General features: G+C 27.0%; 2 protein-coding genes across 2 annotated transcripts; both read left to right on the top strand.

The window, feature by feature from the left end:
* The first annotated feature begins 4,834 nt into the window (after positions 1 to 4,834).
* Positions 4,835 to 24,100, top strand: LOC145843912 (uncharacterized). Its single transcript, XM_082951188.1, has 10 exons — positions 4,835 to 5,164; positions 7,090 to 7,309; positions 8,725 to 8,786; positions 13,854 to 13,975; positions 15,299 to 15,469; positions 16,128 to 16,306; positions 18,557 to 18,751; positions 20,370 to 20,569; positions 20,700 to 21,469; positions 21,830 to 24,100. The coding sequence occupies exons 1-10, from the start codon at positions 4,899 to 4,901 to the stop codon at positions 23,539 to 23,541; spliced, it is 3,897 nt and encodes a 1,298-aa protein (XP_082807314.1). The 5' UTR covers positions 4,835 to 4,898; the 3' UTR covers positions 23,542 to 24,100.
* An 11,233-nt stretch (positions 24,101 to 35,333) lies between these two features.
* LOC145843993 (eIF-2-alpha kinase GCN2-like) lies at positions 35,334 to 57,073 on the top strand. Its single transcript, XM_082951297.1, has 29 exons — positions 35,334 to 35,381; positions 35,593 to 35,676; positions 37,306 to 37,451; positions 37,635 to 37,749; positions 40,352 to 40,482; positions 42,975 to 43,039; positions 43,486 to 43,579; positions 44,075 to 44,254; positions 44,695 to 44,952; positions 45,253 to 45,386; positions 45,689 to 45,807; positions 45,912 to 45,963; positions 46,268 to 46,439; positions 46,714 to 46,802; positions 47,285 to 47,429; positions 47,702 to 47,871; positions 48,620 to 48,743; positions 48,926 to 49,033; positions 49,572 to 49,742; positions 50,126 to 50,332; positions 52,639 to 52,793; positions 53,111 to 53,309; positions 53,653 to 53,925; positions 54,224 to 54,373; positions 54,908 to 55,081; positions 55,378 to 55,547; positions 55,753 to 55,999; positions 56,223 to 56,398; positions 56,648 to 57,073. The coding sequence occupies exons 1-29, from the start codon at positions 35,360 to 35,362 to the stop codon at positions 56,703 to 56,705; spliced, it is 4,188 nt and encodes a 1,395-aa protein (XP_082807423.1). The 5' UTR covers positions 35,334 to 35,359; the 3' UTR covers positions 56,706 to 57,073.
* The last annotated feature ends 15,016 nt before the right edge of the window (positions 57,074 to 72,089 follow it).

A 72,089-nucleotide genomic window follows, 5' to 3' on the forward strand; every position in this document is an offset into this window, starting at 1 on the left:
GGTTTGTTTATTGTAACATTTATGTTTTTTTTTATTGAACGATAATATACAACAGCTCAAAAAGTTTGGTCTACGGACCTGGTGTACGAGAGAACCTTGTGGTTGTCGAGTCGTACACCACATGCAATAAAAAAACATCGCCTAATTAAATTTTACAAAGTTTGCCAAACACCCATCTACATATTTTAAACGCATATAGTTATCTAACTTTAAAAAAAGATAAAGCAGATATTATGAATAAGACAACTCTGCTTTAGAAAAGTTTAGAAAATAACAACATAAAACTAGTTCTCAGATACCACAATTTTTTTGCCATTAAGATCATCTTTGAGTTGATTACTAATGTTTTTTTTATTTCTATAGAAATTATTGTTGATAAATAATCCAAAGCATAAAAGTATAAGCAATTTTGTTGTATTTAAATACAACTTAAACAAAGTTTGATAAAAACATTATAAAACCGTATAAATATATTATCTCATTGTTATTGTATACTTTTAATAGTTTTAGGGTTTGTAGCTTAGTAAAGAAATAAAAAAAACTTAACAAAAAATTGTTTTCAATTTAGCAAATAAAAAGTTAAGGATTTTTAAAAGCTATCTCAGTATGACTTATATACTTCAAAATAGTTTTAAAACACAATAAGGTACATTTAAAAAAGTTATCTATTGAGTTTAAAAAAATGAATAGTGCTTCATTTTAAAAGATTGTTTATAACAAATTTTGGCTAAACTGTTAGTTAGTTTACATCATTAACTACTATTAGTCTACACTACTTCTTATTCCTTTTTCTTAGGTTAAGTATTTAGCTTTAGAACGAAATTTTTCTAGATAGAAAAAAAATCTTTAAAGTAACTGCTTAGTCTATAGATACAACAACCATTAAAAACACGATTCTTACTATTGTTAGTTATTGGTATGGTGTAAATTTCGTTATAATTATATTTGAATAGCTTTTTTATATCTTTAAATTATATATATTTTTTTAATTATTTGAGTAACGCTTGTAATTGCGATAGTTTTATATTGTTGAGTAAAAAGTAAAAACCTTTACTAAAATTAAATTTTTTAATATCGTTTCTAACAAGAATAGACAAAACTAGATAATTAAATAAATTTTTAAACGAACACAAATAGTTTAAAAAATTGTTAAAGTGATAAGATATAGTTCGAGAAAAGATAACTCATTTGACAGGATAAACTTGTAGTAATAGTACAGAAGCACAATATTTTTCAGTAAATTTATTTCTTGTAAATATTTTTTAAGTTTAAAATCGATAAACTCAAAGTTATTCAATAGTTTTAACTTACTATTTTTAGTTTAGTTATTGTTGCAAATAGAATATTTATTTTATTTTAAAAATATTTATAAAACTAACGTAGCATTTTATATAAGTTTTTTATCATTATGTACTTAATGTCATGTATTCTTAATTACAAAAAGAAACATCTTAACAAAATTAAAATGATTCAAACATTATAAAAACTTATAAAAGTTTTGTAAAGCTGATAACTTTTTTGTCTGAAATACCACACTAATTTAGAAAGTTAGTATTTTTTTAGTAATTAACTTAAGTAATTAGCTTATTAACTTAAGAAATCTTAACAAATGATGGTAACAAAAGTTTACTAGATAATTAAAATACTTATCACTCTGTTGTTTACAAGTAAAATAATTTTTAACTTAAACTTAGTTTTTTTTTTGATTCAATGAAGTTGAAACTTCACTGAGTATTTTTTATTTGCAAGAAAACTTCTACAACTAACTGTTCTTTAAAATTTACCGCTTGATGACGCTACGTAATAAGGGATCTAGCGTTTATTCTTTTTCTATTCTTTGTTTCGATATCGTGTTTATTGTTTACATTTGTTCAAAGGAGTTTTGTTGTGAACTTAATTTAAGTTTTTTTTGTTTAATTAAAATAATTAGTTTAAATTAATGTTTTTTTATAAAACTTTTTTGTGTTTTATAGAATATTTAGAAAAAAATATATACAAACTTAAAATTATTTAAAAATGAAATTGATTTTTAATTAACTTACAAGAAAATTTCAATTTATAACATTTTAGTCTAGCCGGTTGAACTAACGTGCTTTAAAAAAAGTTTTTATTAACCATTTCTGATAAAAAAAGTATTTTTAATTTAAGTCAGTACTTTGATAACAAGAAAACAGCTTAAATTATCAAATAATATTAATTGGTTTAAAAATAAAGACTTCGACTAAGTTTAGCGTCTAAAATTAAGTCGCTCTATTATTTAAATGAAGTAATTTTCGACACTAAAAGTATATACTTGAATTCCGTTTTTTTAAATTAAAACAGTTAAAAACAGCGGAATTAAATTTGTACTCTTTAGTGGCTTATATTATTTTAATTAAATCACGAAAAAAGGATGAATAGAACAGTTTTAAATTTTGTCAATACTTTCGAGACAAGTTATTTTCACTTTATTTTGTTTTTAGTATTAGAATATACGCTGACGATATAAAAATACAAATTGAAATATGTGTTTAAAAAAACTTATAGTTTAATTTTTTTTAAATACTTATAGAAAAAAAAATAGAGAAAAGTGTTAAAAGAAACCTAAATATTCTATACATCTTCAAATTAAGTTTAAATATTATACAAAATATTAATACATGATCGTAAACAACAGAAGGGAGTAAAAAACTTTTACAAAATGGTTCAACAATTCAGTCAAGTGAACTTTTTGTTGAAAAGTTAAAAAGTATATGTCGTTGTTAGTTCAATACGAAGTTGACTTATAAGTTCATAAAAAACCAGCAGAAAATAAACTTTAACTTACTTAGTTTCTTCAAAATTTAAAAATAACGAGTCATTAAAAAAAGGGTGTTTTTAATGAAGTAAATTAATAGTGTTTTACAATTTTCAATTCTTCTTATTTACGTTGTTTTTTGTCATGACTTTAACTTTTTAAGCTCAGTTTTAAATCTGAGTAAAACAATTTATAATTCAACAAATTCTCTATTTTTAAATGATATATTATCAGAAGTTACACATTTTAAAACTATATTAATAATAAACTGCTTACTCTTACTTATACGTTAGTTTTACACCTTACTCTATTGACTATAATTTTTAAAATGAAATAAAATTGTAAGTTATTAGTTTTTCAACGTTTAAAAGAATTTCGTTTAAAACATGATTTTGTTTCCATACTAAACAGTTAAAGATGAATAACAATGAGTTTTTCAGAACTCTTTCTTCTTAAACTTGAATCTTAACGATGCGCATCACCAGCTTTCAAAACCATGCTAAGTACATGCAATTGGTTTCCGTTCAACGGTTCATTGCTTCAAATGCTTTTGATGCACCATAAAATTTAAGAGTTTTTATTGCAATTCCTTTTTCCTGGTAAACTTTCTTTGTGAGAAAATTAATATTCTGTGTCTAATAAAACTATAGCTTTTGTTGTTTACTGTCATATTCTACTCTTGTAGTTATAATTAATGAAATTATTTTGTCTACATTCAAAACTTAACTAGCCTTTTAAAATTCTACCGCTAATAAGTATAATCAATTTTTTTTGTATATGTTTAAACTCATTTTTAAATAATTTTTATAGTTAGATTCCTAATTTCTTACCAAAAAATAACGTTTATATTCGTTTAAACGTTTTTTTTTGTATAAGTGGCTGAAATCAATTTTTAAAACAAAACTGCTTAGCTTTTAAGCTTTTAAGTCTTGGTAGAAAAGAAACTTTTTTTACTTCATTAAACTTGAAATAGAGACCCCTTTGCATTTATTACACACAGTTATAAAATGCTACATCATTGTTTTAAAACTTTCCGTCAAATTTTATTAATATAAGTTTTTATTTTTTGTGCTCATTGGACTTTAAACATCTTTCTTTTATCTTTTATTTTCTTTTTCCGCATCGTTTGCAAGCATAATATCATCATTGTGTGTAAACAACAATGGGAAAAGGTACGTATTCAGTGCATTTACTGAGAAAGTTTACAGATCTATAGGGAGAAATAATGTTTTATGGTTTAGTTGCAGCTCAATGGAATATACGAGCTGAGCTTTAAAATCAATTTACACCAAGTCAGCTCTGTAAAACTAAAACAACGTATAAGGTATTTCTTCTTATTTTTTGCTTTAAATGCAAAGTTGTAAAATTCGTGCGATGGTAAGTCCTTAAAAGTAAATATTTGTTGAGTTAAAAGGTCACTTTTAAACTCGAAATACTTTGAAATAGTTTGAATAACTCCTTTTATTGTAAAATGACAACAAACTAGTTTTATTTTTAAAATAAAAATTAAAAAGTAACTGTGATAATGATAAAAAAATAGTTTTGTTTAATTAATGTGTATTTAATGTATAGCTTATTCCTTAATAACTAAATTTGATTTTAGAAACTGTTTCTTAAACTAAAAGTACCAACTAGTTTTATTTTTTATTCGAACTTTGAAAAAATTTTTATGTATAAAGTAGTTTTAAATAAAATTTTATTAAAATAGCAACTAAACCTTAAATTAGTCGAGACGTTTTTCGCACACTGCGTAACCTCATTTTTAATTTACAACATTATCAAAATTTCAAACAAGTAAAAAAAAACAACATTTATTGCTAGAGGTTATTTCAACTTTTGGACTAACTTAATTTTATCTTGATAAAGTAGTGTATTACGACTTACAATACTCTCATTTTACTCTGCTGTAAACAAGTTATTGTAAAAGCTAAAAACGTGAAATGACGATAGATTTTTCAAAAGTTATTTATAGAAAGCCGCGTCGATACTTTTCGACAATTAAACATTTCAAAAGTATAAAAAAAAAAGTAACTCTATAAATTTTATTCAAGCAGAAATTATAATTTGAAAATGTTGATATGAGAAACTTGAGGCGTCCTGTTTTCACCACGTAAGCTCAAGCATGACCATGGAAACTGAACTGAGGATAGAAGACGAGAAAAACCTGATAATCACTAACAGTGACGTAGTAGCCAACAAAAATGACGACGAGGTTATTTTCACCACGGTCCAACCTTTGAAGCTGATTCCTGCGGAGGAAAAAGCTCCTCCTATTTTTATTCCACCCCCGCCTCCACCCCTTCCAATACCTCCTCCTCCTGCAATTCCTGTGCCACCCCCTCCACCCCCATCGTCGGGAAAATCTTCATCGAAAAGCTCGATCCCCAAGTAAGCGGCGATTTGTTTTATTTAAATTTTGAATAAACCACTGTAAAAGCGCCAAAAAACATTTCTTAGCAAAAGCATGCTTATTCTTTTTAAGTTTTGGCTGAATAGCTTTTAGTTTTTTTATTCTGAATGAATTCAATTTTTGAAAGTTTCTTAAGGACAAATAATTGGTTGTTTGTTTCTTCTATTTGCTCGTACTTTTGTCGAATACTATTTCAACAGCAACCTAGTTAAAGAAAAAAAAAACTTATTCACGTACAAGTTTAAATGCTGTGTCATTAGTCATTACAAAGTTTTGTAAAGCTTGAAAGTTTAAATAATTTTGAAAAATGTTATGATAAACTTGCTGTATTAAGTAAACTTAAACTGTTTCCTTTTTAATCTTTATGAAACTATTTGTTTCCTTTTGAGTAGTGCACTAAATTGACAAAATAGTACTTTTTAAGAATGTTATTGGTTGTATTTAAACATGTATGGCTTATAAAACTTTAGTCATGTCAAATTGACAAGATTGTAAATTTTTTAGTTTCGTAAACTTGTACTTTAACATTTTTACAAAAAAAAAATTGCTAGCTTAAAAATTAGAATTTTAAAATTTCGTTGAAAAATATTTAACTATGAAAATTTTTAACGTTTTTTAACAAAAAGTTTTTATCACATAAAGTAGAAAGTGCTAGATTTTTTATTTCAAATTAAAATTTTTAATAAATACTTAAAATATTATAATTTTCTTCTACAATACTTAAAATCTTATTAAATGTTTTAAAGTTTTATGTTAAAACTTTTTTTAATAGTTCTAAATAGCTTCAAAAAAATTTTCTTTATACTCTCAAACAAGTCAAACTTAAAACTTGTTTAAACAACTATACTTTAAAAGAATTGTTAGAAATAGTTTGAATTAAGACATTGTTTTGCTTAAAAATATTTTTTATAATTTATTTTAAAGTTTTTGAAAGTGTTAGTTTGTATTTAATTTTGATACACATTATTTTTTGTAAATAATTGAAAGTTTCAGTTTATTTAAATACAAAAGTTTTAGTTATAATCTTTGCATATGCTTTTTTAAATGTTATTGTTCAAAAAATGTCTGCATTTTGTAAATAAAGTATACTATTGCACACTTTTCTTAGCCTAGGGCATAAAAAACACACAACAAACCTTAGATTCAAAACACATTTTGTTTTGAAAAAATTAACTTGCGGTCAATTTTGTTATGATATTTTCTCTGAGTGAGAGTAATATAAAAGTTATAAATTCTTGTTTTATTGTTAAAAAGAAGCCATTAAGTAAACGACTACAATGTCAATGTTTGTACATCAAATTTATTGTTAAACTATTATTTGCAAAAAGATTAAATTAGGTTTAAATAAACACCTGTTTTATTGCATTTTTATTGCCTGTTTGAAAATATGTTAATGAACAAGACTTTATTAGCACAATAAAACATTTACGTACGAAAACTAAAACTTAAAAGTAATGTATACAAACAGAGTTTAAAACTTAGTTATTCTAAAAACTTAAATTTCTAACTAGAAAGATGTTGAAAAAGTTACTAGTTTTAATTGTTATGTGCTGTTAAAAATCATTTTGTTAGACTTGAATTAATAGTTTACTTATTTGTTTTAAATAAACATGTGATTGTTGCTCTTTATAATTGAATCAATGTAAACATTTTACTTTTTCTGGTTAACAAAAGTTTTATTAAAAGAACATAAAATTGAGCTGAAATAGATGTTGTTTAACTCTATATTTAAATTAATATTTTTTTACACCGCAATTTTAAAATTATGAAGCATCTTCATTTTATTATTAGCAGTCAAACTTAAAGTTCATTTAAGTTTCTTTGATGTTATTGCTTTTTGGTTAAGTTTTGCACTTAGTGCTGTTCAAACGACCGATTAACAATTGAATTCTTCTTTGAACAGGACTCGCAGACTGCAGTGGCAAAAGGCCGACTCAAACATAACCAAGAGCGACAAAACTATTTTCAACGAAGCCAAAAAAATTGATGGATTCAGAACTCTTGGGATCGATAAAGAGCTGATCACAGAGTTGTTTGCAGTTGACGATAATCAGCCAAAAAAGAACAAAAAGTCGTTTTCTAAAAAGAAGGCGCAACCAGCTGAATCAGAAAAGAATAAAAAAGTAATACTTTATGTTCTATATGTAAAATTTGAATAGGAAATACTTTTAGAAAAAAGAAAAAAAAAGTAATAAAGTGAAATTTCTACAAAAATGTTGTTTTAGTATGTAGATTGTTAAGTGTATTGGTGGATGAGAATAAAACAACAATGGAGTAAGATATTCTCTTTCCACGAGGTTTTAGCTACTTAGGAAAGAATTATAACTTTTATCTGATATCCTTTTAACTACATCCTAAACTTTAAGTTATTTAATAGTTTTTACCAACTCTTATTTTATAATAAATATTAACAAACTAGTTTATTTACATAAGCATTATGTTAGTGCAAAAAATATTTTTTACCAAGAAACTTTTATCGTTTCTATTTGCTTTGCATCTATTTATAAAACTTTGTGCAAACTAGATATTTTTGTCTAAATTAATGATAAATTTAACGAACTAGTTCAAAGCTTTAATTTTAACTGAAACGACAAAAATAAGTAGGTACAAATTTATCAAGTTGTTACAATTAGTACTCTCGAAAATAATCATACTCAAAACAGCCAAGCCTAGTTTAAAAAGAAAATTTAAAAAACTTCAGCTTGCTTCGCAACAGACCTTAGAAGAAACTCAAGCAAGGAAAAAAAGTTATCTTTTGTGTAAACACGGGCAGTGGCCATGCCATTATTCCTTAAAATAACAATTCTGATAAAGCAAATAAGCGCAGTGTCCCTTCAAAGACTTTGCGCGTTGGACAAATTTCGATGCGTTCATTACATTTTACACTATTTGCGGACCGGTAGAGCAGTCGTAAGCAAATACCGAACCGAATGTATTGCTCAGTGATGCGTTTTTGTCGTCATTGTTTTAGTAATTCCGTGGCGTCGGCCCGGTTTCGGTCGACGCCAAAACGTAAAGGTAATGAGAGAAAGCATAAATCACAACAACATGTATATCGCGTGTGAGCACTGTTTGCTCGCCGTTTCAGGAAACTAGTTCACAATCGAAAAAACAAACAAACAGAAACGTTGGCGAAAATGACAAAGTACTTTTTCGGCAGCTAAAGAAGTTGTTTTTTGAGTTGTGTGCAATCTGGATAATATTTTTCAAAAAGGGCTGAATTAAAGCTTTTTAACGCGACTTAAAACTTGTATTATAAAAAAGTATTTATAAATAATTTTTAAACTAACTCTATTCAGTCGTAATAACTATTAGTTAAAAAACAAAAGTGGTAAAAAAGACACCTAATAATCATAAAGATTTGTTATAAAACAAACTTGTAAAAGATTATTCAACTTACTACTCGGTAGAAATATATTTTTAATTTTTAATTACACTTGTTTTTTTAGTGTAGTAAAAAATTTTTTTACTGTTGATTGAATAAGTAACTAACATACCGGCATAACACTTTTGAAATTAAAACATTAAATTATTACAGATAGCATTTTTACCAACACAGAAGAGTTTGAATCTGAGCATTTTCATTCGTCAGTTCAGCAAGTAGGTTTTATTTCATAATAAAGTTAAAAACGTTTTAATATGATTGATAAATTTTTAAGTTTTCTTATTTTTATAGGAAGTAGTAAAACATTTATTGAGTGTTATTGAAAGTTTAAAAACTAAAAATTTTTTTTGAAAAAGTAAATCCAAACTGTCTTGCATTATAAAAGTACACAATTAAACTATCTGAAAAAAACTAATTGTAACAATCCAGTTTATGTATTAACTTACGACAAAGTAAATTAGTTGTACAATAAGGTTTCCAAGGATAACACAATGGCAGAACTTTTTGCTCCCATGACATGCCCTGTTTTGTATTTTTGTTCTTTTGTATCAAAAAAGGTTTAAACACGTTACAAAACATTTTATTTTTAATTTAAACACAAGCTTAACAGCAAACCTTTGCTTAGAAGCAATATGCTTCGAAAATAACGTTTAATAAGCTTACTCTATAAAAGTACAAAACAAAATAAAAGCTAAAAAACTAATTACAGAAAATAAGTTCTGAAAGTTTTGTCACTATTAAAATGACCTAGCAATTTAAAAAAAATCGTGCTTCTACGTTCTTTACGATATTAATTTATGTACAAAAAGTATGAAAAGAGCAAACATCAAGCATCTTAAACAAAGTGCACCTGCTATCTCGAGGGCGTCCGAGCTTACAGTAAACAAACGCTCCGTCCAAGCGTGAAGCGAATGAGGCCGTGATAATTGCGACGCGCAGGAAGTCGCGGGGGTCATGTAAACATTTAAATTGTTTACATGTCAGCTTTCTCACGGGTTTTCAATTTCGCGTGCACAGTGGACGAAAAAGATGAAAGCGACGAAATTGCCCGAGCGCCAATCGCGCCTTTGTGCTGGCAGCAAACGGTGCATCATAAGTGCTCTGTTCGCCTCGCTGTTGTCCTTCTAATACATCATTACGAAGAGAATAAGCTTTCAGGTTCACGAAATGAAAAAATTAAGGCTTTGTTTGTTTTTTTTTATTCGAAAATTGCAGTCCGACGGTGTTTGTGCAGCGTTATCAGTCATTGATTTGTTGATGTTTTGTTGTCTTAAGTAATGTGTATTGTGATGCGTTTGTGCGAAAGATAATCTTTAAAAAAAACCCACAATCGAATATTTTATATTCACTTGTTTTGTAATAATTGATAATAAATACACCCGAAAAAATAAAAGGTTTTTGAATTCTTTGTAAACTTTTTATTTTAATGTTGTCCTAAAAACTATCACCATAGGTTTAATACTTGTTTAACCTGATAACTTATTATATTAAAAAAATAACTATTTACTAATTTGTTATATTCTTCAATGTTCAAACACAATCACAAAAACTAAATTTCTCTACATTCCAATTTTTTTTTTGTTTTGAAAACTTAATTTGTCAATCTAGTATCTAGCACAAAGTGTGCAGCAAAACTCGCAACATGAAAAGAGCGTGCGTTTTCACCCATGCAACTTCAGAGCACTCAATTTTTTCTTGCGTCTTTGAAGAGAGGGGTGACAATTTTGCGGTCGCTAAAAACTTCGGGGCTCGCTACTCAAGTGGTGACCCTCATAGTCAATCGATCGGTGACCACGTGGGCGCATATTTGGTTGCGTCACATGAGCACTTGTGACATCACAATGCAATTCACTAAGTCGTTTTTCATCGTCTTTAATCTTTGCGGTTGGATTGTTGTCATTACAAATTTAAATGCGATATTATATTGGTTTTTTTGACTAAATTTCATATGATTAAAAGAGTGTAGTTTACAATACTTGACTACTTTAAAGTAAAATGTTTTTCGTATAAATTATTTAAACTCAATACTTTAGTGTTCAAAGAGTTTTTAGTAATAATCAGTTTTAGCTTAATTAAATTATTTATTTATTTTTTACAATTTTTTCTTTACTTTTGCTACATAAGTAACCTTAAATTTTTTTTTACCAATGCTAACAATAACTAATAAATTAAAAACATAAGCTGAAAGAAACAATGGAATTTTTTGATTAGCTTGTTATCTGTAACGTAAAAACCAATACACTTCAACAAATATACTATTTATAAAACATTAATAAACAAACACTTGAACTTTTAATACTTTACTAAAATATTTGTTTTGACAAAAAATACAGCGCTGAAAACTTATTGTTTTGGATACTTTTCATTTAAAAATACAGCTTTTTATAAGCATTTCCCAAGTGAAATAAATTTTAACACCTTTTCAATTTTCAAAACTCTCTTTGATCTTTTCATACAATTTAAGATGACTCATCGACAGTAGGATATAAAAAGGTCTATTTGCTGACTTTTATGATATCATTGACATTAAATGTGGTTTAAAATATAGTTTTTAAATTATGTGTTCTATATAGTAGTCACTCTTCAACTAAATTACTTGAAAAAGATCTTGACTTTTTTTAAAGCTTTGACTTTGAAAATACGATTCAGGTATTGATAAATCAGCTGACTAGTTTAACACTTCGTATGTTTACAAAGCCTTTAGAAGTAATCAAAAAAATAATAAAATAAAACAAGTAAAAATCAAAGCTATCTATCAGTTGGTAAACACGTCGGTCTGAAGGAGGTTTTTTGTGTTTTAGTTTTGATAAGCCTCATGCATTTTGATGAGCGCAGCGGTCTCTTTGATCACTTTGCTGATATTAACACGCGTCACCAGTTCTAATCTTGTTTGTTTTGTTCAATGTAGTTTTGAAGACAGATAGCTGTTAACATAAAAATAATGTTCTGATGCTCCAGTTAAAGTCTTCAATCAGAAAATGTTTTTATGACGTTAGCGGCGGACATGAAAATATGAAAATAATTTAGAGGGATAATGTAGAGGACTTGACTGGCATTTTAGCAAAATATGTTTCAATTATTTAGTTATCACATCTGTTTTTATGATTTTCGATTTTGAAGTACTTTAAATTTAAATAAATATCATAATTTTAAAAAACTATCTTTTTATAATGTAAGCAAAACATTAAAATTTTATAATCGAACAATACATTAAAGTATGTTTTGCTAGCTAAAACTTAAAAAGAAAAGCTTCTCATTTACAACTGTTTTTTTTACAAGATTTTCTTTACAATGTTTATTCATCTATCAAGTGATAATGAAAACAAATCATATTTTAAGCAAGGGTATACTGCTGCCCACAGAAAATATATATGCGAACCTTGAGGTACTTTTCACCTAAAGACGTACTCTTTTAAAACAAAAAAAAAGTTCGTTGTGGTAAAAACTTGTAGTTAGCCTTTTTATTATTATTTTAATATTTATTTTAATAATTATTGTTTAATATGACTCTATTATTGCTTACATTGTTGCCCTGGACTTAAAAAAGGCTACCGATCTTTGTTTTTTGCTAAATTTTTTTTTTTGATTTTGTGCATGACGCTATATGACGTAAACGATTACAAAAGTTTTTCAAGCGTCGGCTGCAGATCTGAGGTCGCTTCTGATTGGCTAACATTTTACTTATTTGATTTTAAGTTTCTGGTAATAAAAAAAATTGGTTTATTTTTTATTTATTTTAGGTTAGGGATAAGGGTTTAGGTGTTCTTGATATTCTGCTGTTTTATCACTTTACCTCATTTGAATAATGTTAAGAATGAAAACATTTCCAAATCCTAAAAACTGTAGCCGACCCGTTTTTCAATACTTAAACAAAAACCATAATCTTTGCGTGCTTAGTTTTATCAAGTGTGAGAAAGAATATGATAAGTAATAAATATATTTAAAATGTTGACTTTTCATTATTGACAATCTGAGTTTTTGAATTTGGTTTATGTTCTTCAATTGGTATCGGTTCAAAACTGTAGTGTTCACTATGGTCTTTAATTATTCAGAATATTTGGCTTGATCTCTCTTTAAATTGGACTCAGAGAAAGTGTATTTTAAGGTTTAAAGATGAAATTCGCGTCTAATTTTGCAATACAGTTGCTAGTTTTGAGTACATATTATTTGAAGGACAGAAACTAAAATTTCTCTTCAAGAAACTCGAGTATCGTAATAAACAAATACTTACTGAGTTTGTGTTTTTACTTATACATGTTATTATATTTTAAACACAAGCACAAAAAAATAACTAAGATTGTAATTTTAAACATATAAGGATGCAAAGATTGTGTCAAAAAGCTTAGAAAAAAAACAACTTTAAATTGACTTTTTTTTCTTTACTAATCTAATGTTTAAGATGCTTTTTAAACACAACAAAAAACCTTTTTGCAACAACACATTTTAGTAAATTACAAACTTTATTATAGTGATTCAAACTTTTTATTAATACTTATGTGGTTAAATGGTTAAAAAAAAAAATATATTTCATCATACATTAATATAATTTATCAAAAATGTTTTATTTTTATTTATTTTACAGCAACTACTTTGAAAAGTTGTTTTTGATTGATACTAAATTATTCCCATAAATCAACAATATTTATTTTAGACTAGATGGCAGCTGCAAAAATAATTATTTAATACTAGTTTATCAAGTAAACAAAATAAAATACTAAACAATAAAAGCACTAAGCAACAAAAAGCCTAACCCTTTTAAGCATTACTGTAATAATAAGTAGTACCAAGTATTAAATAAGGAAAAAAGTTAGATAATAATTAAAAAATAACACGCTAACTTCTTTTGTTATTCACATAAAATGTTCTTTCACTGTAACAAATGTTTTATTTATCAAAAAAATTTAGTTATTTAATACTAATAAAGTTTATTTTTTATCAATACTCAGTTTTTAAATAAACTCGTCTTTATATACTCATTAGAGCTTGCATACTATTTGTTTCACAAAAACAGTATTTTCAATTGTAACCAAAGTATTAATCTGCTAGTTAGTAGTAAACGTTTATACCTACTAAAATTTAATTTTTGTAATTAACTAAAACTTAAGCAAACTTGAGATTACTAAAGGCATTGTTTAAAAAACAAAACTTTTTGGACAGTCTTTTAACTACATACACAGCACTTAAAAAAACCGTTATTTTTTTACCAAAAAAAAAACTCATGCAATAGAAATTAAAGAATACTTAATTATAAATCCAGAATAATAATAAATTTATTTTTACAGGACTGGTATCGCGGAAATGGTTGAAGCAATTACATTATGCAATCATGCATTTTACTCAGTACAACAGATTAAAAGCTTAAAAAAGTTATTGCCCGATAAAGACGAATTTAAGTCACTAAAATGTAAGCAAAAAAACCTTTTATGATAAAATTTTTTATTGAAATTCTACTTAAATTAAAACTGTTTATTGAATGAGTATTTATGTTATAGCGTAAGTAAAGTATTGTTTACAAACATAAATACAACAAAACGAAAGATAAAAAAAACCTTTATTGAGTTTAATGACCTAACAAAGTGATTATCAATCGCATAGTATTTACTTAAACTAAGTTTAAATTGTCTTAATTAAATATTAACTTTTAAATTTCAGGTTTGAGAACTAAATTTATAGATTGAATTTTTAAAAGAAATGTTAAATACAACTATTGTGTTTACCACATTTAGTAGCAGTAAAATGTGTTAGTGACTTAAGTTGTAAGTGTGAGTAAAATAAACAAGGTATGTTAAATAAAAAAAACTAAATGTTATACTAAAGTATAATTTTATACAAGAAAAAATAATTTAAAAAACTTTTTTTTTTCAGCAAGACACTATTTAAAAAAAAGTTTTATCCGTAAAAATTTAAAACTTAGTGGATATTTACAAGTATAACTTTAAAAGTTATTTTTAATTTCTTTATACTTAAAGCTTCATATGCATTTCCGTATTGTATATTTATACAAATCATGTCAAAATCAGTAGATTTTATTTATCTATCATATTATTTTATTCATCAGTTTTGATTATATACTCTTATGTTTAATTGATTTAAATAACTAATACTTTGAAACAAAAATATCTGTTTTTAAACTTACCACTCTATTGAATTGAATAAGAACTCTATATCTCAAATAAAACAAAAATTTTTATTGCTTTTGTAAGTTAAGTACAGCTTAAATACATACTTTTTCTTTATCTTAGTCCACTATGGCGCTTCATAAGTATCTAAGATTTATCAAGAAAGATATAATCTGATATCTAAATCTAAAAATAAACTTTTTTGTATAGCTAATGTTTTTTTAAGTTTAATGGTCGATATAATTAAGTTTACTTCATAGATTACGCTTAATGGTTTTTCTAAATTATCGCTTATTTCAGTTAATGATTTGTGACAACACTTAGAGGTATGCAAAAAAAAAACGATAAAAAGTATAATGTCAAAGTTTTATAATTTAATTTACTTTTTCATTGTAAATAAAAAGTGGTTTAAAAGATGTTATTAAAAATTTACTATAAGATTTAACAGTTGTAAACACACTTTATCTATCAGTTTTTTTTCTAAGATCAAATCAAAATACTCTACACGTTTAAAACATGGCTATAAAACAAAAGAAACAAAAGTAGTTCTTAATATTTTTTAACTTTCATATATTCTTAATAAAAAATTTAAACTTTTAACTTTTCAGCTTATAAAGGAGATCTTGCTCTTCTTGAGAAGCCAGAAGAGTTTTTGAAGAGAATTATATCTGTACCAAACTACTCTTTGCGTGTGGAATCCGTTCTATTGAAGTCGGAATTCAGTATTGAAGCACCTCACATCGTGGAATCAATGAGATGCTTCATAAAAGCAATTGAAGGTAATCTGAAAGCTATAATTATGTATTAGAGCTTTGGGTATACTGTTTTATAGATAATTTTTTATAACTTGTCAAGTACAGTTTATCATATATATACTAAAGTACAATAAAAAAATAGAAAGAGTTTTAACAATTGTAAATTTCATTTAATAATATGATCTATTTTGTTCAAAATACTGTTTAAAGTAAACAAAATATTGCTTTATTTTGTTTTAATTATTACAGCTCTTAGAAATTTATGACAATTTATTTTATAAACAATTATAATTCAACTTAGGCTTGTAAGATGATTATTCCCAAAATAGCGTGACATCTAACTTCATGCTTTTATTACTGTTAAATATTTTTTATGTACTTACTAAAAATATTTTAAAGTTTTCATTTATAGATCAAAAATATGTTTTTGAAACAGAATATTCCGAGAACTGCACAAAATACATTTTTAAGTTAGCCATAAAGCTAATGCTTTTTAAACTACCGTAACTAATGACTTGAAAACAAAAAACAAAGATTTTCCACTCATTCACTTAAAATAAAAACTAAAAATTTAAAAAAAATCTTGTTTGATCAACTACGTTTCATTCAGCGCACGTGACACAAACAAGCAAACAATTTGTTGCAGATAATAAATATGTACTTATCTATTATTTCGTTGCAGACATACGCAAGTGCGTTGCACTCTCCATCATAATGCACATGATCCTGCAGTGCGGGAACTACCTGAACAGGGGGGTTTCCCTCGGAAACGCCGCCGGTTTCCAGCTCTCCTCCCTGCAGAAGCTGACCGACACCAAAGCGAACAAGCCGGGGATCAACCTGCTTCACTACGTCGCCATGGTAACTTTGGAAGAAATATTTTTTACCAACATAACATATTTTTTTCCGACTATTAATTTTTTAGTAAACTTTTCATTGGTTTTGAAAACGGTTGATAAAATAAATAAAAAACACCAAGTCAAGTACATAGCAGTACTTGGTAGTGCTAGGTTAAGTTTTCATAAGCCTGAGAAAGTAAAGAAATTTCTTAATACTTAAATACTCGATTAACTGATTTAGTAGAGCAAACTTTAAAAGTTCGATTTAGTAAAACAATTTACTAGTTAAAAAGTATGATGAAAAATATTTATAAACAAAGGAGCAGTATTGCTAAATTTTAAAATCAGTTGTATTTTTAATATCATATTAAATAGTATAATACAAAAATTTGATACAAAGTAGGAAGTTATATAAAAACAGTGGTTTTATAACATACTATTACACTAAAATAGTTTTGCCAACATTTTGAAATAATCTTTTTTAGAAATTTACAACAACACCTAAAATTGAAAAAAGCTTTGATTTGTACTATGGTAAGCATTTCATACAATTTAAATTTAACAAAGTTGTTCTATTTCAAATTAACAACACAGATAGATGTAAGCTAGTACATGCTACTGTCAAATAAAGCATTGTGTATGCTGTTTTTATTTTACAAGTTTCAAATTTAAAGTTGTTGTGTTTGAAAAAATAATAGTGATTTTAGGCGTATAAAAAGTAATAAAAAATAAATAAACTTACTGAAAAGTTTTATAAACAATTATAACTTGGAAAAAAATTATTACAAACACATTTCTAATTCATTTTATATAAACTGATCTTTTAAAGTTATCGAAACTAAAATAGTATTTTTATTGCCCTACAAACTGCAGAAGTTTAAGCGTTATCAAAACGTTAAAGTTGTTAATTTCAGAAAATATTTAGTATAAAAAAAAAAATTAAACGTAAAAAAAGCATTTCTGGTATGAATATTAAAAAAAAAAAGAAGTAAGCTTAAAAAAAACAGCAAAGAATTTTGCAGCATCTTTATAAGCAATGTCTTCGATTTGACATTTAAAAAACCATTGGCAGTCGTAAAATCTGTGCACTTTATACTGACAAAAAACTGGTATACAAAAGATTTAGTGCAGAGCTTATGAAATAGATTTCTTATATAACGAAGTAAATTTAATTTAAAAGTTAAAGTAAAATAGCTATTAGAAAAATAAGTTAGAAGAAAATTTTAAAATTAAATGTTTTTAAAAAACTAGTACTTCGACACTACAACAAAAGAATAGGAATTTAAAGCATTTTAATTTCTTATCAATGTAAATAAAATTAAACTTTTTTTACGATGCTTTGTTTAGATCAAATCTTGTAAAATGTTTGTATAAATAAAAACTTCAACCTTCTAGATACTTTTTAAGTAAGTAAAAAGTTGCATTTTTGAAGCTAACTGTTATAATAAGTTATGTATTGGTCTAATTATCAACCAAAGAGTGTAAAATTAATATGTTTTATGTTTTAACAAACTTTAACTATAAAACTCTGATAAACTGTTTAAAAATTTGATTTTATAAACTACAACCTTTGTAAACAACTTTTTTTTAAGATGATCTAACAATGTTTTACTACAATAGTAACTTTATTTGTTATAAGGAAAATGTATAAATTATATGTAACAGTAAAGAGAGATAATTATTTTATTGAAATAAACAGTGGTTGTAGTTTTCTTCAGTCTATTTCTATATTTGAGCAAAGACACTTCATGTTATTTTTATCTTTCACGAACTGGTTGTTTTTAGCTTTCGGTACGAAACTGTGTCGTAAAATTTTACAGCACGATGTTAGCAATCAAAAATCGTGTAAAACATGACTTGGTAAATATGCATATAAATCATAAAAACTTTTTTATTTCACTGTTCAAACAAATAAAAAACAAAAAAATAGCGATTTTTAATTACTTACATTTGAAAGCAAAATTATACATTTGAGGTCTATTAGATTTTTTCTTAACCGTTGATGTAATAAAAAATATTATGTAAGGAAACGCGTTAGACTTTTAAAGGCAAGTGTATTTAAGGCTATACCTTGACTACAAATCTAAATAAAAATAAAAATACTTTTTTTTCTACTGCAAAAACTTTCAAAACCTTGATAGTTGTATCTGTTGCGAACAAATAGAGGTTGTAAGATTATTAAGCTTTAATATGCAAAAGACAAAACTATATTTTTTGATAGTGATTATGAAGAACTTTAACAGTATAAAAAATATCACTACTGTGTTTACAGGAGTTAAAAAAGCACGATCAAACTCTGATGTGTTGGGTCAAAGAGCTCAGAACAGTGGAAGATGCTTCCAGAGTGTCTGAATCGGAAATGTTGTCAGATTTTAAAAATTTCCAAACGAAAGTTCATCAGCTGAAGAAGAGTATTGACAAAGAAGCAGATAAGCCGCTTAGAAAAGGCATGGAAAGCTTTTTCAAGGTTCGGTTGTTAACTAGTATGCTTGATATCAGTTTTTTAATCTAAAGATACTTTATTTGCTTAATGTACATTTTTTAAGTTTTTATTTGTGCCTTCAAAACGCTTAGAATACATAAATTTATTAAAATCTAACAACACTTTTTAGCTATTATAACTTTAATTTGCATATACTAGAAGTTAGAGTAAAGTATTGCAGTAATTACCAAGTTCTTATGATTATTTACGCCTAGTAAAGTTTTAAATATGTCATTTTAATCTTTGAAAACTAGATTTCCTTAATACCAAGGCTATTTTTTAAAGTAGATAATTTAAAATGTATACAAATATACTTTTTATCTGTTTCAAATGTAATTACGAAAAGTATTTAAAAATTAATTTTGAAAGTTAATTGAGTTTGTAAAACTGTATGTTTTTACTAAAGTCAGTTTTATTTTTGCCATTTCTACGCTTTAAGTATAGAACAAACTGTTATTTTTTTGAAAGTTAACAAAAAATATATTAAATGTACGTTTTTCTATTTGACCAATCTTTTTTTTAGTAATGTACATCGTAATTTAAAACTATTAAATTTAACTTTTTTACACTAAAATATCATACATTTGTTTGTTTCAATTATACTTAGACATTTTACTTAACAGTTTTAGCTCGTTTAATATATCCTAAGTCGGTTACTCATTATTAAAAGTTTTAATCAAATATAAGTATTTTTTAAAGATTTTTTTAATTTTATAACTCTAATAAACGATAATCACAATCGTTTCTAATTCTGAAGAGACCTAAGAAAAGTTTACAAACTTAAATAAAAATTCAATTTGTTTATAGTTTTATATTTTTTCAAAGCATTCTACATGGTCCAACCTTAAAAAGCACGACTAAAAATTAAAATATTAGCATTAAATTCAAAAAACAGCCAGGTTTTATGGTAAATTTAATTTTTTTAAAGTTGATTTTTCAGAGTTTAACAAACTAACAACTACAATAACAAATAATCTTATAGATATTCCCATAATTTGTAAAAATTTAACACTGTAATCATCAGAGTAAGTTATCAAACATTATATAAATCCTGAATCAGGTTTGTTTACAAAAGATTAACAGATTGCAAAATTAAACAGTACGGTGAACAATCGGTTGTTATAAATTAGTTCTAGTTAACTTAAAAGCTATTAGCTTTAAAATGACATAAAAATTGAGATTAGTATAAGCTCGTAGCGTCGGTAGTACGTTTAATACAGATTATAGTGACAGCTAAGTGACAGCTTGAGAAAATTTAAAATAATTTGTGCGTTCCAAATAAAACTCATAATTTAATTAACTATAACTACTTTGACTATTTTGAAATAATTATCACAGTTGTTAGTAGAACTTACTTTTTATACGTTTTGATAAGTTGAAGAATGGAGAATTTTTTATTACTTCAAATAAAAACTTTTCAAACCCTTTAGAGTAATCAAATATTAGTTTAAATATGTTATATAATTTGGTTTTAACTAAAACTACACGCCTATGAACATGACTGTTTTATTTATCTTAAAACATTTTTTTTAAATTGTTTACTACCTCTTATACTTAGCTTTAATATATTTTTGTTTTATAACAACAACAAACTATTCAACAGACTGCAAGAGACGATCTCAAAAAGATCGAAGTTTGCGAAGAAGAGCTGAAGAAAAAGAAGGCGCGACTCGCGCACTACTTTTGCGAAAAACCGGACAAGTTCAAGCTTTCCGAATGCTTTCAAATAATCCTGGACTTTAGGATTAAATTTAAGAAAGCAGCTCAGGAAAACGAAGTTCGAGAGGAAAAATTAAAGAAACGGTAGTTGCTAATCCACGTGTTTTTCTAGTTTGCATAAAAGTTATATTTTTTATAAAACCAGGAAGTAGTTCTACTGTTATTGCATTATAAAGCTAAACTATTTAAGTTTACATGCAGATATTTTTTACAGAAAAATGTTGGAAAGAACTCAGAGCCTGAGACTTAAGTCGACCAACTCGCTTCCAAGGTTCGGCCAAAACCACCTAGCGGACCACAACGACCAGAAGACGTCGGAAAAATTCCCGATCTTCGTGCCCAAAGTCTTGAACGACCTGCCGTCCATGGCTTCGGACCAGCCCAACACGAAAGTGTTCAACAGGACCAGGTCGACGCGGGTGAGGAAGAGGAGAACGGCGGACTTCGCACTTGAGGGCGCGCGAGAGCTGGAGATGATCCTGGCGGACGTGAACAAGGAGGACGCTGCCAAAGACGAGCTCCGCACGGAAGCCAGCCCTCCGTTCCGCCCGAAGCAAGCGTGGGTGGACGAACCCGGGACGCAGGTCGGTCAGAAGGTCGTGGTGAGGAGAAGGGAGAGGCGCAGCAACAAGCCGCGGCCCGTGTCGTTGGTCGACGGGCTGCTTGAAAAGGGCGGCGACGCCGTGAAAGTGCCTTCGCCGCTGGTCAGCGAGAGCATCACCAGCATGCAAGCGGATGAAAAAGACGACGGATCAACTGAAGGTAAAGACGCGCTTGCGACGGACATAAACAACATTCTGAACCCCGAGAGACTCATAAGAAGCACTCAGTCTCGTCGGTCCTTCAAAGTCAATCGTTCGCCGCACTCCGTTCACGACGATTCGGAGCAACGAAACGGTTTTTACACGAGGTTCAACAGTAGCTTTCAACGTAAAGACGAACAAAAACCAGAGTCTTCTAATCTACCCTTAATAAAAGTTTCAGGTTCGTTGTTTTACAATACGTTCTTTTAATTTTTAAAGTGTGTTAGTCAAACACTTGTTGTATGTAGAAGTGTTGAAGCAAAGGGTTAAGCAGGGTTTAAACTATTTGTAATGTCAACTAACCTATTTTTAAAACTATATAGCATCAATATGTATTCTATTTTCAACGCAGATTGATTTTAGATTAAACATTTTATTTAAAAATTATTACTTTTTCAATTTATCTTTTATAACTCAATCTCATCTATAACAACTACTAGATAGGAAATGTGTACAAAAATTTTTTCAAGTATTTTTTTATTTGAATACGATGTTTATGCAGTTGTTTTTAATTATTATTATAACTCATTTTCATTTGTAGAAGAAGACAACAACCGTAGACATACATTTGGCGGAGAAATGAAAAACTTCGTATCCGCTGAAGACCCGATGACAAGAATGAGTCTGGATGCGGGGAAGCGGGCCAGGAGGCGCCGTCGCAACAGAAGCCCCATTTTTCAGAAATCCTTGTCAGACCTCCCGGAGGCGGCCGTTGTCGAAGTGGACATTGAAAATGGGTTGCTTGCCAATCTGGAAGAAGTTGCCGGCGAAGTTGAACAAAACAAAAGGTTAGCGAGCGAACGAAGCAATGCAGTGTTGGCTGGTAGGACGACTGAAGACTCTCAAATTGAACTACCTCAAGAAATAATTACCAACAAAAGCGCTAATTTTTTAAAAGGCAAGTGTCAGAAGGTTACTGCAAACGACGAAACTTTAAAGTCTAACAGTTGTTCTTCTACAAACTATTCACAAGCTTCTTCAAACAACGACTCGGGTGCAAATACGAATCGTAGGAGACGGAGAAGAGAGAAAGCTTTAAGCCAGAGTTTCCTTCAGAACAATAAAGCTACCATTTCTGACCTAACTGAAAAAGTGGACTCTAGTGAGGCAGAACTAAAAATACCTGAACTAGATGTAAACAAAGATACCCTTGATACTGGATCAACAGCAGAGAAAATACCAAACTTAGACGACTTTAAAAATAAAAACATTGTTACAGAAAAATTATTAATAACTAACATATCAGAAGACAATGTTAATGTGGATGTAGGCAAAATAGAAAGTATTAAAGGTGCAAAAGATCTCACTAAGGAAAACAATAGAAGTGAAGAAGATCTAACAAAGTCAGACGAGGTCTTGATTATTGAGACTGAAAGAAAAGATAAAAGATCTAACAGTATTATGAGCATTGCAAATAAAACGATGTCAAACAAAGCAGTAAAAAGTGTTCGTTCAGTTGTTAAAAAAGTTGCTAGCGTTGCAAGTGGCTCATCAAAGATTTCCTCAACCCAAAAAAAATATAAAGTACAGTACAAAACTGGCATACCTAAAAGTACCAAATTATCACCAAGAAGTCAAAGTTTTAATCAAAAAAGCGTTAAACAACCTACTGCTACCCGAAATGAGACTTTAAAGTCAAAAATACCAATGTCGTTTAACTCTAAAAACAATGAAAGCAGCAGTAGATTAAACAGTCCAGTATCAAAGCCTAATGTAGTTGTAAACAATAAAAAAGTAAACAACTCAAAGGTAGTTTTTCCAAGATTAAGTAAAGCTAATACAAACATTATTTCAAAAGAAAGGATAAAGTCACCTAATTACATGTCTCGAATCAGACCAGCAACAAATTCAAAGTCTAATCCAAAAAGTACTTCTTTAAACAATTCAAACAAAAATATCCGAAACACAACGGCGTCAAAAAAACCTTTGACAACTTCGTACAAAACAAAAAACGAAAAACTAAGCAATGGCATTTCTACATCAAACAAATCTACATTGAAAAACAACTTAACAATTCCACTAAAAGAAAGCATGAAAGAAACAGACCTATCGATTCCCGAAAAAAATACCAGCAAGATAAGAACTCCGACAAAAAGCTTTGCTCTCCGAAAAACAACTTCTTCCGTTACCCTCTGCTCTCAGTCATCAGCATCTTCGAGTGTCATGATGAGTCCCACGCCCAAGAAGCGACCCACACAACGAATGAACAGAGCGGCAAAGTTAAGACTGGAGCAGAAATTGAAAAAGGGTTGAAACGTTTGAAAACGTTTGTATTTTATTGAACAAAAACTTACTGATAAAGTTAACTTAGGCCAATCTAATACCGTTAAGCGTTTTTTGATGAGCTTAGTAGGGTCTTTTGTCTTGTTTTAAGTTAAACAAAGAACAAAGTTCGTAAAACAAACAAGTTTAGTTCCATTCCAGATTTTTTATGTTACTTTTTTATGTTTTAATATTGCCAAAACATGTTAGATAAAATAGCAAGTACTAAAAGTATTAATATTATTTAATACTTTTTAAATTATGTTTGTATTTGAAATTAGTTATTAAACGATAATTGTACTTCTACTGTTTTACAAAAACAGATTTTGATATATTACTAAAAACTGAAATGCACTAAAACTAGCTATAGTTATTTTTACTAATAAATTTATTTTTAAGTTTTAGCTGTTGCTTTATTTATATCACTGACTTCTTAAATGTAAATACTAAACTATTAGCATGAACTTTTACAGATTGCAATTTTTTGTTGACTTTATATAGTTTAAAAGTTTAATTGTGCTCAAAAGATAAGTTTTAAAATTGCCTTTTTTAGATTACATGTTTCTTAGTCATAATAGGCTGTACAATTAGCGACTAAAGCATGGTTTTAGAAAAAATTGGTTTAAGAATTTTTGAAGTTTTATAGCTACAACTTTATTTTTATGTTCGAACTTTGTAAAAAGTTTAAAAAGTTTAAAACTACGTTAATTTTTACTTTTTTAAAAATATATGTATAAACTTTTAATTAAATAAACTTGAAATTTGTTTGCTAATTTAAACTTTCTAACCTAAAAAAGTATTTTATCTGTAATAAATACACTAAAACGCTGAAACTTTTAAAAATCTGAGTAAGTTTTTATATTTAAGACTTTAAATTACCTCTTTATTATTCGTAAAATATTTTATGAACTTTTTTACATGTTATTATTAAAAACTTTTTATTGACATTTTCTGAAGTTTTTTAAACTTTCAAAGTTAATTTTTTTTTAAATACATATACCACAACAGATACCACAGATAAAATTAAATATTATACTTATTGAGTACTTAAACATAACGTTGACAAAAGAAGTAAATCTCCTTAGTGATTTTTTTGGTTTCACTAGACATTTAAGTACTGTTTTTAGACCTAACTTGTCCAAAATTTACAATTTGTTAACTGTTTTAAAAGTATTATCTTATACTAAAAATAGGTATAAAAACTTAAAAGCATAACAAAAGGATATCTATTATTGTTAAACACTATAAAAAAAAAACTCGTTGTTAGGACTCTTTTTTTTTTGTTCTGATTAATTTTGTGTAAAATAAAGCTCTTCGCAAGCAAAGTTACAAATACTTGACTTTTACTAACGGTACTAATGTTTTTTATATAAATAAAACATTTAAAAAGTATATGTATATATTTAAAAAGTAATAGTTTGTTAAAAATTGCGACTAGATTATAAACTATGGATTCTTAATCGGGTGTTTTGTTTATATAGTACATACAAAAAAGTATACGAAGGCTGTTTTGTGGTCTTAAAATTAAGCTTTTTCAGTGAACAAGCGTATTAATATATAAATATATACTTAGATTTTTGTTCTCATCATAAAATCTTAATTGCCGTAATAAAATTGTTTTTATTTGTTATAAAGGACTAAGTCTGACAAAAGCTGGTTTCGTAACTACTTAGTTGCACTCAATCGTTTAAGTCTTAGGACCTGGTGTACGAAAAACCCTTTCGATTATCAAGTCGTACTCTAGGGTTCAGTTTAATTTTTTGTCCTCTGAGCAAAGAGTTTTTTTCTTGAAGTTTAAAACATAGACCAAGATTAGCGAATTGCAAGCGAAAAGCAAAAAAAAAGTATTTATAACTAAAAGAAGTAAGAAAAAATATTTTAAACTTTTTGCTATGCCTATAAAACTCTTTTTTTTTTGTCACCAATGACATACTAAACTGAAATTTAATTAAAATTTACTATACATTTTTCCTAACATACATACTTTTCTAGTTTTTTTGTCTTGTTAAATTGTCTGCTTTATCTTTTATTTTTTCTTCAACACTATGAAAATACTTACCGAAAAGTAAAAACTATTACATATGTTATATGTTGATTTAGTTTATTGAACTTACAGTCTTTTTAGTAGTTAAGCCTAACTTGCAGGTCTACCAAAGCTTGGGTTTTTTAACGTCTAATTGCTACAAAAGCTATGGTTTACCTTCTATCAAATCACCATGAATCTACTTTTGAAAAACTTTTTTTTAAAGTGAAACAAGTAAAAAACTTATAAAAAAAGTAATCTAAACATCTAATTAAGCTTGTTATAAAAGAAAATTTCGGATACAACTGTATAAAAACTGTAAGATTCTTTTTGTTTTACCAAACTTGTATAAATTGATTGTTTCTATTGAATGAGAAAATTTATAAGTTACTATATTACTTGCAACAAATATTTTGCATCAAAGAAAACATCTGCAAAGTAATCAGAGCTTAAGAATTTAATGTGCTGTGAGGCAAGCTGAAGTAAAGTAAAGTTTTATTTATACCACTTGGATCATTAGACTACACTCTCTCGGTAGATCTAAATGGTATAACCAGATTTTTATTTTAAAGTAACATTTTTTTCTACTTATTCATTGATAGGTATACGTGATATTCATAACTGTTATTTATCTATAAGATCATATAAGTAGCGAAAAATTTGGGATATTTATTTAAAAAAGTTCTATTAGTAGATATTAGTTTAAAACTTTGTTGTACTTAAACGTTTTTTTTTTTGGACTAATCGATTAATTAAATTAAACAAAACATTTAAATTAGTAGTATTTATTTTTACTAGGAGATTAGTAAAATTATGCTTTCAAAAATAACAAAGTTTATTTTTCAACAGTAAATAGAAGTATTCATTTTATCGAGATCATTTAATTTGAAGTAACTTATAAACATGACAATTAATAAAAAAAATCAAATTATTTCACCGTTTTAAAGTAAACAGTTAAATTAAATGAAAGCATGTTTTTTTTATTGAATCCAGAAGAACTTTTTATCATTAAATTTTAAATAGTTTTGAATACGAACTGAAGTTTTGTCAAAATTCAAATCTTTTAAAGTTACTTTTAGTTAAATCTATTCTATAAAATAGATACCTCTACTTATTAAAAAAAAAATTGTTATTTTTCAGTTTAAGTAAACATTAGAAATACTTTAACTTGAAATATATGTTATGTGTTAGTTAAAAAAATAATTTTTTGGAATTTTCATAACTACAAAGTCTTTTTCAATGCAACTTATAGAACACTTAGAAATTAAAATTGAGACTTTTTCGTGGGCTAAATATTTTTTAAACTTTAAAGTCTTATAAAAAACATTCTAAAAAATAAAATTGTTTTTTTTTTGCCCACATGTTAAAATTGATTTCTAAAAATATTTCTTTTACTTACTACTTTTATTGAAGTTCCGTGATATGATGTAAGAAAAAAAAACGTTGTTGAGGGAGTTTTAAAACTATAAATGTCAATTACTTACATTTTTGTAGCTTAATCAGAATTTATTTTTCAATTTAGGGCAGTTATAAACAGCTAATTTTCTTAAATCTAAGCCACTCCAAGACTTATATTTTTGGACTTTGTTAATTACAAATACACGCATGAAAACTTAAGTAAAAAACTATAACACTTACTTCTACTAAATTTACACAAATTAAAATAAAGTTTACTATGCTTAACTTAGTAGTACTTTAAATTACACAAAACATTTTCATGATTACAAAAGTTATGTTCAAAAACAAATAACTTGCTTTAAAAATTAAGTAGTTTTTTTTAATATATATATTTTTTTTAACTTAAAACTAAAAAGCTACACAGCTTTTTTCTTATTACGGTAATCGGGGATAGTCAAAAGATTTATAGATACATAACATTAATAATTGAATCCTAGACTAATATTTTTTACATTTTAATATCCATCATATCTACAACGAAGAAAAAAAAACAACTATTTAATAACTAAAAATTACTATTTTCAAAGAAATAGAAAGACATTAGTTTATTAATATTAGCAATACGTTTGCTGAACAAGAAGTATAACTTTTTAAAACGAATCTAGAAAAGTGCATAATGCATAATACTTTGTTTCTGATGCTCAATAACAAAAGTTAACAACTGAAGTAAAGACTTTAATGATTTTTTCTAATGTTTTAATTTTTTTACGTTATTAATGTTAGATTTAAATGATTAGTACAAAGTAGTAAATTTCCACGATAAAAGAAAATCCTACTTTTAACATATATATATATTTAAAATAGTTAACCACATTTTTTATGCAACAGAGGTAGATTTTTTTTTATATAAAGTGATAGGTTACAAAGATTAAATCATGTACTTAGTTTTTTAAACTCCTTTTTTAAGTTGAATTCATATTATGACTAAAATTTTTAAGCATGTTTTACTTTTTAATTTTTTTTGCAAAACATAAAGTAGTTCAGAAACTTAAAAAAAAACTTTCAAATTAATCAAATAGAAATCAAAAGTAGTAGAAAACAGCCTCGAAAGATAAGATAGTTTTAATAATCAGTTCAGATATTTTACACCTTAAAAAATTCGGTTTGTTTAACGTTCTAAAAACTTAAAATTGTTTAACTAGATTTCTAAAGTGGTAGAAAAAGGTCTTGAAAGTTAACATAGTTTTACATTAATCAGTTTAGTTAGATATTCTTTACCTTAAAAAATCAGTTTGTTTAAGGCAGGGGTCGGCACTCGGCAGGCAGTTGGTGGTCGCGGGCCAAATTTCTAGTTTCCAAAGTCTTCGCGGGCCGCAGTTTTAGTTTTAGTGACATTTGAATAATCTTATGGTTTAGTTTTAGTCACACTAGAGAAAAGTTTTACTTTTATTTATCTTATTGTTTAAAATGACTTTCAGCTATACATATAATGCCTATTTAGATTATTAATCATTAGATTATGACCTATATTGACTAATATACTTTAGTAATTATGTACTAATATTGTTAATAAAATATGTACTTTCAAAAGCACTTAATAAGTTAAACTTAATACTTTTTTAATTTTACTTACAACCTAACTCTCTATAAGAACTTAACTTGAAAGACAATTTATGGGTTACTTTTATACATTTGTTATATTATCAACACTTTTTCATGTTTCTAAGAATATTTACTTCGAAAAAAGTTTTTGCGAGTTAAATAATTTACACTCATTAAGAAATTTAGTAATTAGTTAACATAATAAAATTAATACCTGTTTGTATTCCAAAAAGCTAAAACAAATGATTTAACATAACTAATTCTCAAATACTTTAATAAAATATTTTATTAGTAATTAGACTTTTAAATGGTTGCCACTAAAAAGCAAAAATTCTGAGATGTATCAAACCAGCTTAAATTTATTAAAATTTGAAAAAGCTTATAAATATTTGTTAATCAAGCTTAAATACCTAGTTAAAATATCATCATTATAAAAAAGTGTAAGAAAACAAGAAAAGCTTCACACACACCTGAGTTTTTAAGCTTTTAAAATAGCCTGTTTGTGTAGCAATCCAGTTAATATAAAGTTCACTACATAAAGAAATAACAAAGGTTATTAACAGTAAATATATTACATGCCAAAAATATATAAGTCAGCTGGAATGGACAATTGAGTTTCTTAAACAAGTTTAACAAAATTATAAAGTTTTATTAAGTCATTAGCAGAGTAGAATTTTTTTTTATTAAGCGTGAGAGCAATTCTTTATTTGCAATAAGAATATTGCATTTAAAAATGTTAATTGTAAAATATAAGACGAGCTACAAGAATAAAAAAAGCGTTAGTTAGGAGTTATTGCGAGAAACAATAAAAAAAAATCACCAAAGTCATTTCCGACAAAGCACATTATTATCTTCAGTAACTACAGAAAAATCTGAAAAAATTGTTAAGGCAAGTAATAAAGTAGCAAAATATATTACCTAAAATGAGTTATCGTTTATAATTGAAAACTTTTATAAAGAATTGATGTTGGCGGTAATGAAAAACTTTTGTTTATTTCTTCAATGACAACATGAAGTCCTGTTTAGGAAATGCATTAAGGTTATAAAGTCTCATAAATCAAATTAGGACCTTAATCAAACTGTTAACATGAGAGCACTGATAGAAAAACTATTAGTCATCTGAGAATTTTTATTATAGGTGTTTTTATTAACTTTGACATATTAGTAGAATTTCTTGGTTTAGTTCCAACGCGAAGCACAACAATCGGTGAAATTTTTCAAGTAAAGGTGCAATGTACCAATACGGAGATTTTGGAAGTACAATTCCTTCTTTTATTTTTAGTATAAAGTTTAATTAAAGTTTGAAAAATTTCTTAAAACATTTATCAATATTAAAAAATACTGTTAAGCTACTATAATATATTTTTCATTAAAAAACATTTATTTGGTAATTTTTTTTGAGTCAAATCGAAATTTCATTACTTTAAATGTAAAAATTGTTTGAAATTCCAGGTTTTTTCAAAAATTCTCAAATTCAAGTTTTTTTTTAGAATTTTTAACCGTAAATTCACAAATTCAAAGCTTTTCCGGGATTCAACTTTTTTGGCAACGCTGATTGTTCATTCTTTTATGTACACATTAATATAAATAATATTTTAAATTATATCAGCTGCAAGACTTAAAATTTATCATATAACAAAACTCAAACTAAAACTGTGGATTGAGCAAAACATACATCATAAGTTTAATTTGCCACTCTTTCAAGCAAATAAGCCAGTCTGAGTCAACAAAAACATTCCTGATATTTTTGTATACAAAAAGCAATTCTAGCCAAAAACTTAAAAAATGGCTTAGTTGGCCTGAGATTTAAAGTCTTCAAATAGTGATAGTCTGAGTGTGTGGCAATGTTTAGTTGTTTATTTGCTTGAATATAACTATTTTGATTAACAATGTACAAACTTTATAAATTTACCATCCTTATATCTAGTTTATATTAAATAGGTAGCTCGAAAAAACAGCAATTTTGTGTATTGATATGAAAGGCATAAAAATTAACTTAGCTTGAAATAAACAATGTTTGAAAAGTTGAATGTATACAAAACAAAAACTATATTAACTTATGTCATATATGTTGTTTTAAATGTGGCTGTACAAATTTAGATATGACATGTATAAATAACAATGTTAGAAAAGTATGCATAAACTTAACTTAAACTAACTAAAGTATTAAATAAAAAGTGGTTTAAAATATGAGCATTTTTTTTAAGTTGGTGTTTCTATGAAAACTTATAAAAAATTAAAATGTGTCAAATCAAAAATCAAATGAACCTTATTTCTTATTACTATGTTATTTTAAATGTATTCACACTAAAATATAACATTTACAAACAAAAAAATTATAAAAGAAACTGAAGTATAAAAAAAAATGAAAAAGAATATTTAAGCTATAAAGAAATGACACTTTAGTTAATAACTGTGCATTACTTTTGTACAAAATGGAAAATATTTGCATTTAGTTTATTTAATAAATAGGTATTGTATAACCAAATTATTAAGTCCAAGCACTCTTGACACTCTTTTTCCAGATAATTACTTACTGTTGTAAAAAAGAAGTAATTATGAAACTGAGAAACATATCCTGTTAGAACGCTAATCTGTCTTTTTCACATTTTCTAAAGCAGTAATTACTTGAAATTATTTTAAAATGTTATAGAGAGACTTAAAATCAAACTAATCAAATTAAGTCGAGTTACCGAAAAAATTTAAGTAAAAATATAATTTCGCTCAGCGGGCCACATTTACATGCTCGCGGGCCACAAAATTTTCTTTCGCGGGCCGCATTCCATTCAAAAAAATAACATGCTCGCGGGCCGCAGATTTACCCTTCGCGGGCCGCAATTGGCCCGCGGGCCGCAGTTTGCCGACCCCTGGTTTAAGGTTTTCATAAACTTGAGCTAAATAATAAGTATTATAATACACAATAGTCTATGAAAAAAACTCAGTAAAAACGACTGTTTTAAAAAAACAACAATATAAAAATAACTTATCTATAACACCATATTAGAAAAAATTTACTTTTAGTAAGACTAGGTTATTAAAAATTATGCTAAAAATTTACTTTGATATAAAGTTAGCTTACCAGTTTTGTTTTTAATTTTACAACAGTTGCTAAGATATTTTTATACAGTTGAAAATATAATTACGCTTTTTACACTTTTTTTAGTACTCAGCATAATTACTATAGCATGAGTATGGAAAAAATATAGCGATTGTAAATTATGTTTTAAAAAAACTAGTTCTTCAAGTGCTAAATCTTGACGTATTAAGGTAAACAAAGTACAATTTTTAAAACAGCTACATCTAATGTATCTTCATTTATAAAGGCTTTAAAAAGATGTCAAAGCACTAAAAATTACTAATGATTAGTTCTAGCAAGCACAGCATATTTGCAATATTTTTATGATAATTTCTCAAAAAGCAAAATAATTACTCTAAATGAGACTTAGAGTTAAAAACAATCAATCGTTTATCCAGAACTTAGCACTCTTTATTTTTGCAGTTGTGGCAATTCGCTGGCAAGTATAATTCTGACTACTTTCTTTTTACTATGTCATAAAAAGCAACCAGTTGCTAATATTTTCAAAAACAACATTTTTGCTCCAGCTTCATTTCAAAAATTATTCAATGAAATATTGATGCCTACTCAATAGCTAAAAAAATCACAGCAACTATTTTAAACTTTAGATTAAGTAGTTTTGCCGCCAACAACGTGTTACTCGTTTTAATTAGTAGCGAATAGAAAGTATCGCTTCCTAAAGAAATGAAAATTATTCTTTTATAAACTCCACAGGACACATGAAGTATGGTCTATTGTTTAACATTCTTTTAATTAAAGTTTTCCAATAAAAATCCATCATTTGTAATAAGTATTGAGTTGATTTTTTCTTTATTTTATCAACTTAAATTTCCAAGTTTTTAACTAATAAATTTCATCCATTCAAACAAAAACATAGAAAACTACATTTGGAATTATAATTATTTTTTAGAACATGTTCCGTAAAAAAATCTAAAAACAGTTTTGGTACGGTATAGTAACATCCTACCCAGACCGTGAAACCTTTAAATCAAAAAAAAAATATAACATTGTAAAGGGAAAGAGCATGAATACAATCTAGCTAGATTCAAGAAACTTTAACATAATGTTAGTTAAGAATTTGTCAAATTAGAAATCTGTAGTCTGTACTCTATTATCATTATAGAAACAAAAACATTTTAGTGAGCTAAAGTTATTTCAGTTGAAAACTGAAACATTACATAATTTTTGATAGTAAAAACTGTTGGTAGAACTAAATTCTAAGTTATTTTAAACAGAAAACTCTTTAATAATAAAATACTTTCATACTTATATAATTTATTGAACGAAAAAAAAAGACGATCAAAATATTAGTCCACGAAGAACCTTTCGGTTATCGCGTTGCACACCACGAATACCTTTTAATGTCTTATCCAGGACAGTTTAAGAAAGTTTTTGTTTTTTTCGAATTGTATACGACATAGGTTTATTTATAAAAACTACGTAGACATACTGTTAAGAAACTACATCCGATGGAATACTACTAAGTTTTTAGTTTTTTTAGGGTTTAATAGATTTTCATATAAAATATTTTTAATAAAAAGAAACTCTTTTTTAGTTAAATGTTAATATGGAGATGATGTTTCAAAATCAAAACAAAACTTTAATATGGACATAACGAGGAAATTGAAAACTTTAGTAACTTTAATAGTTGTAAAAATCTTATTTGGGTAATACCAAAAACTAAAACTACTGCAGTCAATACTAATAGTTATAGTAAGCAATAGTTTACTGATTTTATTTAGAAAAGTAATTATTCACAAAAATATTACCTAATGTGCTGATAAATACTTTGAAAATCTGTATGACTAAGTTTTTAATTATTTTCCACATTGTTTTTAGACTTATTGAACTTTAAAAAAAAACTAAGTTGTTAAATTATAATATTTTTAAAATGTTTATTGACTGACAAAAAGCACTACTCAAAATAATTGGTCCTAGGACCTAGTGTACAAAAAACCTTTTGGTTACAGAGTTGAACCCCACCTGGTTACAGTTTATCATCTTGACAAGGGCTTGTATAAAATTGATTGATCTTGTAGAAAGGGCAGCAAGAACAATGTTAATAAACATAATCATAAAAATCAAAATCTAGTGGAGAAGATGTTGGATGCCTATGGTTTCCATGGTTAATGTTAGCATAAATTGGTTTAAAAAAATGCTTACCTTTATTTTTATTTTAGAATTGAAAAAAAAAGTATTAATTTTTAAAAATATATATTGTCTTTTAAGTTATTATTATCACTGTTTTAAGACTGCTGAAATAAAACTGCTAAATTTTTTTTTTAAATATATGGTGTGAAGCTCTGTGACCAAAAGATCTTTCTCCACACCAATCCATTTATCACAGTTGTGAGCATTCACTTTTTTATTTTTTTTATTATGAAGCAGTTAGAGTGCAGTTATCGATAAAAACCTTATGTTTTGAAAATTTATCGCGCACATGGTTTTAAAAAATTGTATATTGTACTAGTGAAGACCTCTTTGTTATGTTTTTAACGTTCAAGTCAAACTTATTCAGTATTTATGAGTTTAAAAAAGATTCATTATAGCTAAGAACCTTAGTGATGTAATATTGATTGTTGAACACCAAAAAAAAACTGCTAAAATTATTTGGTTTTAGGCCTTGTCTATGTAAACACCTTTCAGTTATTGAGTTGTACACCACTTTGATACAGTATAACATCTTGTCCAGGACAAGTTTTTCAATTTTTCTAAAGTTATTGCACAAATACTTTTGAAAGTTTGTATACGTAGCACCATTATGGCACTATTTATAAAAACTTCTAGTTGATCCTTAAAAATAACTTGTGAATTTGTACAAATTTAAAAATTTTATTATGGTAACATAACTAGTGTAACTACTGGAATTTGAAATTAAAAAACGATAACCTAACAGTCTATTATAATTCATAAAAGAAAATAAATATTATATGTTCTGTGCACTGAAGCTTTCCTAAATATAAGGTTCTGGTTTTCAATCAGAAATGTCCTCTAAAAACAGGTGTATATAATCTTAGCAAAACTATGAACTTTACTTCGGTTCTAATCATTTTACTTTTATAGGTAATTGTACCTATCAAAACTTCTTTAATATTACTTGATATTGTTATTTTTGTCGTATATAGAATAGGTAAGCTTATTTATTCTATTTATAAAAAAACTTTTGTTGTTCTGTGATGTAAGGGTCTTAATGACTCCATTGAAATCTGTAACAGTTGAATGTTAAAAGATTGAAGTTTGTTAGTCAACACATATACAAAAAAGTATTTTGAAAAACTCACTATAACTTTTATATGTTTGTCTATTTTAGTTTAAAAATATTTGCTAAGTAAATAAAAATGTCTAACTTCTTTTTAAACTTTACTATACTGTAAAGAGCCTATATTGTAAGCAGTTTAAAACTACCACAAATATTTGTTTAAAGTAATAACCAAATTATTACTTTTTATTACAAAAAAATAATAAGCTGATAAGACATTGCTTGTTACAAAAATAGTTTAGTTTTTTAAAATCAACAAAAAAAATTTATTGAGTTTTTATATTATAGATACTATCGTTATGAAAAGAACTTTTAATATTAACACACATGGTTATTAGTACAAATATAAGTCAAACATACAGAAAAAAAAGTTGAGAAATAATTCGAAAAAAGTTTAAATTTATCAGCTTTAAATTAATTTTTTTAGCATAATTTTAAAACGAAGTACTAAATGGATAGCAATGAAAAACTTGGTAAGTATGTTTGTTATAAAAATGTATATATATTTACACTGAAGTTAAGCTAGTAATAATATTGATTTTTATTAGTAATGGTTTAGAGCTAAAAATAAAAAAGGAATTAAACTACCTTTTTATACTTATAATACGCTAATAATTTTTTGTAGATTATTTTTTTTCCTTCATTTTTTAAATGCAAATAAGAATTTTTTTTTAAATATCCCAGATTCTTTTTCTGACTTGAATGTATTCAATGAAAAGTTTTACAGTCCAGGAGGTGAATATTACATTAAAAGAGGACAAGAATATGGTAAGTTTATTTTCCAAACAAGCTGAATTTCTCATAAAATTGTAAACAGATTATTTTTAATATTTTTATAATTATTGAGTATTAATAGGGTAAAAAAGTAGTTTGCAATCATAACTGTTATTTAATTTATAATGAAGTTTTCAAAATGATAAACAGTTAAGGGCATGGGGGGGGGGGGGGGGGGTAAACACCCTTTTTTGGTTTTTGATCTTATTTTATAAAGTGTTTACTAAGCTACAAGATGCTTTTTACAGATTTTAAAAGTTCAAAATAATTTTTCAGATATAGCCGGTCAAAGTCGAAGGCAACAATAGGATCCTTATGGGAGACGCGAACTAAAACAGCAAATAACTAGAAATCACTAAAAATCTATCTCCTCCTACGTTTTTTGAGATAACTACCTCAAATTTTCAGGAAATGTTTCTTGCAATATTTAGAATAAGATATTATGTCGGAACAGAATTTAGAAAAATTAAAAAATAGAAATTTTATAATAAAAAAGCTAAAAAAAAACTGTTTTTTTGTTTATTTTTTATATAATTTTTTGTTTTTTAAGTTTTTTAAATTCTGTTCCGACATAAAATTTTATTCTAAATATTGCAAGAAACATTTCCTGAAAATTTGAGGTAGTTATCTAAAAAAACGTAGGAGAAGATAGATTTTTAGTGAAATAGTCTATTTTTGCTGTTTTAGTTTGCGCTTCCCAAAAGAAACCTATTGTTGCCTCCGACTTTGACTGGCTATATCTTAAAAACTATTTTGATTTTATTAAATCTGTAAAAAGCATTTTGTAGCTTAGTAAAAACTATATAAAATAAGATCAAAAACCAAAAAAGGGTGTTTACCCCCCATATGCCCTTAATTGATTTGTTTTACAAAAAATTGCATAAGCTCTTATAAGATTTTAGTTAACTTAAAGAGTTTATTTATTTGATTAAAAAGTGTATTAAGGTAGTGTTGGTTAAAAGATTATTTTATCAACATGTTAAAAGTAATAATTTTGAAAACCGTAAACTAATTAAACTATGTTCAAAACTAAAAGTCCAAATTATTAAGGATACTTCTTAAATATTTAGAATTTTAGGTTGTTAAATTTAAGTAAATTCATATATACTGTTATAAATGTACTATTGGACTTTCTAACTTTGAGCCCTGGTTTCTTAAAAACAATATTAAAATTTTTGTTGGTTTTATAGAAAAAAAAAAATATTTTCCAAATAAAATAAATTTTAGAGAGAAAAATTACATTCACTTGGTTATAAATTAGAGGAAAAAATTGTTATATGTACTATTTTTGTATACAAGCTAATATTAATGTTATTTTGTTGTCACACTGTAAATTTTGTTGCAACTTTCAATACAACTGACATGACATTGCTGCCAAGGTAGATGAAAGCTAAGTTGTAATTGTCTGTTCATTTATGTTTAGAAATTTTAATTATAGAAGTTTAAGTATTAATAGGTAAACCACACATGTCAGTAGTTAGTTTAGTTTGATTTAAAATTAAATTTTTGTTCTACACCATGTTTTTAATTTTGGAAACTCAGGAAGCATTACTTTATAATGTATTTAAAACATTAAGTCAGACTTAGTTTACTTTCTTGAAATTATAGTTTAATATTATTCAGATTCTAATGATGATAATTACAAGTGGAAATCTATTTATTGCATGTCTAAAGAGCATAAGTGGTTTACTATAAAACAATGGAATATAGAATTTAAAACGTCTAAACATTCTAGTAAAAAAGATGAAATTTACAAAGCTTTAAAAGAGGTAAACTATTTAAGTATTATAAATTATTGTTTATAAAAAGTTTTAAATTAATTAAACTCGATACTTTTTTTATTTGAGCATGTTTGATAAGTTTTACTTTAATTTTAGTTTTTAATATAACACACTTAGTTAGTATCAACAATCTTATTTATAAAAGGGTCAAAATACTTTTTTCTTTTTCAGACTATCAAGGAGTTAACCTTTTTGAATCACAGTAATCTATTCAGTTATTTGGGTTACAATATTTGCAAAGAAAAAAATCTTACTGTTTCCATACTGACAGATTCTTTTATGAATAGTAAGTAAAAATTAATGTTTTATCAGTTGAAAACTTTTTCTCAAGAAATAAGTTTAAACAAAGTTCAATTTTTTGTTTTCTAATTTAACTTTGTAAAGTAATTACATGGTTGCTTCACACTCCAGCTAGTTTTTTTACGGGCTATTTGAAAACTTTAGGCTTGTTTGACATTTTTTACATAACTCAGGCTAGTTTTGATAATTTTTCGATCAAATTCTAGTTTTAGTAAATTTAAATAAACTTTTTTCTTCTAGATGTTACTAGATGATCCTTGCACTATAATTATGATTTAAAAGAACTTAAGCTTGATTAACTGTGTTTTTTTTTAGTTTTTAAGTCTGTTTATTTAGTTTTTTTATTTTAGTTTTTTGTTAAACTCAGGCTGTCTTTTTCCTTCAAAGAATGGCGGCTCTGAAGTAATTAAAAGTAGTACCAAAGTAGTATTTCTAAAATATAGTTTAACTATAAAGATAAATTGTTAGTTTAGTGAATAAATTAATTTTCATTTAGCCACAAAGTTTAAAAACTAACATATGAAAAAACCGATTGGTTGTTTTTATTTGAATAGGTTTAGAAAATAACAAAAAAGAATAATTTGTGGCTAAATTTTTTAAAACATTTTTTAGACCTGTCAAAATTTTAACTAATTAGGTCACAAAGTACTACCTACTCAGTCAATCATATATTAAAAAAGTTGACAATGAGAACAGCTTCAGTTTTCGGTTTTTAAAGTAATTAATATTTTTATACATTAATAAAGTTAATAACACATAAAAAAGTTGTTCATATTTTATCAGAAAACTAAAATTGAGTTTACCTTTATTATGTCCAGGGTTGCCACTCTTAAAGTCAAAAAACTGTTCTGAGTCACCAAAACTTTCCTGAGTGACCTTAAACTGTTCTGAGTCATCCCAAGTTTTTCAAGTCTTTTCTAAAGTTTTTTTTCTTTACTTTTCAAAACTAATAAGAATCAAGTTTGAAAACAGAATTGGTTATGAATTAACAAAATATCGAAACTGAACCAACTAAACACCATTAAAAATATAGAAAAAAATTGTTCTAAGGTTATTAAAATACCTAAAATTATCCTGAGTTTTTTATATAAAAAAAACAAACTTATTCTGAGTCTGCCTGAGTTTTTTGATAATATTAAAGTATCCAGACTTATCCTGAGTATCCTTAGTGTGTGGCAGCCCTGTGTGTTAATAATATAAGTAAATTATGTTGTTTGTTCTCTTTTTAATTTTTTGTAAGTATAGTTTTTATCATTGTATCCAGGTTAATAAATGTTGTGATTTACATTAAAAGAAGCTAAAATTTGGCTTGAGTTAGTTTTACTATAACACTTTTTTAACACTGTTTTTAACACTGTTTTATTTCAATTTTTTGTGATGCAAAAATAATTTTAGTTGTTACGATATTTGGTTAGTAAAGATTGCTTTTGGAGAAATTGTTAAAGTTTTATAAAAATTTAAACAGCTTTAATCTGTAAAATTGAATAATCATTTTTTAATTACTTTATTGTTAAATTTTTATTATAATGGATTTACTGAAATTGTGCAAGATATATTTTCATCTTTTTGATTTGAGTGAAATTGCCTATAATTTTTAGATAAAACTATAAATAAAAATACATGTAAGTTTTATTATATTTTAAGCAGGTTAAATGTATTGGTATAATTTATTGATTTTTTATTAAACTAAATAATATTACTAAAATTTATCAAGAAATAGTTTTAACTTTGTTTTTACAATTGTATATATAGGAAGTGTAATTTAAAAAATATATACCTAATTAATCACTTTTAGTTATGGCTCGTTTTAAATTCTAATTAAAATAAATATGTTTTTACCATTTGTTATCATTATACCACATAACAAATAAGTTTTATTTATTAGTTGTAATTGTTTTCAGATGGTTTTTATTAGTACTATTTTAACTTTTTAAAAGGTTAAAAACCTCTCTCTTAACAACAGTTAAAAAACTTTGATAAGCTAAAGGTCTTTAGGTAATTTGTTTCGTAAAACATTATGTGAATTATTTAAAATTTCAAGTAGTTAACTATTATATTTCTATTGAAATTTTTTTTTTCTCAATTATTGAGTTAAAATTAATTTAATATATTACTGTAAAATAAAACTGTACAGAACTATTTTGCTCTATACCAAGTAAAGACTGATATAAATATTTTTGATAACTGTGTAATTTATTATTGTTTTTGAAGATTATTTGTTTGTATCACATATTTTTTAGCATTTTTTGTAAAAAATACTATATAGAGAATTAAACTGCAGTTAAAAAAATATATGTGAACTTTATAGAAAGCTTATTTAACTCTACTTTAATCTTACGTGACATTCATAGCAGTATGAACCATAAATGAATATGTATGTTCCTAAAATGACAACAAACTAAGATTAATTTTCGTTACAAATTGTATATTACAGCTTTACAATTTTAAAGTTGTTATATTTCTCCTTTAATATTTGATTTTAAACCAATATTTAAAAGCATTTATACATTTTAAACAAGAGAAAACCAAGTTGATTTTTTTTGTTTTATATGTTCTACTAGCTAGTTACTTCCATCTTTGTATAACAGGTGTAACACTGGAAGACAACGTTGTTTATGGAGAAAAACCGCCATACAGTCTGTTAAGAAAGTATACTGAAAAAATGACAAGCGGGTTGTCTTATTTGCATGTTAACAAGCACTACCATGGTAGTTTCCACGTGAGTAACTTGACATTTATCACCAAAGAGGCTAACCTTTAAAAATGTTAAGAAATATTTTCTATATTATTTTTGCTTACTGATTTTATATTGTTTATTTTTGATTTTTAATAAAAAAAGTTGTTTTTAGTTATATATCTTTGAGAAAACAAGTTTTTCTTCTTAAACTGCTGTTAAAACTTCATTTTAATGAAACAACTTTTGATCTAATTCTATAAACCATTTTTTATCATAAAGTACAAACGTACATTGTACGCAGTAATGAGCATAAAATTTATTTTACTCTGCTCAGCAATTTTTTAAACAGTTGAAAAAAAATAGGTGTAAGATAAAAAACTGCTTTTAAAACCTAACTATTTGTAGTTCTAAGATAACCTTATTACGTTTCTTTAAACAACAATAAGATAAGTTTCAGGAGAAAAAGGTATAGACTAAATTGTTTACTAAGCAGTTTTTTAATCATAATTTACTGTACTGAGCTTTGAATTATTTTCTTAATCTTGTTGGTCTACAATCTACATAAAGAAGTATGAAAGTATGAAAATTAATTACACATATATTTATGTAAACTAAAACTACTGTTGTGATTATTTATTTGGTTTTTAGTTAACATATTACAAGATAACACTTGTATAGACTTCATTGAAATCTATAAGAAAACGTTACAGTGTAATTTGTATTCAAAAGTCTGAAACAAACTAAAAATAAATTAACTTTCTGAATTTTTAACCCGTACAGTTTTTCTTCCTTTATGGTTTATTTATACACATGTTTAAAGTAACGATTTTAAATAAAACAAAGTTTTGTTATAATAGTACCTAAATAAACTTTTTTTATTTAACTTCGCATATGAGTTTTACTGAACAGTAAAAAAACGGATTTAAGATATAAAACTGCTTGTACAACCTAATTTTCTATCTATGTAGATATTTCTTTTACTGTCATTTAATTTATTAAACATTGTTGTTAGTATTAAGGATTGTCTAAATTTTTAATTAACTTTAAAAACATTCATCAATCTTATTTTAAACTTTTTCAACATAGCTTGATTGATTAGTTTATTTTTTAACTATACTGAAGCCCAATTATCAGTTGAAAATTTAGCCTAAGTTCGCAATAAAAAACTTGGTAATGTCATTAAGATAGCTTGTCTAGTTACTCTAAATCACACAAACTGTTGTAAGCTAAACCAGAAATCCTCAATTTAGTGTTTTCAATTCATTCTTAAAAGGGTGCTTTGCATTTTTTATTTGATAATTTAATATACTATGTAGATTTTTACTGTTGTTGTTTGATGCAATTTCAATTAAAAAAGTTTAAGAAAATTCCAAGCTGTAGGGAGTTTAAGCCATAGGGGGATGTCAAACTCTTTTTTTTATAAAAATTAACATTAAACTTTTTATAATACTTAAAGTTATATACAATGAGATAATTTTCACAAAATGAAAAAAGTTTTAGTTTTTGAGATACAGTCAATTTAGGAAAAAGTTCTTGATACAAACGTATGAAGAAGAATCCTTTCATTTATGATTTTCTCAGAATTAGAAAAAAAATTCTCCTTTATTTTCTAATTAATTAACATCAAGTTATTAAGTAATGTTTTTATAATAGAGGATAGGTTTTTGAAAAATTAAAAAATATAACATTTAAAAATATTCTAGCCAAAAAAAATATTAGAATTGTTATTTATTAAAAAAAAAAATTTCTAAAAATTTAAAAATAGTCTACAACAGAACTGCTTACCATTAAGTTAAGATTAAACTGAGAAAGTTAGAACTATTGTTTAAAACTTTAGGAGAAGATAGATGTTTAATGATATGAATTTTTTTTGCCTTTTAACCTTGGTCCATCCATATGAAACCCATTGAACTATCTGACTTTGTACCTGCATACCTCAAAAACTTATTTTAGTTTTACAAAACATCTAAAAATTAAATTTAAACTTCTAAGTTTCAATTAAGTCTTTACTATTAAGAATTTAATGTTCTAGTTATTAAATTGAATTTGATTAAATGTAAATTTAATGTTTTGGATTTAGTATGTAAGACAAAGCCATATAACTAAAATATCATTGTGAAAATAACGTAAAACTAATAAAGAGATCAATTAGAAAGAGGATCAAATAAAAAGTTTCAGCTTCAGTTGTTAAATGGTTTGCATGTAAATACAAACTGAGTTATGACTTTTAAGGAGAAATGCACGAATAAAAGTGTTTACGTAGTCCAACTACTGGCGGCGCTTAATAAAATTAGATCTTGGGGTGCGCCGATTTTATTTTTTGCAGCTTGGTGTACACAGAATTTGACAAGCTTGACGACCACTGCAATAAACTACGAGAACTTTGAAACTATCTAGTATAAGATTACTTTACAATGATATCTTTTTATTTACTAGCTGAAGTTTATTACTAATTAATTTTAAGCATATTTTACTCATTTTTAAAATACTTATAAAGGTTTTATTACTAAGCCTATATTTAATTTTTTGAATAGCTACGTTCAGTCAGAGTTTTTGGATTGGAAGGATTAAAAATTTGTGACTACGAACTCACTACACGGTGAGAATTAATTTGCATTCGATTAAAAACATTTTGAGCAACTTAATTAAAATTTAAAACAAAAAAAAAAGTTAAATATACGTAAAAAACATTACAATATTTTAATTTACTATCAGTTATATCTTTACTTAATTAACTATTACTTAATTTCTACTTTATTAACTAATTATGATGTATTTAATTTACTTAAATATTTAAAAGTTGTTTGCTTTATTTTTTTTAATATCAAGGTTAGTGTAGATACAAAAAATAAGTGGTTTGTACTTAAATGCGCACAGAAAGTATTCAGTTAGCTTTTTAAAAACTTTAAACATAACTGAAGTTTAAAAAATTTTAGTAGATTTAATTTTTTTTTGTATTGTTTTCAATATGTTACTTGGTGGTAAAATAGTTTTTTTTGGTATTTAAAGCATAAATAGTAGATAAAAACTTTTTTTACATTATAGTCTTTTGAACACTGAGAATTATATTCAAAATGAAAGCAACGGTATTTCTTGTAAAAGTTTTGAAGAGTACGAACAAAAAGACATTACTGATTTAGTAAGTGAAACTATTAATAATGATGGTACGAAGCTCTTTGTAAATCTGTATATAACGTAATAAAGCTAAAATGTTTTTATATTCAAACAAGCAAAGCATGTAATAAATAAACGTAAACTTTATTAGACTGACGACGTTTCGCTACCCATCAACTATGAATAGCTCTACAGAGCATACTTTATAAATTGTATGACTTTGTAGGGCCATTAGTTGTTGGCAGTTGTAACGTTGTTAGTCTTATGAAATATTGTGCGTTTAAAATCAATTGTTTTTTTTCTTTATTTATTACAACTTAAATGTAAAATTTTTCAAATACTCTTACAAATATAAATATTTTTTGATACACAACACGTTGTAGTACTATAAGTTATAGCAGTACAAGTAGTAGTGGTATTAAAAATATATTAAACAAGTTCTGAATTTTTGTTTAAGTTTTTATTACTCTAAAAATTATACTTTTTTAAACAACAAATTACTTTAACTTTGCATAATTAGGGACTGGCCGTACTGTCTTTAAGCAAAATGAAGATGATAAGCGGTGTTCCGAAAAGTCTGAAACAATATCAACTGTCGCCAGAGTTGGTTAACTTTCTCGAGTTGTGTTTTTATCCTGGCGAGCAAAACAACAATTCAGAAATTAGTATGGCAACCCTCAGTGATCATGACTTTATCACTGTAAGTTTTATAAACTAAATCATCAAATCAGTTGGTACAACTTATTATAATATAGTTCAATATATAGTACAATAAATAGATATTGTAGTTTTCAAGGTTTTTATTACGCTGGAGCTAATGCTTAAAGAGTATTAGACTTAATTAGCATAAAATGCGTTTAGTATTTAAGAATATCATCTATTTTTTATTTTTTCAATTTTTTTAATGTTTTTTTTGCAACAAAGTAATCACTTTAAATTAATTTTTTAAATTAAAGAAGTCTTTACCTTATTCTTTGATCCTTGTAAATAATTAAAAGAATTATTATAAAAACAATAAAGCGAAAGTCAGGGAAAACCATCAAGTTTTGTTTTCGCTGGCACCTAAAATGACATACATGATAAACTTTAACTAAAAATTCGAACAGTGTGAGCGTTTTATCACACAAACTTTGTTTCAAGGGCGGGGTTTTTTTCCACTCCACCGAGGATTCCAGCCAGGGAGGGCAGAAGCAGGACAGGTCGGCTTCGAGGGGCGGCCAGAACAAGCGGTCGCCCGTCATGCGCGCGAGAAAGACGGTGCGCAAGTGCAAGCACAAGAGGTACGTGTCCGGCTCGTCCCAGGTGCAGGAGGAAGGCAGTGGGGAAATTCCCAGACTCGAAACTGACTACGAGCAGTTAGAAACTTTGGGGAGGGGATCGTTTGGTGACGTCACAAAGGTTATTAGAACTTTTAATCATCAAAATTAAAGTTTTATACGTGTACTAGCAGAAAGTTCAAAATTTTAAAACAAACTAAACAATACACCATTTAGCAAACCTCTACTTTGTAAAGTTAGGTTAACATTTTTAACCTAAGCTTTACTAAAACTTTCGGTAATCAACACAAATCTTACCATATTTGATTAGTTAAAACTTTTGCACGAAAACAAGATTGAGTTCGAAATGACTTTTAAACTAATAATTGTTTGAAATAGTACACACTGTACAGTTAGTTGATAGCTGTTATGTGAAACACAGGTGCGAGCCAAGCTAGATGGTAACGAGTACGCGTTGAAGAGAATAAGACTCGGTAACACAATGGCAGGCTTGAACAAGCAGATGAACAGAGAAGTTCGCTTGCTCTCCGGCCTCAATCACGAATACGTTGTTAGGTGAAAGTTTCTTCTTGTAGTTAACTAATTTATTTCAGCGCTGTTCTTTTAAGCTTTTAAAAGTTATCCGCAATACTTTATCGGTTTAATTTGTTAATTATGGGAAGTAGTACAAAACTTGTTTTATAATTTAAATAAGGTAGACTGTATGTTAAAACATAGTTACAAATATAAATAAAACTTTTTTTTTCTGCTTTTTAAAGCTTTAACTGAAAAAATAAATCATATAGTTTTTTTTTGTTTTCTTCTCAATTTTATTAATTGATTATGCAATCAAAAGTAATTTTAAAAAATAATCTCAGGTACTACAACTCATGGGTAGAAAGTTGTGAGTCTAAAGACAAAAGCCCACCAGACACTTCTTTGTCTTCTATGAACAGCATTGAAAACAGCTTCGGCGCTCCTAAACCTAAATTTGAAAGTTAGTTTTGAAAAACATTTGTCAAAATATTACATTTTGTAATCTCTTATAAATCTCTTATAGTTTATAAAAAAACTTTCATATTTGCTTAAAACTTTTTATAGACAATCTGAGACTAGATATGATGGGAGCTATACATGAAAATTTAGATGAATCGTAAGTTTAATATAAATTTTAAAAATAATGAAAAATTAAAAAATAACTCAAGCATAAAAAAACACTCTCCATTAAAACTTTCTAAATTTACGCTAATTTATATGCTTAATTAAAAACCAAAGAAATAAAGTTTTTGATAATAAATTTATTTTATGTTTTATTTAATAAAAACTGAGTTAATAAGCAATTTTAAGGAAATATGTATGTTTTTATTGAAAAAATAATAGTGTCCATGACAAAGAGTGTCTTATAAAGTTTTTTCGATAAAATCATTGCGTTTTTCAACTCGCCAGTAATGTTTCAGAAGTGATTCGAGCGAAGACAGCGACGAAGATCCGGCTCTCATCTTCAAGCACGACGGATCAACGAGGATCCAGTATCCGGCGAACCCGTGGGGCAGCGGCGACGTTTCTCCTCGGAGCTCCGCCTCCTCCTCCTCCGACGACGACCACTTCTTCAAGTGCCTCTACATTCAGGTTGTTGAAAAGTCGTTGTTGTAACATGTTTGAAGATGAACACTTTGAACAGTTTTCCGTCGATATACAAGAACGCATTTCTGCAACAGCTTGTGTGTGGACCAGTTGTCGGCCCGCGACGTTGTTTTAAGCCGAAAACATACTTGTTTAATTTAAGTTTTTAGCTTTTTATTACATATATATATAGTTTAAAATGTACAAAAAAAAAGAGTTTTTATTTTGAGCTGCGTCCACTTTTATTAATCAAAAGTACTTAAGTACTATTTTTCATCAGATGGAATATTGCGAAAAAAGCACGTTGAGATCCTGCATCGACGAGGGTGGTCTCAAATCGAATCCTAGCAGGATGTGGAGATACTTTAGGTTTATTTTAATTAAATTGTGTTTAACTTTATTATTGTACGATAAATATTTTTTTTTTCAAAGCATATATTTTGCTGATAAAATCACTACTAAACATGTAATATCCTAATTAAACTTTTCTCATTAAACTCTTTGGCTTTAAGTTTTGTTCTAAGCATCTAGTCAATTAGTTCTTTAAGATTCAAGTATAATTAGTTTCAACATGTTTTAGTTTAGATGAAGCAAACTTATTTTTAACCGTTTAACTTTAAACTAAGGGTTTTCTGAAAAAAACTATCAATTGTTCTTACAAAAAAAAGTTAACTGTTATTGGATTGAAAAAATATTAATTTGCTATTGCAACAATCTTGTTAGTTAGTTTGTAATCTTGTTTATCTGTTTTAGTTTATACTAAAAGTAATACTTATTATTGTGAAATGATAAAGATATATTTACATTCATATGTTTGTAATGTAAGACTTACAAAATTTACAATTTTATAGGGAAATATTAGAAGGACTAACTTACATCCACAACAACAAAGTTATCCATAGAGACTTGAAACCACAAAACATATTCATATCGAGGGACGACCACGTTAAAATTGGTGATTTTGGTCTCGCTGCCGTAGCCAGGACTGTACGACAAGTACGTTTTTATTCTTTTTATTTTTTCAAGCTTTCAATTTTATACCAGGATCCAGCCTGTACACAATAACTTTAACCATAAAAACAACATCTATTTTTTTCTAGTTCTATTTCTATTTTAGATTTAAGTTGAGCTGAATTAAAAAGTTAAGCCTTTATTGCTAACATGAAACAGTTTTTTCAGCTTTTAAAGTGTATTTTTTCAATCCTTTAGAAAATAAAACTAAGAAATAATTGTGAAGTAAACTTTTTAACAACTTTTTTAAAACGCAGGTGTCAATTTCGAAAGACACGTCGACGGTGGCCAAGCAGCCGGAAGAAGACAAAGAAGAACATTACTCTTCGGTTTGCCAGCAGCTTTACAGTAACTATGTGGTGGGCACTTCAATGTACATCGCCCCGGAAATCAAGCAGGGGCCGATGACAACCAAGAAAAAATACAGGTGACATAAAAAATAGTTACATAATTAGGATGAGTCGTTAAGCTTTTGAATTAATATAAACTTGTGAAACTCTATCTAGATCGTATTGAAATCAATGGATAAATGTTATATGAAAACCTTTTATACATTTCTTAATATAGATAAGTTTAAGAGTTTACTAGAAGTAATTTTTGTTAGTATTTTATTCTTTTACTTCTATCTATTTTTATAACTTGTATTTTGCTGTGAAATATGTCGTAAAAACCAAATGAATGTTTCATTTTATTTCTTTTTTATTTATGTAGTTTTATTTAAACTTGAAGAAAAACTTTAATTGATATTTATAATATTATCTGAAATATACAGCGTTGCCATAATTAATAAAAATTAATTTTGGAATTTTAATTAAAAAAACTTGAATTTGAGAAATTTTGAAAATAACCTGGATAACAGTTCTTATACGTTAAGTAATGAAATTTCGATTAGATAAGAAAAATCTATTATATAGAAACAAAATAATTATATATATATATATTTTTAAACACATTTAAAATAGCGTTACATTGTATTTTGCAACTTTTTATACTATTTAAGATAATTTTTTTTAACTTAAGTTTAATTTTATACTAAAAATGAACCTAAAAAGCTGTTCTTTAAAAACCTGTAAAAATATTCAAAAAATCTTTGGCAACCGTGTATATAATAAAAATCTTAAAGATATTTTTAAAAGGCTGATTTTACTGTTTTATAACTAATTTAAAAATTAAAGGGTGTTTTATGGAAAAAAGGCTGATATGTACAGCGTTGGAATAATATTTTTTGAAATGGTTTATGAAAATTTTACAACTTCATATGTCCAACATAAACAAAAACTAATTGCTGATCTTCACAAGGTATACTTTGTTTTTCAATTACACAATTTTATTTAACAAATTTTTGATGTTATAGATTTTTAAAATTTCACTTTCAAATTTTACAAATGTGTTTTAGCTTAAAAAAGTTATTACGTAAAATGTTGAAGAAAATTTATGTAGTTTTTATGTTTAAGTAAATTAATTAGTTAAAAAAAATTTAGAAAGAAGTCTTACTGCCAGATGACATTGGATCGAACGAGGGACAAATAATAAAATGGTGCTTGTGCCACGACCCCACTAAAAGACCACTTGCACTTGAACTTTTTAAGGTACTGTTTTATTATATAAAAATATTGTTAGAACACATTTAAAATGATCTTTTTTATGGATTTGTGTTCATTAATAGTTTACGTTTGTTTTGTAGTTTTCTCTATATAATATTTTGGTATGTATTGGAGAAACACATGTTTTTATGAAATATACTTTTAATAAAATACAAAAACTAAGATTAACTAACTGGTTAATTAAGTTTGGCAATTAAGCTTTTATTGTCAGTTGATGACTTTAACACATTTTACTTCGTTTATTTTTACGCATAACAATAGCCTGTTGATTAAAATTTAATTAAATATATATGAAGGGGACAAAAAAATGTTTTTTATTTGTTCTCATAAAGCATAATCAGTTGATACTATTTAAGTTCTAACTGAATAATAATAGCTACAAAAATTAAAGTACATTATTTTAGTAAGTTAATCTTTTTAGAAGAAGTTAAGGAAAAATAAATTAGCAACTTATAACTCATACTAAATAAAATGTTATTATAAATTTATAATATTTTATTAGTTTTTTTGATTACAATTTCAGAGCAAGCTTGTTCCTCCGGAAGAAATTGAAAACCAGGTAATAACCAAAGGAGTTCACGAGTTGCTACAAAAACCCGCAAAATCAACCGAGTATGAAGCGGTTGTTCAGGAATATTTCAATCAAGAACAAGAAATTTTCTCATCAGCTTTGTATGACATTGATACTAACAAAGTTTGTCTATTGTTGTGTAATGCCGGTATTGTTAACATAAATAGCTTATTTCAACTATTGTATTTTAAACAGCTATTAAGCTAATTCAAAATTAAGATTTTATCTAACAGCGAATAATACTTTTAAAAATTGGTCGTAATATTCATGAAAATATATTTTATACTTTATTTAGATCATATCTGTTTATTTAATATTTTTTATTAATTTTTATTGTATAATGTATTTAATAATACTTTTATAACTTAGTTGTAGTTTCGAAAAGTCAGTAATAAAATATTCTGTTAGTTATATGTATCGAATTCGTGAAGTGTGTTTATAACTACAAAATAAAGTTTAAAAGTTTGTTATAAAATTTAGGTAACATTTTGTTTATTTTATTTTAGAATTTGTTTACGATGAGCAGCCATCTTCAAAAGGAACGGATTTGCAACAAGTTGGCGAAGATAGCTCGGAACTATTCAGCAGTCGAAGTGCGAACTCTTCCGCTAGTGCCGAGGAAAGACGTGGTATTGTCCAGTGTGAAAAATGAGTCGAATGAATATTTCCTCACCAAAAGCGGCCAAGTTGTAGCGCTGGCGCCCAATTTAAGGGTAAAAAAGTACTAGCTAAGAATTATATTTCTAGTAATAAGTTTTGTTAGACTAATGATATTTATATATATATTTATTTATAATAAAAATCACTTTACTGAACATAGAAGTTATGCAAAAAAACAAAAACAGTATGACGTAATATTGTACATTACAAAAATTCAGTACAAAAATCGATCTTCCATCTAACTAATCAAACAACTAAAATTTTCAAAAACAACAGTTAAATGACTATAAAATACTTCAAAATTTATTGTATTTTAAGAGGAGCTAGTAGACAATATTACGTCATACTGTTTTTTTTTTGCATAACTATGCATCTATGTTCAGTAAAGTGCTTTTTATTTTAAATTGAACTGGCTGATGATTAAAGCTTTATGAAACATTAAAGCTTTATGAAACATATTTACCAGTATTTTAAAAATCGTATTTTTCCAATAAATTATTTAAAAGCCCTTCAAGTGGGCTCTGTAGAAGGTGTTCAAGTTTGAATAATAACCTTTTTTTATATATGAAGGTTTATTTCAAGATGTAAAACTTGAAGAACTCGAGTTTCGAGCTTATGCACTCATCAAAAAAGCCCTTAGGTGGGCTCCGTGTGATAAATTTAATTTATTAAGTTAATCAAATTTTTTCTATATATATATATATATTAAAAAGGTTTATCTAAAGATGCAAAACTCAAAGGACTCGAGTTTCGTGACTATTCACTCATCAGCTTCAAAACTAGTTTAAAATTAAGCACAAAACAAAATCACTAATGAAAGTTAAAAAATTTTTGCACAAATAGATTATGACGTAATTTTGAAACTATCAAAAATCATGCAAACCGGCTTGTGCAAAAATTAATTTACCAATCGACAATAAACTAAAAAAAATTCAAATAACCTCAGTGAGTGACTATATATTAGGACAGATAATTGAAAGAGATAAAGATAAAATTAAGATGCAAATTGAAATTTAGGTTATTTTAAGATGAAATTAAAACTTGTTAAACTTTAAAAGCGACTTTTTTATATGTCTACAAGACGATACAAACTTGCTTCTTTTGTTTAGGCATCTCTTGTATTTAAGTGCATATACAACGGCTGATTTTTCTTTGAGACACAGCCTACATATTGGGCTATTGCCGTCGGCTATAGGCTGTGCTCTTTTTCTAACTTCCCAGGATATTTTGAAGTCAATGCCGCTTATTCAGAAGTAGGTCTTTATCTTCTGCTGCAATTACTGCTCTTTCTGTATTGCAAGTTGGGCAAATTCTACTTACTCCGTTGGATGCATGTTTGATCTTTGAAACAATACTCCACTCCATGTTTGGCCTTTTACCGTACCTGTGAAAAAAGCTCCAGACATCATCCGATAAACGCGTGCTTTGTTTTTTATTTATATTTTAAAAAGTATGTTTATGGTTAGCATATCTATCCTTGAAACTACCTGCTGTACTTCCGATATAAATTTTATCTGGGTCCTTACTTTCAACTTTAACTTTATAAATTACATTTTTAATTAAACAATTACCTTTTAATGGGCAGTTAGTTATCGTTGTTTTATAATTTTGTGTTTTTATCCCAAACTTTGTTTTTAAACCATAAAGTTCATTTATAGTTACTACCTACATAAACACTATACATAATTATACATGTTTTTTCTGCTTTTTTCTAATGTGTGTTAATATTTTATAGACTCCGTAGATCTGTTCTTAAATTTATTTGAGAGCAGTGAAACGCCGTTAGTTGAAATAAAGTTTTAGCACAAGAACATCTGTGGTATATATTCCGATAAGCTTAGCTTATCAGGATCTCCAGGATTTAACGCCTTTTAACATTACATCTTATATATATATATATATATATATATATATATATATATATATCATATTTATATTTATAGCTTTGGTTATATATATAAATATATATATATAGACTTGGTTGTTGGTACTTAAGTTAACAATGTAAATTTTCCAAAGCATTAAACTTAGATACATTACAACCTTTTGAACAACTTTTAAAAGTATGAATTAAAAGCTAAGGTATGGTATTAATTTTTAATTACTTTTATCACAAGTTACTTGTAAAATCTTATTTTTATACTTTGAAAATAGTTTGGGACAATAAAACTTTTACAAAAAAAATTATAACCTAAGTTACAACTGAAGCAACTAATATCGAACTGAAAACCTTACGAACCCATCTCGTTCTGCTTAAATAGTTTCTTAAAAGGTTCTCTCTAGGCAAAGCAGCTGTCAGCATAAAAACTTTAAAAGGGAATTTTAGTTTTTTGTTGCTTACGTAGAAATCTTTAATCAGATTCGATTTGCAAGACACGTGAAGATGAACGACATACGAGAAATGGTCCGCTACGAAATTGATGACGTGTACCACAGCCACATGGTTAAGAGGACCAGGCCCCGACAGGCTCTCCGGTTCACCCTCGATATCGTTGCCCCTGACAACCACCTCGGGTTTGTAATATTATTGCGCTAATTTCAAATCAATTTTAGATGTTTTATGCTTATACACATAATATTTGTTTCAACACAGTAAATAAAATTGTAAATTTAAAAATGGTTAAAATTTTTCTTAAATTACGTTATTACTTGTTTTATATCATTTAAAAAGTAGCTATTTTAACAGTTAAATTGATCAGTAAATTTTACTTTATTGAAGCCCTAGTTGTATTTAAAAAAATAATTTAACTCCTTAACTTTAGAAAAAATATATATGTATTGATTTCAATATTGAGTTTTTAGTTTTTGTTGTCATTTAAATGTTCAAACAGACACTTTGACGAACTGCAGGTCATCTCGTTCGCCGATGACGTCATCAGCAGCTACGATAAGCTGCGAGGATATGACGTCACAATAAACAACATGCAGCTGGTGAAGAGCGTTGCTAGGGAGTGTGGATGCCAGAGGATTGATGAGGATCGCGTCGTTTCGATCCTCTGCTCCATGGATCGCCAATTTGACAAGCGTCTTGTCAGTTTTCTTACATTTATTCATACTTTTTGTCTTCTTTAACCTTAAATACCTTAAGTAGAACTTTGAGTTCTTATTTTTTGTTTAAGAAACTTTTTGTTAATATTTACATGCCACATCAAGTAAAGGTTTAGGTAAATAAAATTAGCCTACTTAATTTAAATTTTTGAACATTTTTTTTGAAGTTAATTACAACATTACAACTCAAGTCCAAAACAAGTTACTTATCAAATCTAGTACGATTATATTGTTGCTGTTCAAAACTTACACCAGTTCGCGGATAAAATAAACGATGAATGTAATAAAATCAAACCTCTTAAAAAAACCTTCTTATTTTGTTCAGTTCATCGAGTGCCTTTCGAAGAAGACGCGGCTGAGCTCCAACCAGATATCGGACCTCGCCCACGTGATGTCGCAGCGGAGCGTGACGGGCAACACGAGCAGCTTGTACAAGTGCATACGCCAAGTGCTGCAGAGAGACTGCTTCGAAATAAACGAGGCGCTGCAACTGCTGCAGCAAACGGTGAGGAGTCTGAAGGAGGCGGGAATTTCGGTGGGCGTCGACCCCAGCTTCGTCCTGCAGCAGCACCAGCATTTCGACGGCATCATTTTCAAGGTTCGTTTGAGTTTTGATTTGAGTCAATCGGTTTTTACAGTCATAATCTACTTGTTGTTCTTAAGAGTTTTATCAAATACTTTATGAAGAACAAAACTAGTTGTGTTCCCCTGCAATGAGTTTATTGCAAGAATCTAATTTTATTTCAAATATTATAAATAAATAAAGTTAGTTTTAATACTAGGTATTACTCTGTTTACTAAAGTGTATTTATTTTATAACAAGGTTTTGATACTCATTTTTATACCAGCCCATATGAAGAGGGTAAATTTTTTGATGGTTTGTTTTATACTTTCAGGTGTCGAAAGACATTCTGAAGAAAGACGTCGTAACAAACGACGTGCTGGCGGTGGGAGGGAGGTACACCAAACTGATGCGGCATTTCAGCTACATGAGTCAGAGCAAAGTTGATCAGGAAGTCGTGGGAATCAGCTTCTCCATTGACAGGGTTTGTGTGTTTGTTGCTTTTGATGCATCAGCTTGTTCAGAATCAAAACTAAATTTTTGTTTACTTTGTTGGGTAGTTTAATTTAACAAATGAACTTAATTTAACAATATGAGCTATAAAAACAAGAGTTTGTTTTCTAATACTTTGTTTCGACTAAACATTTGGATTTTTTCAGATAATTGTCTTACATATGTATTGCTTGTTTTATCTTAGACTTAACATAAAATATTTTACTATTTATAGTTTTTTTTTTCATTTCAAGCCAAGTTTCAACTTAGTATTGTTTAATAGTTGTCCAGAAACTCTTTTTACCGAGTAAAAAATCTTAAGAATTAAAAACAACGGTTTAAAAAAAGTGATTATAAAAGATTATTATGCAAATGCTTATTTTTTATGCAAAACCATATTTTATTGTGTTAACACACCATCACGTAAAAACAATAAGATTTCCTGTACTTCTATAATACTTATAATTATATTATAGAAAACTATAAACATTTAAAACACCAACATAAAAAATAATTTTTTTTCCAGATACTAGCTGCAGTTAAAGATGAAGAGGGTAAGGAAGAAGATGTGATGAGCAACTTGGACGTGCTCATCTCAACACTCACCACTCCCACTTCTTACAAGGAGCACCTCAAGCTAGCTCGCTTGTTACGTCACAATAACATCTGTTGCGACGTTGCCTACTGCTGCGATGTGGTGGTGAGTGGTTGTTTGTTGTTTATTAAAAAACAGTTTTTTTATACAAAAATCGACTTAATGATTTATGCAATTATTTTCACAAAATATAGTAGAAGTCGGGCTTTAAACATTCAGATTTGAGACAGCTTTATTATACTTTTTTTTTAATTTTATCAATAACTTTGTTTCCGATAGAAAATAAGCATTCTTTGTAATAATAAGTTTTTATTTTCCAACAGTTTTTGCTAAAACATATTTGTTCATTTTCACTACAAAATTAAAGTATTGAATTTTTTCATTTCATCTTAATTTTTCAGAAAAAATGTAGAGATGAAAAAATTCCGTGTGCTGCAATTATAAACTTGAAGAAGAGTGACGAAATTCACTTGTTATTCTATCCTAGTTATTCAAACTCGATAAAAGTGAAAATGTCAGAAGTTTGTGAGGTTGTGCGGAACAAACTTAATATCACAGAAAATTTCAACAAGTTGGTTTGCCTATTAGTGTAATTTTCTTTTTTAATAGAATGAATTTTTAAATACTATTGAAACAAAAATACGAATAACATTGTTGTTGAAATTTTTAAAGTTTTTAGAAGTTCAGTGAAGCTTTTTACAAAAGTTTTTGAAGCATAAATTATTAAAAAATCAAAACTCAGTTTGGGTTTATTAATTAAAAAAATTATTAAACAGAGATTTTGATCCGTTGGGATGCAGTTTAAGTTCAATATCCACCAAAGATCTGCCAACAGAAGAAAGTCCTGTGAAAAACTCCCAGGGTGCAGATGTTGAGAAGTCAAATTTTCAAGTTGTCGTCGTTTCGGAGGAGAAGCTGTCTGTGAAAAGGAGGAAATCAATTGTCAATTCGGTGCTTTCCCGACTTCGAAAGCTACCGATGACAGCTCACCTCAAAGAAGATGCAACTCTCTGTTGTATAGCGGTTTGTTATGACGCAATAATGCTTGTATGAAATATGTATAACGTACAACTTTATACAATATTTAAATAAATTTAAAAAAATATTCGAAAAAAAGTATGTATTGAAAAAAAATATTTAAGTATATTTTTATTGGTTACTTAAAACCTATGTCTATTTGTTTACTGTTTTAAAATTCAACATAATACTTTTCACAGTTGGTTAACCAGAAACTTTATTTTTACAGGTAGACAATATGGAAGGGTTGTTGATGCGAAAGTTCGTGATAGATTTAAACTTGGAACAAAGTGAGGAAGATTGGATAAAAATAACTAACAGCTCGCTAAAAAATTTGGGTGAAAATAGAAAGAAAGTTGCTTCTTTACTTGCTAAGAGGCTCATTGAGACTAGATTCAAAAATACGTAAGTTTTATTGTGGCTTTATTAGTACTGTTTCATTTGTTTACTAATACGTAATAATTTAGTATGATATTTCTAATTTGTTTTACTGAAAAAGTACATTTATAATTAAAAAATTTTTTTTTGTTTTAACAGATATTCAAGTTACCAAATCTTTTTACCTAATTTCTTTATTGTAAGAATATTTTTACAGTTTTCTACAACAATATTTTTCCTATTTATAAATGATAATGTTTCTTACTAATCCAACAGGTACGATTTCATTGTCCTACACAGCTACATCGACAAAAAGTTCCACAAATTTGTTTGAAATTTACTTTTGTTGAATTTTACTAAACTTTAGGAAATTTAAGTTTCAATATTTTTAAACAACAAAGTGTTTGTTTGATAGACTTCTCTACAATTTTTCAATAGATTTACAATTATACTTGTACCTATTACTATTTACACTGCTTAGTTTTCCCATACATTCTTTAAGATGTTATACATCCTATAATGTTTTTTATGAAAGAATGTTAAGTTTTGTACTATTATTGCCATTATCTTTAAGATTCACCTTATCATATTAAAAGTACTAGAATTTATACTATTTTGTTTTAAAAAAATTATAAAAAGTGTTTTTTTATAAGAAAAAGTTATTTTATCTAAAAAAGCTTCTTTTAAAAGTAATATGATATTTTTGTAACATGTATTCAAAACTTTACAACGGTTTTATACTACATTGCTTTGATTTTTATTTACACATTCTTTTACAGTTATTTTTGCCTTGTATACTATTTCGTGTACTTTAATTTACACTTTTCTAATTGTGTCTAGCTTTGTTCAATATTGTTTTGTTTATCGTGTAGCAATCAAATTGTTCTATTTATAGTTTAATAAAATACTGCTTAAGTAAAACAACGTTGCCTTATTTGTTTTCAATACTTACAACAATTATTTAGTGATGTACCGGACCCAAAATTTCGGGTCCGGTCGGACCCGGATCCGGACTTTTTTTTCAAGTTAGAATCCGGCCGGAACCGGATTCGGACTTTTTTTTCAAATTAGAATCCGGCCGGAACCGGATCCGGACTTTTTTTTCAAATTAGAATCCGGCCGGATCCGGATATCAGACAAAAATGGCAATATCCGGCCGGACCCGGACCCGGATAGTGAGTCCGGTACATCACTAGTATAAACTAGCCTGAGTCAGAATGAGGTTTTTAAAAACTGAAAAAAAAAGAGCTTTAATCTAATAATGAGTAGAACAGCTAGCCACAAGGTTTACAAATTTAGGTTTTATTTACAATAAAAAATCTGAAATCAAGTTCTGGAACAAAATACACTAGAAAATTACCAAATATTGAAAACTGAATCAGCTCAAACTCATTCAAAATTAAAAAAAAAAACTAGCCTGAGCTTTTATAAAAAACTAAACTAGCCTGAGGCAGTCCAAGATTTTCTAACATTCCCAAAATTTTTCAAACTTGCAGGGTTGCCACTGTTTAAGTCAATAAAACTTGCTAGAGTGAGTATAAACAAGCCTGAGTCAGAATGAGGTTTTTAAAAACTGAAAAAATTACTTTAATCTAATAATCAGTAGAACAGCTAGCAAAGGTTTACAAATCGGTAGTAAAGTTGTGGACTGATTGTGGTACACTTAACTTATTAGTACTACCCATCATAATTAAATCCTACCTTATTTAAATAATATCCAACAAATACTAAATTCTAACTGAAACTACTTTCTATAATCAGACACGACAGTTTTGAGTGATGAATTTTTTATATAAAACACAACAAGAAATACTAGCATATACAAAATTATTAACTACTTTAGTAACACTTTAAAAACTGGAAGCTATTTAAATCAATATCAAAAGACTTAAACAATAAACTAAAAATTAAATAAAACTTTTAGTAAACAAGAAACTGTAAAATTTTAAATTAACTATTAAACTATAAACCTGGCTTAAATATTAAAACAATTAAACACCAGTTGAAATATTCACTTAACACAAAATTTCACAAAAAAATTCAAGATATTTTGTTGCTTCAAGCTGCACACCAAACTAACTAACTGCTTACATATAAACTGCCTGTCATGTTCTGATGTTTTGTTGCATCAGTATTTAGTTTGAAACATTTCGTCATATAATTCTCATTGGCTCGTACATTCAACCATATTAATTCTAAATATTCTCTGAGCTTAACTTTAAACAATAAATAATGCAAGTATTCATTCTAAAGTTTTCAATTTTACAACAAATGTAAAGAGTTGCATTTCTGAAATGTTTATTTCATAGTTTAAATGTAAACAAATGTAAATTAGTCACGTGTACAAAATGAGCCAATCACGGTAGGTGTTTAATTTACACAGGGTTTGTTTTTGAAAAAAATATTTTTCAGTATGCTCTTTTCTACTAACTAGATCCGGGTCCGGCCGGATCTCTGTTAGGATCCGGCCGGACCCGGATCCGGACTTTTTTCTCAAATTAGAATCCGGCCGGAACCGGATCCGGACTTTTTTTTTCAAATTAGAATCCGGCCGGAACCGGATCCGGACTTTTTTTTCAAATTAGAGTCCGGCCGGATCCGGATATCAGACAAAAATGGCAATATCCGGCCGGACCCGGACCCGGATAGTGAGTCCGGTACATCACTACAATTATTAGCAATTTATTTTTAAAATTGAAACTTAAAACTGAATTTGAAAAGTTTTATTAAAAAAAGTACAAAATAGTAAAACTTGTTATTTTAAAGCTTAAAATCAATTAATGACTTTTAATACTTAAAATTTATTTATTTTTATTTTTTAGGAAGGCAATGAGTTTTTTTGCCCTAGTTTTAGCCACTATTTCGTGCATTAAGTACATTCACAACAGATAATTTTTTATCTTCAATTTTTAAATTGGCGTACCAAAATTTTAGAATATCCTAATTTATTAATCCAGGCATAGTATACAAAATTTTCAAAGTTTATACAGGAAATTTTTTGTAGTTATGACTTTGAGTTTTAACATTTAATTTTTATTTTAGTCAGATGTAAAATTTTATTTATTTTATTAATTTCATAACTACTGTAATACACTAAGGTACTGAATTTTTTTTTCAGCTTACATATATATGCTTGTAAACTAGAAAAAAAAAAGTTACATTTTACAACTAAAAATATTAGTTTTTCGGTATTAATCGAGAACAAAAATTATTTAACTTTTTTATTTTTACAAAAATTGATGTTTTTACTCATATGATATAAAATACGTTAAAATAAAAAGAGCTTTCGAAATAGATAAACAGCTTTTTGTTTGTTAAACATTTTATATACATTTAAAAATTATTTTATTTTTTTAAACAGCATAGTTACCATCAATATAAGCGTATCGCCACAATTGAGTTTGTGTTAAAATCAGTGCTGTTTGGATAAGATAATCTTAACGCTGGCGGTTTTTTATTATTAGTATTTTTTCATTTTTTGTTAACAATCTAGGCATAGTAATCTAAGTAAATAAAAAAAGTATTTACAACCGCTAGATTTACAAAAAATCTAATTGTTTGGCATTATGGCAACCAGGGACGTCGCGTGGGGTTGAACTCTGGAGCTGTAGCTCTACCTAAAAAAATGAAATAGTGTGCTAACTATTTTTTGATTTTAGCGTTTAAGCCTTTAAACACGTTGTTTAAATGTGCCCCTGCTTTAGCTGTACAACCTCAAACTACGTCAAAGTAACTTTATCTTAAAGTTGAGGAATTGAGCTTTAAAATGATATAAAATTTTTGATATTAGCTTAAAAAATAAGAAAGTTATGTTATCATGAAATTGTACAAAAAATACAGCAAAATGTGTACATGAACGTCGTTAACTTTCCTGCTGAATTATTTTTTTTTCAAGTTTTTATATTTGTGTTCAAAATGTTCGTAAAATTGGAGCTGTAAGCTCAAAATGTGTGTCAGCTGTATCTTAAATGTTTACAAGTTTTCAATACAAAAAAAGTTGAATTCTGAAGCTGCATGAACTTTTAGCACCATGTGAATTAAATCGCGATCGTTGTTAAAACTTACTATAACGCGAGAACAATAAGACAAGTTAAACTTGAGCAGAAGAAACTCGAGGAGGGAATACTCCAGCAGAGGAAACTCGAGCAGAGGCAATTCGATCAGGGAATACTTGAGCAGGGGCAGCAGTGGCGTCGCGTGGTCTTTTTGTTAGGGGGTGCTGCAGATTGACATTGTCAAATTAAAAAATCCCCTAGTTTGAAATATTTAGATTAAAATCATGAAGGTTAAATGAAGAAATATCAAGTTTTTCGGGAAAAATATTGAACATATTTGTTTACGTAAATAATAAATAAAATAAACAACAAAAAATTATTTTTAATGTAATGCGGGGATGTTTAATAGTTCAGAAGTATGTAAACTATTAGGACTATTCTTGTTAAATGAGTTGAAAAATATTTTTTTTTAGTAAGAGTTGTGTTGTAAAAATGGTCTAGCTGTATTGCCTTTAAAGTTGAAAGATTAAAAAAAAAACAAACGCATGCCTTTTTCAAGTCTATGGAATTACAAGTCACTGTTGAATAAACAATGATGAGAACTAATTACCTTGATTTGAAGCTTAACTTGTATGATCTCTCCTATATGCCTTGTGAAAATAAAAAGGCAAAAACTATATATATATTAATAGAAATTCTAGTAGTCCAAAAATATTACAAAACAAGCACCAAAAATAATTAATCATTGTTAAACAAAATATCAAGTAACAAAAAAAAACATTTATAAAGAGAAAACAAGATTACGAATTGTTAATGAAAAAATGCGGTTACTATAAAAAACTTAAATAGTAAAATTGGAGCAAAAAACTAAAATGAACAATAAAAGTATAAGAAAATTAAATAAAATGTGATTTAAACTCCTATTAAGTGGTTCAATAAAAACAATCGTCGGCAGACAATTTATAATTCTAAAAAAAATAAATTTCCTCAAAAGCTATCTACCACCTAAAATTTGACAGACATAACATGCAAATTTGTTATTCATGTACGGCTAATTTTGAGAGATTAAATATGTCACGTAACCATAAAATATTAAACAAAACTAATCAAATTTAGAATCAATGCATTTTTTTTCTGATACTTTCTATAGTTGTCAGTATCTTAATGCTGATAATATACATTTTAACTGTATCGATTGTGCCTTGGCGATGATATAAAATATGTTATGAAAAAAAAGTTACACAGATGTGCAGAAAGTATTAGTTAAATCTTATTAAATATTAATCGATAAGCTTTTAATTAAGTTATGTTTTTTGATTTTCAACAAAATAATGTTATTTAGTCTGGATGCCAGTGCCCATTTTAGGAAAATAAACTTGCAATACTATTCATCATCTTTAAGTAGGCTTGTTAACTAATTTAAAATTCAATATTTATTTTATTGGAGTTTATTATCAGCTTTTAAATATTTTAAAGAAAAGTTACCGATATTCATAAAACTTAGGATTCTCTATTCTTAGAGCTTTTTGAGACTCCGTAGATCTGTTCTTAAATTTATTTGAGAGCAGTGAAACGCCGTTAGTTGAAATAAAGTTTTAGCACAAGAACATCTGTGGTATATATATATATATATATATATATATATGTATACATTTTTTTTCTTTAATTTATTTTCACTACCACAGTTACCCCTAGCCCTTGTTTGGTAAGCGGTTCTTGAATTTGTTAATTTCAATCCTTACTTTACAAGTATAAACAAGATTCACAACCATTCAACGAGATTTTCAGAGACAAATTACTTTTTCCTCGAGTAAATAGTCTTTATGGTCTAAGTCCTTGTCATATCTTGGATGTAAGGTATAGTAGGAAACCCCAAAAAGCTTAAAAGAACAAGAATATCTTATAGCATTTCAATCTGGACTGAAAAATGTATTGCTCAGAAATCAATTAGACAAAAGTCAATCTTAATTTTTTTTTAAATGGTATCACATAAAATGATTTCTTAGTTATTAGGTTTTGCTCTTTATTATTATTTTTCTTTTTAAGAAAAATCAATGGCAGCTGTGTTGGCTGGGTGTGAGCAGAGTTGATTTGGTTTTGGGTATAATTTTTGAACAAGCAGTTTTTATTTACAAACTTTTTTTTTTATGTGAGTTTATAATTGAGTATGATTATTGTTTTTATTTATTTTTTATTATCTAATTTTAAAAAAATAATTGTTGAATTTGTTTTAGAGTAACAGGGTTTTTGAACAGGACAGGGTTGCCACTCTTCGAATCAAAAAATCTTCCCTGAGTGACCAGAAACTTCCCTAAGTAACCTTTTACTTCCCTGAGTTTCCCTGATTTTTTTTTCAAACCCTTAAAATTATTTTTGTTTATTAAAAAATTATCATTTTAATTCTGAGAATACTGAAGAACTTGCCGCAAGGCTAAAATTTTTTAAATATGCACTTAAAAATGAATAAAATAAACTTTTATGAACAAATATTGAAACTGGATAAACTAAATCTCATTCTAGATCTAGAAAAAAAAATTCCCTGAGGTTTTTTTTAAAGTTTTAAAATTTCCCTGACTTTTTTAGAAAAAACCAAAACTGCCCTGAGTTTCCCTGGATTGAAAAAAAAGAGCATCAAAATTCCCTGAGTTTCCCTGATATTTTCTTCAACTTTAAAATTCCCTGAAGTTCCCTGAGTTCTCTGAGTTCCCTGAGTGTGTGGCAACCCTGACAGGTATGAACAACCCCTGACAACCCTGAAACTTATTTTGTTTATTTCTGTTTATAAGTGAGATTTTTTAACTAATTTTTTATTTACTTGAGTAGTTGTTAGTCTTTTTTCTTGTTTTTTGTTTTCATTTTTTGAAACACATTTAGTTTCAGAAAAATAAAATATGTTAGTTATAGCATTTTCACGACTACCCCCTTTTTGTTCTATTATTAACCTTTTTATTGCATTTTTTAGGGTTGCTCTTGTAGAGAGGGCAACAAGAAAAATGTGAATGTACATGATCATAAAAATTGAAATCTTTGGGAGAAGACGGTGTGGTGCCCATGGTAGACTATGATTTTCATGGTTAATATTGGCAGTAATGGGTTTAAAAAAAAGTGCGTACCATTTTTTTCCTTTAAAAATTAATTTCTTTAATTAGTTAAATTTTAAAAAATCAGCAGAAATTTAGAAATTTTCTAAAAGTATCATTTTCTTATATAAATTTAAATCTTTTTTTTAATATATGTATAGTTTTATCTTTTGTTTTCATATTTATAAATAAATTGAACAAGTTTTTAAGAGTGAGAAAGTCCCCAGTCTACTTTAAACTAGAAGCAATATCAAAAAACAGCCATTATATTAAGTATATTTGGTACCTCTCGTATCTTTACGGTCTCTCGTGCAGTTTTTCTGTGGACACAATGTGCGTAAATAAGCGAGAGGTTACTGTGCATTATATAAATTTAAATCCTTTTTTTAAATATATGTTTAGTTTTATCTTTTTTCATATTTATAAATAAATTAAACAAGTTGATAAAAGTGGGAAAGTCCTCAATCTGCTTTTAACTAGAAGCAATATCAAAAAACAGCCATTATAGTTAGTATATTTGGTACCTCTCGTATATTTACGATCTCTCGTATCTTTACGCATTTTTCTGTGGACACAATGTGCGTAAATAAGCGATTGGTTACTTTAATTCAATATGCTTTGTTTGAATAAACTATTAGAATAATTTTTTAATTTAGAACAATTAGAATTATATTTTAAATAAATGTGATGTACTTTTGTAATAAATTGTATTGGAAATTTATCTATTTTATTGTCTCAAAAGCAGACATAGTAAAAAGCACCGCCTTTTATTAAAACTAAAACAAAACTATCCAAAATTTCCGGCAATAGGACTTAGATTTATTATGAAAGAAAATTCTGTATATAAAAACTTATAAACAAAGCACAAATTTCGTTTTAATAATTTAAATTAACAGTAAAAAAAAAAATTGTTTTTAGAAGTATGAATGCCTCTAATGTTGGTTTATGTTTTTTATTCTAATAAGGTTAATTTTAGTCACCTAATGAATAAATTGGTCATAACATAACTAATTTGTTAACTGTTAGATGTAATGATGGTTTAGTAAATTTGAGAAAAAAGTATCCTCTACTTATGTAGAAAGTAAAGTAGAATAAAAACTTTGTAGTATTAGATACAAATGATGTTATAAATCACTTTAATAACTTTATTTTTGATTTTTACATCTTTAAGAGTTTCTTTTTTCTAAACTTTGATGAAATAGACAAAATTGATGATCTTTTGCTTTTTTTTTCTAATCTACTTTCATTTTTAATTATATACCAAACAATTTCAATTTCTAAACGCATATACAAAAATAGAACATTTCACTTGTTATAAATTTATTAAAAAGTATTTTTCAACACATATAGTTTACTTTAAAGTCATTTTACTATAACTTAATACTTTTATTTACAACCTTGAAACTACCATTTATTTAGTTAGATAAATTCAACTTATTTTTTTTAAGTTTTAATGTGGTAAAGATACTGGATCTTATCTTTACAATAACTAGGTAAATTCATATATGACTTAAGTCTTTCAAATTTTGTATTTTTTACTAGTTTTTAAAAACTAGTTTTGTAAATTAAGAGTGGCTTATAGGTATAATAAAGTGCTTTTTGTTCCTAAACTCAGTTACTTATTATTTTACAAATTTAATCAGTTAAATTTTTTTTGAACTCATGCTTGTTAAAAACTGTTGATAATCTCATGTTAACTTAAGTTAGTTTTGATACTTGTTAAGTCTCATGCTAGTTTTTGGAACATTTTCTTGAAATTAAATTTTTTTAGTTGCCTTATTTTTATAAACTTCATGTTTATTGTATTTATTGTCAATTGGTGGTAGTTTTATCTTTGACTTATATAAATTTTAGGCAAATATTCATATAAGTTCAGAGTATCTCATTTATCAAAGAATGATGACCCTGTATGTTGTTGCAGTAAATACTTAAGACATTTTTAGAATTTTTAAATTTTAGTTACTTATTTATTATGTAAGTTTCTGATAACATAACTTTTTTTAAGTTATATTGGACAAACATCTAGGCTAAAAACTGGAGTAAATGAACAAACACCTATATGTGTATTAAATTTAAAAAAGAAAATAGACTACTTATCAGACGAAAGCTGTTATTAATGCGACAAAAAGATCTTCGATAGCAGAACATCTGATTTAAAACATCGATTGTGCAAATAACTATGATTTATCGAGATTTAAGGTTATTAACGATTGTAGAAAATTCCATTGACTTAGTTAGATTAGAAGCAATCTTAATATCTTTAAATAAACCTGAACTATGTAAGCAGAAAGATTTTGACTACAAGGTTTCTTTATTAATTGAAAAGTGTCTTTGGTTGATTTATTTAAAAGCGTCTTTAATTATTTTATTTACTTAAAATTGTCTTTGTTTGTGCTAAACATTTTGTTTTGTTTTGTAAATTAAAATTTATGTTTTTGCATTATTTACTTTTTAAAACTAGTCTAAAAAATAATTGAAAAGTTGGTTTTTGTTGATTGTTTTTTTACAACAATCTAATTAACCGCTTAAGTAGTTTTATAAATTTTATAGTTTTTAGTTAAAAAACTATTATTTTGTTTTAAATATTTGCAGTAATTTCTGAGAGGTTGCAGCAAAAATATATTAAAACTTTTGTCAAAAACATGGGATTGTTATTTATATAAGTAAAAAAAACTAAAATGGGCTTATGTTTGTGATATAATAAATAATAAAACTAAATATACAGTTATCACTTTAAAAAAGTAGTGTATGAAACTTTAAATTGGCCATTAAATTCGAAGCGCAGTCTGTGTTTAGTTTTAGTCAATTGTTCACTGACTTTTTATTTGAAATAATGTGAACTTTAGAAAAGTAGCCTGAGTTAAAGAGTCAAATGATCAAAAATTTAAAAAAGTTTTGCATAAAGTCTAATTTATTTGTAAGTGTTATACAGTGTAAGTATAAAAAATAAGTATATAACAAAAATAGTTTACATATTTAATTTTATTTTAATAATTGAAATATTTAACTTATTGAAACCGTCTAATAATTAAAGAAAATTATATTCATTTTTTTAATATTAATTGAAAAACACTACTATTATTTGAATAGACATAGAATTTCATTATGATAACTTTAGAAGTAGAACTTTGTAATAGATGTATTTTTAAAATTGTTATGAGCACAATTATTTCAGTTTGTAGATCAGGTACTAAAAAATGTTTTTTTGTTTATGTCAACCACTAGGTTTCAATCTTGCAGTTCAACTCATAGGATAATTCAGGCTGCGTTGTGTTTATAACTTTTTTTTACGTAAAACAATGTTTAAACAGAAGCATTCTGTTTTGTCACATCATCACTTTAGGGATTTTCACAATTTGAAGTAAATTTTATTTTAAAATTGTTTTTTTTTAAAGATAAATTTTTTATAATAAAACTTTATCAACTAAACTATTTAGCATTTATAAACAAGTTTTGTTATATTACATAAAATGTGTAGGTAATTGCCTAGCATGATTTCGGACCAATATAGAGCAGAAATCAGCCTAATACTCATATTCATCAAAAAAAGATAAATCAACTAACCTTTTATAGCGTTACAAAAGTTTCTGTAAAAACATTTATTAATCAACCTGCGATAGTTTTACAAAAGTTTCTTAGAAAAAATATATCTACTGACAGTGTTGTAAAACTTTTTGTTAAAATAGTCACAACTAAATAGCATTAGTTTTACAAAAGTTTCAGTAAAAATATTTATAAACCAGCACAAAATAGTATTACAAAAGTTTCTTTTAAAATACATATCTACTGATCTCCCATAGTGTTACAAAACTTTTTGTTAAAATATTCACAATTGAACTGCAGTAATGTTACAGAAATTTATGCAAAAAAAAATTTGTGTGGTCTAATGGCATAGGCCATAGGGGCCTTAATGACAGCTTTAAAAGTCTGGGAGTTGAACTGCAAAGTTGAAATCTAGTGGTTGACACATATACAAAAAAAACATTTTATAGTATCCGAATTAAAAAACAAAACAATTGTGCTCATTACAATTAAAAAAATACATCTATTATAAATTAAATTCTACTTCTTAAGTTATCATAATGAAATCCAATGTCTATCAAAATAATTGTAGTTGTTTTTAACAAAATTTATAAAAAAGTGATATAACTTTTTTTTTTTTAGTAAAAAATCTTAATAAACTATATATTCAAATGAGGCCAATGAAAAAAAATTTTTTGTTATTTACTTATTTTTAGTACTTACGCAGTTTTACACTAACAAATAAAATACAGCAATATAAAAGTCACATTTACCATAAACATCACCATAACCATTACAAAAATTAGTAAAAACTAAACACAAGTGTTGAAACTCTTGTGTGTTGCAAGATTTTTGAATAATTTTAATTGTTTGACTTTCATCTCAGGCCACCTTTCTTAAGGTTGCATTTTTAAAATGAAAAGTCAGTCAACAAATGACTAAAACTAAAAACAGACTTTGCGTCAATTTTAATGGCCCAATTAGAGCAGAAGATGGAAAAAAATGGCAACTGTGGTAAATATGTCGAATATGGCAAGTTTTTTTTTTTTAAATCCAAAATTGAACTTCTTTTTGATTATTGAATATTAATTGTTTGAATGTTGAGTGTAACAAATCAGTCAACCAAAATGCAAGTATATAATGCAATGTTAACATTATAATAAGGAATTTTTGCTGATAAGACCTAGAGACTAAGAATCAAACCTTTATTGTCTGGTAAAAACTGAATGCAAATTTACTAGTGTATTTTCATGTTTAAGAAGGATTATTTAAACAATTTTTTATTGTTTCAGAATTGTTTAAATATTTTCTAGATGTCATTTTAGTTATAATTTTTGATCACTTAAACTTAAATTATTTCAATTATTTACATTTGGTTTATAAAAGTAACTTACAATTCTGAAGTAGATTTATTAAATAGTGTTTTGTGTTTTTTTTTATTATAGATACAGTGTTCAAACTGTCCTGTCTGATTTATATAAAGTAACATCTAGTATTTATATCACAGTAATTAGATAAAATAGGGTTTAGTTATGATGAACTATCCCAACAAATTGAGTGCACTAGCATCTATACCTTACATTACTAAAAAACCTGGAATTGTAAACAATTTTTACATTTTAAGTAAGTTTTATTTTGACACAAAAAAATTACCGCATAGATCAGGGTTTCTCAAAGTGGGCAATATCGCCCCTGGGGCAATTTTGGTAAGTTAAGGGCACTAATTAGTAAAGGGGCGAAAGGAGGAAGAGGGTGAGTGTTTTTAAGATTTTGGGCAATTTAAAAATTCTGAAACCTACACTAGACATTCTTGAGTTGCGCGAAAGAGCAAAAAAATGTTTAAGGTCTTTTGAAACTTACACTAGACATTCTGGAATTGCAAATGAAGAACAAAAAAAAAGGTCTGAGTGTTTTAAATGGTAGCTTTTTGAGTAGTTTTGTTGGTAGAGGCAATAGTTTTTTTAATTTCTTTAAAGGCTGTAATTTAAAAAAAAGTATAGGAAACCCAGGTATAGAGAAACATTTTTGACATAATCAAAATTTTTTTTATTAAAAAACACATTTAAGCTAGTTTTACAGTATCTTTTCAATGTTGTTATACTTTGTTGTATAGTTTTTTATCTTAAACTTAGTTTTAAACTAAAATAGATCCAAAAACAAGTACTTTCAAAAACCTTGAGGAAATTTTGAAAACCTTGAGAAATTTGCCAGGAGCCAGTAGTAACCCTGAACATTGCACTAAACATTTAGAAGTTTAAAAAAAAGGTTTTAGGCATATTTCAAGACAAATTTGAAATTTAAAATAGATATATCGGGCCTGTTATGAAAAGTAATCACTAAAACTGCATCTGCAGCTTACGAATACTTGTAATTTTGAAGTTTAGCGTAAGCCCATGACCATTAATTGCATGCCTTAAGTTATGTCTTTTTAGCTTTTAGCTATATATTATTTGTATGTTTAACGTATTATAATTTGATACTTATCTTCCGGATGCGAATCTTTTTTCAACTAAGATCCGGCTGAATCCTATAAGATATAAAAAAAAGTTCCATTAAGTCTAGTTCAAGTTTAAAAATTTCCCTCAAATACGCTTAATATTTTTTCTCTTCATTGTTACTCCAGACTCTGGAGTCCAGAGTATCTAGTGTAAGTTTTAGGTTTTCCCATAATAAACTTTTCTCTAATACCTAATTTAAGTTCTAAAACTCCCCTTAAGTAAGCCTGAAATCTTTATTTTATTATCAGAGATTTTTATAGAATGTAACTTGTTATACTTATGTATATTAAACTAAATAAAGTTTTAAGTTACAAATACCTAACAATTATTAAATGTTATTTAAAAATTGAATTAATAAGCAAATAAATTTATATAAATCAAAAAAAAACACTGGACTAATTCTTATACCAGAGTTCAACTACTTTTTATTCTTAATTTATGAAAACATGGCAAAAGCTGACTTCTTATCAGAAGCGGCTACAAAGTTCATTGAAATCTGATCACGTGTTTTTACTAATATTAAAAGGATTACCGCTTTAAAGCACTAATATGAGAGGCAGCCTGACATTTGATCAAACTGTTTGTTAGTAATTACAGTGAAAAACTTTAAAAACACTTTTTTAAGTTGAACACTTAACAATATGCTAACGATGGAAGTGCATTTAAAGCAAGTGTGGTTGGGCCGATGTTTACAAATAAAAGTGGATTCCGGTATGTGATTGGCAAAACTGTGGCACGGGAGCATGTACGTCTGGCCAGCTAGGCAACATTTTTATGTCTTCACTAGTTATTCGGACTATTTGAAATGAAATGCGAAATTGAGTAAAAAAATCTTTGGTAGGATTTACGTTAAGTTCGAAGCTTACAAAATAAATTCAGAGGTTTTGAATTTTTTTAACTTACACTAGATATTCTGTTATTTAAAATGAAAATCAAAAAAAGTCTATAGAATTGCTTTATTTTTTATCTGAGTTAGACAAGAAAGTAATTTTTGAAAAGCTCCAATCCGCCCAGAACTAAATTTTTCTACATCTGGCCCACCGACTACAAACGTTGCCCGTCTCTATATCAAATTGTTTTCAAAGTTTATGTAACATGTTATTTTACAGCTTACACCTAAACTATATAATGTCATCGTCAAATTACACGTACAATGTTGCAGCAGAACATAATCTTAAAAAAGCTATACACAGTAGTTTTCTTGAGTTAGCCATCAGTAATATTTCAAAACACAATGACAAAAACAATAAAAAAAATGTCAAACGGTTAATAACATCCGGTAAGAAACTTATTCTAATACTTTTTAGTTATTATTGATGATACTTTGTTAATTACTAGTCATTCTTCTTTTAAGGTTTTTTTTTTTCTTTTAGGTTAAAATGTTTATATATACAAAACAAAAATGTGTACTAAAGTATTTAGAGGCTGTGAATAAACGAGAAATGTTATTGTATATAATTTTGAGCTTAAAACCATTTAAGCTAGTTAATTTTTTACAGTAGTTCATATCTTAAATACCTTAAAATATTTTAGTCTTCATAAAATTTTTATTTTGATATAACTTAAATAGTTGTTAAAAAATATACCCCAAAGCTTTTTATTTGAAATTTATAACTGTATGTTTATTTAATTTTTTTTAATTATATTAGTAGATTACAATGTTTGCTAAAAGAGCATCCTGCTTTTAAAAGCTGTTCTTGCTCGTATACTTTATATACTTTGTTTCATATCAGTCAAACATTTTCATAGAGCATCTTATTTGGATGCTAAAATTATTTACAGTACATTCAACAAATCTCATAAAACTTTATGAATAAGTTACAAAAGCAAGTTTTTTATTTTATTATGATGAAACTAGTATCATTTAAAAAAATAGCAGTTTTTTTAGGTGAAAGTTTAATAGACGAGTGCAATTTGGTTCCATTTCTTTACACGACAAAGCTGCTTTTAAACAAGGATTTAGAGATGGAATTGTTTGAATACATCAAACATGATGTTAACTCCGAAAACGTTGCGACTTATTACAAATTGGCTAAAGTTTACTTTTTGCCGCATCTAGCAAAGTCAACGTCTCAGCACATTGAACGAACTTTTTAGAATTAGATTTCAGTGCTGTCAAGAATTTTTTTTCAAGTTCTTGTTTAAATATTGACACAGAAATTGAAGTTTTTAATGCTGAAGAGGATTGGGTAAACTACAAAATCGAAGAAAGAAAAGTATTTGCAGTTGACCTTTTGTCAAAAATTCGTCTTGGTTTGCTTTCCCGTCATGCAATAGAACATATTATTCATAAAACTACTATTTTTGATAAAGAGGAAAAGTACAAACTGCTTTTAAAGTATATTAATCAAAACAAATATAGTAGATCCTGCAAAAGTAGGTATTGCGATCAAGACAAGTTTAATATTATTACTATTGGAGCTGGGGGATGGACTCCATTTGTCAACCTAATCGACAAAAGAAGAAACGTTACACGGCTTGGTAATTTGCATGAAGAAAGAGAGGAAATTTTTATGGTCTGTTCGAAAAACGACGTTTACGTTTTTGGCGGGAGTGAAATAGGCATGAGTTCAATAACGGCAAAAAAATATTCCCCTCCAGATGACAGGTGGCTGGAATTACC

This window comes from Thalia democratica, chromosome 9 (assembly GCF_965202585.1).
Source record: "Thalia democratica chromosome 9, ktThaDemo2.hap1.1, whole genome shotgun sequence".
In the NCBI taxonomy this organism is placed as follows: domain Eukaryota; kingdom Metazoa; phylum Chordata; class Thaliacea; order Salpida; family Salpidae; genus Thalia; species Thalia democratica.

Excerpts from the sequence above, each read along its gene's own strand:
- LOC145843912 (XM_082951188.1), top strand. The coding sequence starts at position 4,899 with ATGACCATGGAAACTGAACTGAGGATAGAAGACGAGAAAAACCTGATA. Across the intron at positions 5,165-7,089 it reads TCGAAAAGCTCGATCCCCAA|GACTCGCAGACTGCAGTGGC; the intron begins GTAAGCGGCGAT and ends TTCTTTGAACAG. Across the intron at positions 20,570-20,699 it reads GAGGAAAAATTAAAGAAACG|AAAAATGTTGGAAAGAACTC; the intron begins GTAGTTGCTAAT and ends TATTTTTTACAG.
- LOC145843993 (XM_082951297.1), top strand. The coding sequence starts at position 35,360 with ATGGATAGCAATGAAAAACTTG. Across the intron at positions 52,794-53,110 it reads GCCCCTGACAACCACCTCGG|ACACTTTGACGAACTGCAGG; the intron begins GTTTGTAATATT and ends ATGTTCAAACAG. Across the intron at positions 56,000-56,222 it reads CAACTCTCTGTTGTATAGCG|GTAGACAATATGGAAGGGTT; the intron begins GTTTGTTATGAC and ends TTATTTTTACAG.